This window comes from Lepidochelys kempii, chromosome 2 (genome assembly GCF_965140265.1).
Source record: "Lepidochelys kempii isolate rLepKem1 chromosome 2, rLepKem1.hap2, whole genome shotgun sequence".
NCBI lineage: Eukaryota > Metazoa > Chordata > Testudines > Cheloniidae > Lepidochelys > Lepidochelys kempii.
Window position 1 is genome coordinate 149,391,924 of NC_133257.1, and position 72,089 is coordinate 149,464,012.

Genomic DNA, 72,089 nt, shown 5'->3' on the forward strand with positions numbered 1-72,089 from the left:
TGGGTTAGTGGTTCTGTTGTGTGGTATGTGGTTGTTGGTGAGTATTTGCTTCAGGTTGCGGGGCTGTCTGTAGGCAAGGACTGGCCTGTCTCCCAAGATTTCTGAGCCGTCAAGAACACTATCCCCGATAATGTCACGGCTAACCTGGTGGCTGAACTTTGTGACTTTGTCCTTACCCATAACTATTTCACATTTGGGGACAATGTATATCTTCAGATCAGCGGCACTGCTATGGGTACCCGCATGGCCCCACAGTATGCCAACATTTTTATGGCTGATTTAGAACAACGCTTCCTCAGCTCTCGTCCCCTAAAGCCCCTACTCTACTTGCGCTATATTGATGACATCTTCATCATCTGGACCCATGGAAAAGAAGCCCTTGAGGAATTCCACCATGATTTCAACAATTTCCATCCCACCACCAACCTCAGCCTGGTCCAGTCCACACAAGAGATCCACTTCCTGGACACTACAGTGCTAATAAACAATGGTCACATAAACACCACCCTATACCGGAAACCTACTGACCGCTATTCCTACCTGCATGCCTCCAGCTTTCACCCTGACCACACCACACTATCCATCGTCTACAGCCAAGCTCTGCGATACAATCGCATTTGCTCCAACCCCTCAGACAGAGACAAACACCTACAAGATCTCTGTCAAGCTTTCTTACAACTACAATACCCACCTGCAGAAGTAAAGAAACAGATTGATAGAGCCAGAAGAGTTCCCAGAAGTTACCTACTACAGGACAGGCCTAACAAAGAAAATAACAGAACGCCACTAGCCGTCACCTTCAGCCCCCAACTAAAACCCCTCCAACGCATTATTAAGGATCTACAACCTATCCTAAAGGATGACCCAACACTCTCACAAATCTTGGGAGACAGGCCAGTCCTTGCCTACAGACAGCCCCCCAACCTGAAGCAAATACTCACCAACAACCACATACCACACAACAGAACCACTAACCCAGGAACTTATCCTTGCAACAAAGCCCGTTGCCAATTGTGCCCTCATATCTATTCAGGGGACACCATCACAGGGCCTAATAACATCAGCCACACTATCAGAGGCTCGTTCACCTGCACATCCACCAATGTGATATATGCCATCATGGGCCAGCAATGCCCCTCTGCCATGTACATTGGTCAAACTGGACAGTCTCTACGTAAAAGAATAAATGGACACAAATCAGATGTCAAGAATTATAACATTCATAAACCAGTCGTAGAACACTTCAATCTCTCTGGTCACGCAATCACAGACATGAAGGTCGCTATCTTAAAACAAAAAAACTTCAAATCCAGACTCCAGCGAGAAACTGCTGAATTGGAATTCATTTGCAAATTGGATACTATTAATTTAGGCTTAAATAGAGACTGGGAGTGGCTAAGTCATTATGCAAGGTAGCCTATTTCCCCTTGTTTTTTCCTCCCCCCCCTCCCCCGACGTTCTGGTTAAACTTGGATTTAAACTTGGAGAGTGGTCAGTTTGGATGAGCTATTGCCAGCAGGAGAGTGAGTTTGTGTGTGTATGGGGGTGGGGGGGAGGAATGTGAGAAAACCTGGATTTGTGCAGGAAATGGCCCAAGTTGATTATCATGCACATTGTGTAAAGAGTTGTCACTTTGGATGGGCTATCACCAGCAGGAGAGTGAATTTGTGTGGGGGGGTGGAGGGTGAGAAAACCTGGATTTATGCTGGAAATGGCCCAACCTGATGATCACTTTAGATAAGCTATTACCAGCAGGACAGTGGGGTGGGAGGAGGTATTGTTTCATATTCTCTGTGTATATATAAAGTCTGCTGCAGTTTCCACGGTATGCATCCGATGAAGTGAGCTGTAGCTCACGAAAGCTCGTGCTCAAATAAATTGGTTAGTCTCTAAGGTGCCACAAGTACTCCTTTTCTTTTTGCGAATACAGACTAACACGGCTGTTACTCTGAAACCTATGTATTTATACTCACTTTTTACAGTTGAGCTTACAATTGGGGTAAATTTGTAGGCCTAATTATCACAGCAGACAAGTTCTCTGTGCTGCAATGGCTATTTAATTATTTATAAATAAGGTGGAACAGCTGCAACAGGAATGATTGAGAAAGACCAATACCAAAATAACCCACAGCTTGAGGGGCTAGGGCACTCTTTTACAATATGAGTGACCCTAATTCAAATCCCTTCTGTGCATCAGGCAGAGAAAAAACTGAACTTGGGTTTCCCGCATACAGTGTGAGTGCCCTAAGTGCTAGGCTAAAGGTTATAAGGGAGGCCCCTACCCCACCCCATCATTTTGTGAATCTAGTCCTCCTTTGCTTTTGGCAAATGGCCCAAAATTGAAATGAAAAATGTTGAGGTTTCGATCAAAATGAAACGTTTAGTTTTGACACTACCAAAACATTTCAGTGTTTTGGGTTTGGTCAAAACTATTCAGTGTACTCAACACAAATTTGCAAATAGTTTTGGATTGACTGAAACTGCATTTTCCAGTGAATAAAAATTATGCCAAATGAGTAAACTATTCTCCAAAAACATTTCACCCAGCAATAATCCAGAAAAAACAGAGAATGGGGGCGGGGTTTGGGAAGCAGTTGGGAGATTTGGTGGAATTTATATCAGCGTCTCTGACTGCAGGAATGTGACTGCCATTTGTAATGCAGGTGTGAAATTTGGGTGTGTTGTTAGAGCCTAGGGTACTTCTGGATACACTGGTAGGAGCTTTAGTAAAGAGGGTTTTTTGATTTGTGCCTGGCAAGAAGAGTGTGACTTTTTCTCTCTGATAGCAGTCTTTGCCACAATTTTGTCACATTAAAATTAAATGATATAATTAGCTGTATATTGTATTGTCCCATGACATACCCTCAACGCACCAATGTCCTCTCCATAACTATTTCTATTGACCTTTCATTTATAGACCCAGGTTCAACTCTTTTGTTGTTATAGTTTTTCACATAAGCATGACAGGATTCCACCTTCCGGCTCTTAATCTGGATTATACACCAAAACATCATGCACTGGGTTCAAAAGAGAGTTGTGATACATTATCAGGTATTGCTTTGCTTGGAGTAGGATATGACTGTAGTTATTTGGTCTCTGATTTATGAGTTCCAATGACAGCATTCTCTTCCCTGACCTTTGCAGATATCATCATACCCCTATGGGACAATGACTTGGTCATTGATAAGGACACCGACATGCTCAGAACTTGAACTGGGATGGTATATGGCACCTCTTGCAAACCTTCTTGTTCTCCAGAATTTCAGCTTTCATTTAAAAACCACTAAAATCTCTAGCTGTTACAGTTGTGAAGTAAACCTTAAAACACAAACAAAAAGTCCATCCAGATGACAAGAAAAAGTACTTTTTGAAATTGAGGTAGCTAATGTAGTTTGAAATGCCCCTTAACAGCTAGTGTAGCCATAGTTTAATACTTTAAAGGAATCTGTATCAGTTGAGTAAATACTGGAGCTGGCTGCAGTAGAGGAAAGTCAGGTAGGGAAAAACAAAGAGGGCCCCTTGCGGCCAGGAAGGCTGAGGAGTACAAGGCACCTCAGTTGAGTGTATTGATGCTGACAGTCAGGGCTTGCCTTAGGGAAAATAATGCTCTGGGCGAACTTGTATTTTGGCACCCCGACCCCCACTGATTCCCTGGCTCCCCATCCACCCCCTCATCGCCCCAGCTGCCTACTTGGGCTCCCCATGACTGGTCAGCAGCCCAAGAGAAAGCACAGCAACAGCAGGGCACCAGAGTCGTGTGGTGGCAGGGGAGCATGGTGACCTGAGAGCCCAAGAAAAGGGAGAGGGAACCCAGAGGAGTACAGATAGAGTCTCACTTGTGTGTGGATGCGGGGCAGAGACTGGGGGCTCCAGAAGAGCAGATTTCTCCACACACCCAATATTCAAGTGCCCCTTCTCGGTTCCAGGGAAGGTAGGTTATTGTGGGGTGGGAGGAGGTTAAAATGAAAACACTCCAGTGTACTGGAGGTAGCTAGGGTGCGTGGTTATGGTGGAAGGTTCGCTCCTGAAATATCCCCGACCCACTGCACAGACACCTCCCTTTGGGATGAGCAAGAAAAAGCTGGGGAGCATAGGGAACTGAGGGGTCAGAGTGTGGTATGGGGGACCTCAAAGACCTGGGGGACATTCAGAACTGGGGAGGTTGGGAGCTGGGTGGGCATGGAGGGGGTGGGGACCTGGGAGTACAGGAAGGGGCCCATTGGGAGCTGGGGCAGGGGGTCAGGACCACCCCCAGACTTACTCATCTCTTTCCCCTTCAGTTTCAGCCCTCTTATCTCAACCTGGAAAAGGCTGGCAAATTCCAGCTCCCATTGGCCAGGCAAGATGCCATGCTCACCTTTTATTGGGAGAATAGCTAATGTGATGCCAATTAAAAAAAATAAAAAGAGAGATTCCAGAGATGACCCTGGCAATAACAGGTCAGTAAGCCTTCAATACCAGGCAAATTGGTTGAAACTATAGTAAAGAACAGAATTACAGTATCAGACACACAAATGAACATGAGTTGTTGCGGAAGAGTCAGCACAGCTTTTGTAAAGGGAAATCGTGGCTCAATCTGTTAGAATTCTTTGAGTGGGTCAACAAACACGTGGACAAGGGTGATTCAGCAGATATAGTGTACTTGGACATTCAGAAAGCCCCCCAACAAAGGCTCTGATGCAAAGGAAGAGTCCTCTCCCGGATCAGTAACTGGTTAGAAGATAGCAAACAAAGGGTAGGAATAAATGGCTAGTTTGCAGAATGGAGAAAAATAAATAGCGATGTCACCCAAGGATCTATATTGGGACCAGTGCTGTTCAACATAGCCCTGGTCTACACTAGGACTTTAGGTCAAATTTAGCAGCATTAAATCGATATAAACCTGCACCCGTCCACACGATGAAGCCCTTTATTTCGACTTAAAGGGCTCTTAAAATCGATTTCCTTACTCCACTCCTGACAAGTGGATTAGTGCTTAAATCGGCCTTGCCGGCTCGAATTTGGGGTACTGTGGACACAATTCGACGGTATTGGCCTCCGGGAGCTATCTCAGAGTGCTCCATTGTGACCGCTCTGAACAGCACTCTCAACTCAGATGCACTGGCCAGGTAGACAGGAAAAGAACCGCGAACTTTTGAATCTCATTTCCTGTTTGGCCAGCGTGGCAAGCTGCAGGTGACCATGCAGAGCTCATCAGCAGAGGTGACCATGATGGAGTCCCAGAATCGCAAAAGAGCTCCAGCATGGACCGATCGGGAGGTATGGGATCTGATCGCTGTATGGGGAGAGGAATCCGTGCTATCAGAACTCCCTTCCAGTTTTCGAAATGCCAAAACCTTTGTCAAAATCTCCCAGGGCATGAAGGACAGAGGCCATAACAGGGACCCAAAGCAGTGCCGCATGAAACTGAAGGAGCTGAGGCAAGCCTACCAGAAAACCAGAGAGGCGAACGGCCGCTCCGGGTCAGAGCCCCAAACATGCCGCTTCTATGATGAGCTGCATGCCATTTTAGGGGGTTCAGCCACCACTACCCCAGCCGTGTTGTTTGACTCCTTCAATGGAGATGGAGGCAATACAGAAGCAGGTTTTGGGATGAAGAAGAAGATGATGATGATGAGGTTGTAGATAGCTCACAGCAAGCAAGCGGAGAAACCGGTTTTCCCGACAGCCAGGAACTGTTTCTCACCCTAGACCTGGAGCCAGTACCCCCCGAACCCACCCAAGGCTGCCTCCTGGACCCAGCAGGCGGAGAAGGGACCTCCGGTGAGTGTACCTTTTAAAATACTATACATGGTTTAAAAGCAAGCATGTGAAAGGATTACTTTGCCCTGGCATTCGCGGCTCTCCTGGATGTACTCCCAAAGCCTTTGCAAAAGGTTTCTGGGGAGGGCAGCCTTATTGTGTCCTTCATGGTAGGACACTTTACCACTCCAGGCCAGTAACACGTACTCGGGAATCATTGTACAACAAAGCATTGCAGTGTATGTTTGCTGGCATTCAACCAAAATCCGTTCTTTATCTCTCTGTGTTATCCTCAGGAGAGTGAGATATAATTCATGGTCACCTGGTTGAAATAGAGTGCTTTTCTTCAGGGGACACTCAGAGGAGCCCATTCCTGCTGGGCTGTTTGCCTGTGGCTAAACAGAAATGTTCCCCGCTGTTAGCCACAGGGAGGGGGGAGGGTTGAGGGGGTAGCCACGTGGTGGGGGGAGGCAAAATGCGACCTTGTAACGAAAGCACATGTGCTATGTATGTAATGTTAACAGCAAAGTTTACCCTGAAAGAGTGTAGCCACTGTTTTATAAAATGTGTCTTTTTAAATACCGCTGTCCCTTTTTTTTTCTCCACCAGCTCTATGTGTTTCAATGATCACAGGATCTTCTCCTTCCCAGAGGCTAGTGAAGCTTAGAAAGAAAAAAAAACGCACTTGAGATGAAATGTTCTCCAAGCTCATGCTGTCCTCCCACACTGACAGAGCACAGACGAATGCGTGGAGGCAAATAATGTCAGAGTGCAGGAAAGCACAAAATGACCGGGAGGAGAGGCGGTGGGCTGAAGAGAGTAAGTGGCAGGCTGAAGAGAGTAAGTGGAGGGCTGAAGACAGGGCTGAAGCTCAAATGTGGCAGCAGCGTGATGAGAGGAGGCAGGATTCAATGCTGAGGCTGCTGGAGGACCAAACCAGTATGCTCCAGTGTATGGGTGAGCTGCAGCAAAGGCAGCTGGAGCACAGACTGCCACTACAGCCCCTGTGTAACCAACCGCCCTCCTCCCCAAGTTCCATAGCCTCCACACCCAGACGCCCAAGAACGTGGTGGTGGGGGGGGGGGCACCGGCCAACCAGCCACTCCGCCACAGAGGATTGCCCAAAAAAAAGAAGGCTGGCATTCACTAAATTTTAAAGTTGTAAACTTTTAAAGTGCTGTGTGGCATTTTCCTTCCCTCCTCCACCACCCCTCCTGGGCTACGTTGGTAGTCATCCCCCTATTTGTGTGATGAATGAATAAAGAATGCATAAGTGTGAAGCAACAATGACTTTATTGCCTCTGCAAGCGATGATCGAAAGGAGGAGGGGAGGGTGGTTAGCTTACAGGGAAGTAGAGTGAACCAAGGGGCGGGGGGTTTCATCAAGGAGAAACAAACAGAACTTTCACACCGTAGCCTGGCCAGTCATGAAACTGGTTTTCAAAGCTTCTCTGATGCGTACCGTGCACTCCTGTGCTCTTCTAACCGCCCTGGTGTCTGGCTGCGCGTAACCAGCAGCCAGGCAATTTGCCTCAACCTCCCACCCCGCCATAAACGTCTCCCCCTTACTCTCACAGATATTGTGGAGCACACAGCAAGCAGTAATAACAGTGGGAATATTGGTTTCGCTGAGGTCTAAGCGAGTCAGTAAACTGCGCCAGCGCGCCTTTAAACGTCCAAATGCACATTCTACCACCATTCTGCACTTGCTCAGACTGTAGTTGAACAGCTCCTGACTACTGTCCAGGCTGCCTGTGTACGGCTTCATGAGTCATGGCATTAACAGGTAGGCTGGGTCCCCAAGGATACATATAGGCATTTCAACATCCCCAACAGTTATTTTCTGGTCTGGGAATAAAGTCCCTTCCTGCTGCTTTTGAAACAGACCAGAGTTCCTGAAGATGCAAGTGTCATGTACCTTTCCCGGCCATCCCACATTGATGTTGGTGAAACGTCCCTTGTGATCCACCAGAGCTTGCAGCACTACTGAAAACTACCCCTTGCGGTTTATGTACTCGGCGGCTTGGTGCTCCGGTGCCAAGATAGGGATATGGGTTCCGTCTATGGCCCCCTTACAGTTAGGGAATCCCATTGCAGCAAAGCCATCCACTATGACCTGCACATTTCCCAGGGTCACTACCCTTGATATCAGCAGATCTTTGATTGCGTGGGCTACTTGCATCACAGCAGCCCCCACAGTAGATTTGCCCACTCCAAATTGATTCCCAACTGACCGGTAGCTGTCTGGCGTTGCAAGCTTCCACAGGGCTATCGCCACTCACTTCTCAACTGTGAGGGCTGCTCTCATCTTGGTATTCAAGCGCCTCAGGGCAGGGGAAAGCAAGTCACAAAGTTCCATGAAAGTGCCCTTATGCATGCGAAAGTTTCGCAGCCACTGGGAATCATCCCAGACTTGCAACACTATGCGGTCCCACCAGTCTGTGCTTGTTTCCCGAGCCCAGAATCGGCGTTCCACAGCATGAACCTGCCCCATTTGCACCATGATGCATGCACTGGCAGGGCCCAGGCTTTCAGAGAAATCTGTGTCCATGTCCTGATCACTCACGTGACTGCGCTGACATCGCCTCCTCGCCCGGTATTGCTTTGCCAGGTTCTGGTGCTGCATATACTGCTGGATAATGCGTGTGGTGTTTAATGTGCTCCTAATTGCCAAAGTGAGCTGAGCGGCCTCCATGCTTGCCTTGGTATGGCATCCGCACCGAAAAAAGGCGCGGAACGATTGTCTGCCGTTGCTCTGACGGAGGGAGGGGCGACTGACGACACGGCTTACAGGGTTGGCTTCAGGGAGCTAAAATCAACAAAGGCGGTGGCTTTACATCAAGGAGTATTTCAGGCAGGACTTCACAGAGGGTTCCATTAAGAAATAGTGCACCTAAGTTATTGTTCTTATTGGAACAAGGAGGTTAGCCTGGCCTCTGATTGATACATGGCTAGATTTACCTCGCTGCACCTTCTCTGTGAGTGACTGCAGTGTGACCTAGAGGAATGAGTCCCCTAGACGGGGGAGGAGGCAAATGAGTACAAAACAAATCTGGTCTATTTCTTGTTTTGATCCACTCCATCTATCTTTTACATCTTTGGCTGGCAGCAGACGGTGCAGAAGGACTGCATGCCATCCACATCTCATGGCTGCTCAGCAGAAGATGGTGCAGTAGGACTGCTAGCCATCCTCATCTCTTGCCTGCCCGGCAGAAGATGGTACAGTACGACTGCTAGCAATCCGTATCGCCTGCCTGCTCACCATAAGACGGTTCAATAGGACAGACTGCAGGACTAAAGAAAATGACCTGGTCAAGTCACTCCAAATTTAGTCCCTGCGCCCATGTCTGCCCAGGTGCTCCCAGCCGACGTGGCCAGGAGCACCTCGGACACGACGAGGACGGCTACCAGTCGTATTGCACCGTCTGCTGCCAGAAGGCAATGGGTTGCTGCTACTGTGTAGCAATGCCGTACCGCGTCTGCCAGCACCCAGGAGACATATGGTGACGGTTACCTGAGCGGGCTCCATGCTTGCCGTGGTATGGCGTCTGCACAGGTAACTCAGGAAAAAAGGCGCAAAACGATTGTCTGCCCTTGCTTTCACGGAGGGAAGGAGGGAGGGAAGGGGGGCCTGACGATATGTACCCAGAACCACCCGCGACAATGTTTTAGCCCCATCAGGCATTGGGATTTCAACCCAGAATTCCAATGGGCAGCGAAGACTGCGGGAACTGTGGGATAGCTATCCACAGTGCAACGCTCCGGAAGTCGACTCTAGCCTCGGTACTGTGGAAGCACTCCGCCGAGTTAATGCACTTAATGCACTTAGAGCATTTTCTGTGGGGACACACACACTCGAATATATAAAACCGATTTCTAAAAAAACGACTTCTATAAATTCGACCTTATTCCGTAGTGTAGACATACCCATAGAATCATAGAATATCAGGATTGGAAGGGACCGCAGGAGGTCATCTAGTTCAACCCCCTGTTTAAAGCAGGACCAATCCCCAACTAAATCATTGCAGCCAGGGCTTTGTCAAGCCTGAAGTTAAAAACCTCTAAGGAAGGAGATTCCACCACCTCCCTAGGTAACCCATTCCAGTGCTTCACCACCCTCCTAGTGAAAAAGTTTTTCCTAATATCCAACCTAAATCTCCCCCATTGCAACTTGAGACCATTACTTCTTGTTCTGTCATCTGCTACCACTGAGAACAGTCTAGATCCATCCTCTTTGGAACCCCCTTTCAAGTAGTCTTCTGCAGACTAAATAATCCCAGTTCCCTCAACCTCTCCTCATAAGTCATGTACGCCAGCCCCTAATGATTTTTGTTGCCTCCGCTGGACTCTCTCCAATTTGTCCACATCCTTTCTGTAACGGGGGGCCCAAAACTGGACACAGTACTCCAGATGAGACCTCAATGCTGAATAGAGGGAAATGATCACGTCCCTCGATCTGCTGGCAATGCTCCTACTTATACAGCCCAAAATGCCATTAGCCTTCTGGGCAACAAGGGCACACTGTTGACTCATATTCAGCTTCTCATTCACTGTAACCCCTAGGTCCTTTTCTGCAGAACTGCTGCCTAGCCACTTGGTTCCTAGTCTGTAGCAGTACATGGGATTACATATTCATAAATGATCTGGAGAAAGGGGTGAAGAATGAGGTGGCAAAGTTTGCAGATGATACAAAATTACTCAAGATAGGTCAGTCCAAAGCAGACTGTGAAGAGTTATGACAGGGGATGGATCACTTGATAATCGCCCTGTTCTGTTCAGTCCCTTTGAACCACCTGACATAGGCCAATGTCAGAAGACAGGGTAGTGGGCTAGATGAACCATTGATTGGAGTCAGTATGATTGTATTAGCACACTGAAGCACTCTTTTTCTGTCTTTCAAAGAGTGCAGATTTTATTTTTGAATTTTGTTTGAGGGTTTTTTTTTTAAACTTTTCTTATTTGTAAAACAAGTGCTTCAATTTCTAATTTTCTTTGCAATAGTGACAGAATCAAAGAAATTAGAGATGGAAAAATCCTTTAAAATCATCCAGTGTATCTGTCTGAAAATACAGGAATTACATATTTTATAATGCATATGTAATTCATATTAATGTTTATTTTCTCTGATGTCTATGCTTTCCCTTTTGACAATGTTAGTAATATGGTAAAACACTGGAAAAACAAGAACAAAGAAAGTTGTTATTTTAGCAACGCATGAGAAATTTACTCTGGCTAGGTCAGCATCTGAAACAGCCATCTGTTGTTTAGCTAACCTTAGTATATACCTCATTGATCCAGTCAGACATGGCTCCCCAACTAGTAAAGTTTATAAAGATTTTTCCCCTCAGCTGTCATTAAAGAACCATTGTCCTTATTTCAGCAACCAGTGCCATGACTCCTATACACTCTACCACAGTCTAAGCCGGACATTCATTAGTATACATGAGCTCCAAGATTCTCCCTCTAGTTGACCTAGTTACATATCCACCTGTTGTATATCAGAACCTTAAAAAAAAAGAATCTTCCTCTAAAATTGTAGTGTAAACATAAATAAATCTTCCTTCATTGATAAATGTAAATTATTTTCAGAACTTGACTGGTGATGAGAAAGTAAATAAGGAAGTGTTATTCCCTGCTTCTCATAACACAAGAATGAGTAAAAAGAAAAGGAGTACTTGTGGCACCTTAGAGACTAACCAATTTATTTGAGCATGAGCTTTCGTGAGCTACAGCTCACTTCATCGGATGCATACCGTGGAAACTGCAGCAGATATTATATACACACAGAGATCATGAAACAATACCTCCTCCCACTCCAGGTCTCTGTGTGTATATAATATCTGCTGCAGTTTCCACGGTATGCATCCGATGAAGTGAGCGTGTGGGAGGAGGTATTGTATTGCCTGATTGCTTTTTTTCAGTTTTTATTCTGGACAGTCTATTCCCTATGCTGACTGGACGTATGCTCCAGTTCTCTCCTGTAGTCTCTTCATTTCAGCCTCACTCCGTTTACCCTCCATGCTTTTTCCTTTCCCACTCTCTCAACCTATATCCCTTCCTTTGTGTCTTTTAGCTAATCTTCTACGAACAAAAGCCCACCTCCCGCCGCACCCCCCCAAAATGAGAAAAAAGCCCACCAACACAAAACCAACAAAAATCATGGAACTATGTTTACTGACCATCATTCTTTTCACTCAGCTTGTCTCCCTCTTCCCTGTTAGCACTTTGACTGAATTGTTTATTTAGACTGTCAGCTCTTTAGGGCTGGGACTGTCTTTTATTGTTTGTGCAGTGCCAAAGGCTGCAATCTCAGCTGAGTTGGTACTATCATGCAATGAATAATAATTAATAAGTGTTTTGATAATTTTCTTCAGTGATCTGTAATCCGCTCCTTTGAAATTTCACAAGAGTACAGAACAAAGTTTGCCACTGCCAACGCTAATCCTTTTAGTTTTTAACATTAGTCATTCGAAAATAAAATACTATTTCCATTGCAAGTGGAAGGTACCACTATGGACAAATACACACAGCCTGTGACCAAAAATTAAATAACTAAACATAAAAAAAAATATTGCTTAAAGGCAACAGTGAAAAGAAAGTAAGCACATGCAAGTTCTCAGTGGCTGTCACCATCCCTGAGTGGTACTGAAGTACTGTTATCCCCATTCTACAGATGGGGACCTGAGACACAGAGAGACTAAGGCCCTGAGATATTTAGGTTCCTAAATTCCATTGATTTACCTTTGAGGATCTGGGCCTAAGTGACTTGCCCAAGGTCTCACAATCTGTGGTAGAGCAGGGACTTGAATCCAAAGCTCCCAGGACCCAGGCTAGTACACTAATGACTACTCTATCTTTCCACCTCCCCATTTTAAGGATGAGAACTGAAGCATCGTGAGATTAAGGCCAATATATGCAACAGTCCCCACTAATTTTGGGCACCTTAATGATTGCACTAAAATGAGACACGGCTAGAGTCTGATTTCAGAGCACTTAGCTATTTATATTCAAACACTGTACAGAGGTGGATTATATCACCCCCCTGGGGATACCAGTATTAGTACCCCCATTTCACAGATGGAAAAATTGAGACAGAAAGACAAAGTGATTTTCAAGGTCACACAATGACAGAACTAGAATTAGAACCCAGAACCTCCTGTTTTCCAAGCCTATACTCAATCCTCCAGAATACATTATTTTACTACCAAAACAGTTGAGCATCCATAGCTATTTACTTCAATTATGTTTTTTAGAGTTCTGCACTTCAGGTCCTAATATCTCACATTGGTCACCCAGAAAATAAGGAATACACAAATAGTAGCCACCTACAAACATTTTATTTTATGTGAACTGCTCAGCATCACACAAGAAATTGTGGCAGAGACAGAGATAAAACTGAGTCCTCCTGGGTGGCATTCAACTGCTTTAATCACAAAGCAATTCTGTCATCCCCTCTCTCATTCTGTATACATATTCCAACTTTTACAGCAAATGAGACAGGGATCCTACAGACAACAGTTTAAGTCACTGTGCAACCTTAATCTACTTCCAGAGCACCACCCACTTTGCTCATTACATTCAGTGGCAGGAGTTCTGTGGAAAAAATAGTATGTGTTCACATAATTAAAAACTATCATGAAGCATATGCAGAAGTGGCAGAATTAAGGATGCAGGGGCAACATCAAAGCTGGCATTTCCTAACTTTTGCAACCCACATTTTCTTTTGTTTCTGTAATTTCCTAGCACTTCTTTTTAAAGGGAAAAAAAGACAAAAATGTTCTATGTACAATTGCAACAACCCCAATCACACAGCAGCAGCAAGGTTTAAATCTTTCACCTTCCGCACAGTAGATTTGTATCACTTAAGCTAAAGGATTGACTTTAGCAGCTGGAGGTGGTCATCCTCTGTGGACCAGCGCAGTGATGGTGGTGGGTTACAAACTCTGTCCCACACATCATACCTAATCCCAAGGTTCTGTTTCCCATCACAAGCTGGTCCAGTCCCACTGTCTGAACAGTACCCAGCCTGTTCTGAGGCAAGCCAACCACTGAATTCCATACGCTGTTAAGTCGTATGGGTCTGGGTAGCAATTGATCACTGTTCCTAGCTCTGGGACACAGGTGTATTCCACAGGTGCACACCCCATGCCTGGCACCCCTCTTGGCAGTGGGACCCCAAAGCCAGGCACCTAGAGCCCAAGACCAGTGCCTCAGCCATCCTGAACTCCCCAGTTGCTTCAACACATTTCTCCCAGAGGTCATCTGGCTGTGTGAGCTGTTTTTCCTGGTAATACCCTTCAGGGATCATATCATAGAACAGCTACAGGCTTAAAGGAATTTCTTAAACCCATCCTTTACTCTTAAAAAGCACGAGTTACAATTTGGTCCTGAAAGCAATCTCCCTCAGTCTGATCTCAGCCCTTTTTATGAGTCTCTGGTTTGGTCCAGCTTCTTCTGGATTGTCTGGTTCTGGCAATGAAAGTTTCATTGGCTTGGAGAAGCACACTTCTTAAACAGTCTCTTGTCCCTCTTTTTTCAGATGGAGAAAGCTCTTCCACCCAAGATTTCTGTGTAGGAATTCCAGGCCTTCCCTCCTACTCCCAAAAACAGACTGTTAGAGGTAAGCTATTCAAATGCAAAGACAATGCTGGAAGAAACCTCATTGTTCAAGCAGATCAGGATCATTTAATATGGTAGGCCCCTTGCTTGCTTGGTCACAACTTTTCTACATGTCAAGTTCCTGCTACAAAATGATCTAATTCACAATAAGTACAAGTAGTGTTCAGAAAACAAAATGAAATTCATAACTCAACAGAGATATTTCACAGTCACCCCACTCCATGTTGTGTGGCCCCCACATCCACTGCTGTTTCAATTTTATCGGTCCTGACTGAGGTTCAGCTCTCTGTGGAGCACTTATGAGGCAATGGAAAAAGTTGCATGCAAAAAAATCCTTTAAGAACTTCAGTTTTGGGCATGCAAAAAAAGTATGTTTTGTGAGACCAGTCAGGTAATAGCAATTTTCACCATATAACTGGGCTAAATTTGAATAGATTTACAGGCAACCAGCAAAATGCATACCCTGGGCTCCAAAGTTATCAATACTGCCAAATTTCAAAGGATTGCTGGACACACTGGTGTTCAGCTATTCAAAAAAACCAAACAAACAAAACAACAAAAACAGTCAATAACCTTTTATAATGGAGAGTGTTAAAAAAAGAGAAAAGAGAGCTCATAGCCACTTTCCCCATACACTATGTATAAGGGATCACATCATTATAGAAACACACTGAAAATAATGTGGATCCTAATATGAGCAGGTGACATGTGTGTGCATTTGGTACAAGGAGCTCCTGGCTCTCAGAGACTGTGTACAGGCTTTGGAGACCAGGGTGTCTGAACTGGAGGAGCTAAGGAAGAGAGAGGTGTACATAAATGAGACCTTCTGGGATACACTAGAACGGTCCAACCCCCGGTCTGACAGCCTCTCTGTTGTTGAGGAGAATGAAAGTCTCAGAGAAGGAGAACACGCAACTGGAGCTGAAGGAAATGATCCCCTAGTTTGGATTTTTCTTCCAGATGATGTTGTGGTATCCTCTTGCACTGAGGATACCTTTCTGGGGAAGGGAACTCCAGTTATTAGGAAGAGACAGGTAATAGTTATGGGGGTCCAATCATTAGAGACATATATAGCTAGCTTTACGATTATCGGAAGAACCATATGCTGACTTGCCTGCCTCGTGCAAAGGTTGCAGATCTCTTGAGATATCTAGATAAATGTATGTGTAAAACTGCCAGGAAGGATCCAATCGTTGTGGTATTTGTAGGTACTAATGACATAGGGAAAGATAGGAGAGACATCCTGGAGGCCAAATTTAGGCTGCCAGGTAAGAGACTGAAGTCCAGGAACTCCATAGTAGCATTCCTGAAATGCTTCAGTTCCACGCACATGGCCACTGAGACAAGCAGAAATGCAGGCTCTCAATGCGTGAGATGAGAGGATGATGTAGGGAGGAGGGAGTTTAGATTTATTAGGAACTGGGGAAACTTTTGGGAAAGGGAGAACCTATACAGGGAGGATGGGCTCCACCTAAACCAAAATGGAACCAAATTGCTGGCACTTAAAATTAAAAAGGTCGTACAGTAGTTTTTAAACTAAGGGCTGGGTGGAAGCCAACGAGTGCAGAGGAGCATGTGGTTCAGACAGAGACATCCCTGAGGGGTAAGTGCTCTCTAAGCTGTGTGGCAGGCTATCAAGGGCTGTGCAGGTGGGGAAAGGTGCCTCTCTCCGGCCCCAGCGCTGACGTAGGAAGAGGGTTGAGGGGAGTCCTCTTTGCAGCCCCCAACCCTCTCATTCCCACCCCACCCCAGAGCCCGCATCCCCAACCCTCTCCCCCAGCCCTGAGCCCCCTCCCACACTCCAATCCCCTCGGCCCTATCCCCGTCCCACATCAGCTCCATAGTGGTGCATGTAAAATTCTCCGTACATGGATGAAAAAGAGGGAACATTGTTTTTATGCGAGGATCTATTAATGGAGATTCTCTATGTCCTAGTAAGGAGGAGAGGATGGAAGATGATAAAATACGGGTAGGATCTGATGAGAAACAGTCAAACAAAAAGAGAGTCCCATTCAATTACATCATGTAATGGCAGACAGCAAAAAAGTGACAAGTGATTAAATACAAATACTAAAAAATAAGATCGAATAAGATGTGCCTCATATTAAATAAGGATATTGATAGAATACGGATAACAGAAACTTGATGGAATGAGAATAATCAATGGGACACAGTACTACCAGGGTACAAAATATATTGAAGGACAGAACAGGTCACGCTGGTGGGGGAGTGGCACTATATATGAAAGAAAGCGTAAAATCAAAGGAAGTAAAAATCTTAAATGAGCCAAACTATACCACAGAATTTCAATAGATAGTAATTCCATGCTTTAATAATCAGAATATAGCAGTAGAGCTATATTACCCACCACCTGACCAGGATGGTGATAGTGATTGTGAAATGCTCAGGGAGATTAAAATTGAATCATAGACTATCAGAGTTGGAAGGGACCTCAGGAGGTCATCTAGTCCAACTCTCTGCTCAAAGCAGGATCAATCCTTCTTGTAGTGTGGGGCCCAAAACTGGACACAGTACTCCAGATGAGGCCTCACCAATGTTGAACAGAGGGGAATGATCACATCCCTTGATCTGCTGCCAATGCCCCTACTTATATAGCCCAAGAGGGCACACTGTTGACTCATATCCAGCTTCTCATCTACTGTAACCCCTAGGTCCTTTTCTGCAGAACTGCTGCCTAGCCATTCGGTTCCTAATCTGTAACGGTGCATGGGATTTTTCCATCCTAAGTGCAGGACTCTGCACTTGTCCTTGTTGAACCTCATCAAATTTCTTTTGGCCCAATCCTATCATTTGTCTAGGTCCCTCTGTATCCTATCCCTATCCTCCAGCATATCTACCACTCCTCCCAGTTTAGTGTCATCTGCAAACTTGCTGAGGGTGCAATCCACGCCATCCCCCAGATCATTAATGAAGATACTGAACAACACCGGCCCGAGGACCGACCCCTTGGGCACTCTGCTTGATATCGGCTGCCAACTAGACATGGAGCCATTGACCCACTACCCGTTGAGCCCGATGATCTAGCCAGCTTTCTCTCCACCTTATAGTTCATTCATCCAGCTCATACTTCTTTAACTTGCTGGCAAGAATACTGTGGGAGACTGTGTCAAAAGCTTTGCTAAAGTCAAGGCACAACACATCCACTGCTTTCCGCTCATCCACAGCCAGTTATCTCGTCACAGAAGGCAATTAGATTAGTCAGGCATGACTTGCCCTTGGTGAATCCATGTTGACTGTTCCTGATCACTTTCCTCTCCTCTTAGTACTTCAGAATTGATTCCTTGAGGAGCTGCTCCATGATTTTTCCAGGGACTGAGGTGAGGCTGACTGGCCTGTAGTTCCCCGAGATACTTCCCCTTTTTTGAAGATGGGCACTACATTAGCCTTTTTCCAGTTGTCCGGGACCTCTCTTGATCGCCAGGAGTTTTCAAAGATAATGGCCAATGGCTCTGCAATCAAATCCGCCAACTCCTTTAGCACCCTCGGATGCAGTGCATCTGGCCCCATGGACTTATGCTCGTCCAGCTTTTCTAAATAGTCCTGAACCACTTCTTTCTCCACAGAGGGCTGGTCACCTCCTCCCCATGCTGTGCTGCCCAGTGCAGTAGTCTGGGAGCTGACCTTGTTTGTAAAGACAGAGGCAAAAAAAGTATTGAGTACATTAGCTTTTTCCACATCCTCCGTCACTAGGTTGCCTCCCTCATTCAGTAAGGGGCCCACACTTTCCTTGGCTTTCTTCTTGTTACTAACATACCTTAAGAAACCCTTCTTGTTACTCTTAACATCCCTTGCTAGCTGCAACTCCAGGTGCGATTTGTCCTTCCTGATTTCACTCCTGCATGCCTGAGCAATATTTTTATACTCCTACCTGGTCACTTGTCCAATCTGCCACTTCTTGTGAGCTTCTTTTTTATGTTTACAATCAGCAAGGATTTCACTGTTAAGCCAAGGTGGTCACCCGCCGTATTTACTATTCTTTCTCCACATCGGGATGGTTTGTTCCTGCAACCTCAATAAGGATTCTTTAAAATACAGCCAGCTCTCCTGGACTCCTTTCCCCCTCATGTTATTCTCCCAGAAGATCCTGCACCATCAGTTCCCTGAGGGAGTCAAAATCTGCTTTTCTGAAGTCCAGGGTCCATATTTTGCTGCTGTCCTTTCTTCCTTGTGTCAGGATCCTGAACTCGACCATCTCATGGTCACTGCCTCCCAGGTTCCCATCCCCTTTTGCTTCCCCTACTAATTTTTCCCAGTTTGTGAGCAGCAGATCAAGAAGAGCTCTGCCCCTAGTTGGTTCCTCCAGCATTTGCACCAGGAAATTGTCCCCTACACTTTCCAAAAACTTCCTGGATTGTCTGTGCACAGCTGTATTGCTCTCCCAGGAGATATCAGGGTGATTGAAGTCTCCCATGAGAACCAGGGCCTGTGATCTAGTAACTTCCGTTAGTTGCCAGAAGAAAGCCTCGTCCACCTCATCCCCCTGGTCCGGTGGTCTATATCAGACTCCTACCACGACATCAGCCTTGTTGCTCATACTTCTAAACTTCATCCAGAGACTCAGGTTTTTCTGCAGTTTCATATCTGAGCTCTGAGCAGTCATACTGCTCTCTTTGATACAATGCAACTCCTCCTCCTTTTCTGCCCTGCCTGAACAGTTTATATCCATCCATGACAGTACTCAAGTAATGAGTGTTATCCCACCAAGTCTCTGTTATTCCACTCAGCAGCTAGTCCTGAACACACAAGAGGAAAGGCAACTCTTGATTTAGTCCTAAGTGGAGCACAGGATCTGGTCCAAGAGGTGAATATAGCTGGACTGCTTGGTAATAGTGACCAGAATATAATTAAATTTAACATCCCTGTATCAGGGAAAACACCACAGCAGTCCAACACTGTAGCATTAAATTTCAGAAAGAAGGACTACACAAAAATGAGGAAGTTAGTTAAACAGAAATTAAAAGGTCCAGTGCCAAAAGTGAAACCCTTAAAAGTGGCATGGAAACTTTCTGAAGACACCATAATGGACGCTCAACTTAAATGTTTATCTCAAATTAAAAAAACATAGTAAGCGAACCAAAAGTGCCACCATAGCTAAACAACAAAGTAAAAGAAGCAGTGAGGCAAAAAGGCATCCTTTAATAAGTGGAAGTTAAATCCTAGTGAGGAAAATAGAAAGGAGCATAACCTTTGGCAAATGAAGTGTGAAAATATAGTTAGAAAGGCCAAAAAAAATTTGAAGAACTGCTAACCAAAGACTCAAAAATAGCAATTTTTTTTTTTTGAGGTACATCACAAGCAGGAAGCTTGCTAAACAACTAGTGGGGCCACTGGACGATCAAGATGCTAAAGGAGCACTCAAGGATGATAAGGCCGTTGTGGAGAAACTAAATTAATTCTTTGCAACAGTCTTCCCGGCTGAGGGAGAGTCTCAAACCTGAGCCATTCTTTTTAGGTGACAAATCTGAGGAACTGTCTCAGATGGAGATGTCATTAGAGGAGGTTTTGGAGCAAACTGATAAACTAAACAGTAATAAGTCACCAGGACCAGATTGTATTGACCCAAGAGTTCTGAAGGAAATCAAATGTGAAATTGCAGGACTACTAACTGTCATTTAAATCAGCTTCTGTACCAAGTGACTGGACGATAGCTAACTTGATGCCAATTTTTAAAAAGGGATCCAGAGGTGATCCCGGCAATTACAGGCTGGTAAGCCTGACTTCAGTACCGGGCAAACTGGTTGAAACTATAGTAAAAAAACAAAATTGTCAGACACATAGATGAACGCAATTTGTTGGGGAAAGATGGTTTTTGTAAAGAGAAATCATGCCTCACCAATCTATTAGAATTCTTTGATGGGGTCAACAAGCATGTGGACAAGGGGGATCCAGTGGATATAGTGTACTTTGGTGAGGGACCTTGTCAAAGTCTGGACATCTAAGGCTCTTAAGCAAAGTAAGCTATTATGGGGTAAGAGGGAAGGTCCTCTCATGGATTGGTAACTGGTTAAGAGATAGGAAACAAATAGTAGGAAGAAATGGTCAGTTTTCAGAATGGAGAGATGTAAATAATGGTGTCCCCACGGGTCTGTACTGGGACCAGTGCTATTCAACATATTCATAAATGATCTGGAAAAAGGGGTAAACAGTGAGGTGGCAAAATTTGCAGACAGATGACACAAAACGACTCAAGATAGTTAAATCCCAGGCAGACCGTGAAGAGCTACAAAAGGCTCTCTCAAAACTGGTTGCCTGGGCAACAATGGTAGATGAAATTCAATGTTGATAAAAACAAAGTAATGCACATTGGAAAACATCCCAACTATACATATAAAATGATGCGGTCGAAATTAGTTGTTACCACTAAAGAAAGATATTGGAGCGACTGTGGATCGTTCTCTGGAAACATCCTCTCAATGTGTAGCATCAGTCAAAAAAGTGAACAGAATGTTGGGAACCATTAAGAAAGGGATAGAAAATAAGACCGAAAATAATCGTATTGCCTCTATATAAACCCATGGTACGCCCACAACTTGAATAATGCATGCCCATGTGATCACCCCATCTCAAAAAAGATATATTGGAAGCGAAAAAGGTTCAGAATAGGGCAACAAAAATTATTAGGAGTATGAAACGGCTTCCGTATGAGAAGAGATTAGTAAGACTGGAACTTTTCAGCTTGGAAAGAGATGACTATGGGGAGATATGATAAATAAAATCATGACTGGTGTGGAGAAAGTAAATAAGGAAGTGTTATTTACTCCTCATAACACAAGAACTAGGAGTCACCAAATGAAATTAATAGGGAGCAGGTTTAAAACAAATAAAAGGAATTATTTTTTCCACAGAATGCACAGTCAACCTGTGGAACTCCTTGCCAGAAGATGTTGTGAAGGCTAAGTCTATAACGGAGTTCAAAAAAGAACTAGAAAAGTTCATAGAGAATAGGGCCATCAATGGCTAATAGCCAGGATGGGCAGGGATGGTGTCCATAGCCTCTGTTTGCCAGAAGCTGGGAATTGGTGACAGGGGATGGATCGCTTGATAATTACCTGTTCTGCTCATTCCCTCTGAAGCACCTGGTACTGGCCACTGTTGGAAGACAGGACACTGGGCTAGATGGACCATTGGTCTGAACCAGTATGGCCATTCCTATATTCATAAAGTTCATATTCACTATATGGATGCATACCGTATATACTCTTTCATAAGCCGAATATTTTTGATAAAAAAGCGACGCATCAAAGAGCGGGGGGTCGGCTTATAAACAGGTCTACACCAAAATTTGATGATTTTAAACTCTAATATGAAATAATTGAATTGAATATCTAATACATTGTTGTTTTGTTTACCTGGAGCATCTGCAGGCATGGAGCCCCTCAATTCCCTGTGGCCAATGAGAACTGTAGGAAGTGGCGCGCAGTGACGGTAATTTTGAAAGTGAATACGTATTTGTTCAGTTATTGTTCAGTCAGGGTAAGCTACTGGCGGGTCGGGACGTTTTGTTTACCTGGAGTGTTCACAGGCACAGAGCCCCTCAGCTCCCAGTGGCCGCGGTCTGCCGTTCCTAACCAATGGGAGCTGCAGGAAGCAGCACCACTTCCCGCAGCTCCCATTGGCTGGGAACAACAAACCACGGCCACTGGGAGCTGAGGGGTTCTGTGCCTGTGAACGCTCCAGGTAAACAAAACATCCTGCCCCATCAGCGGCTTACCTTGATGGGCTGGGATCCAAAGTTTGCCACCCCTGAAATATAGGGTCGGCTTGTGAAAGGGTCATACAGTTTTTAGTATTTTTACCTATCTATCTGGGGGGGTCGGCTTGTAAACAAACAGGCCAATGAACGAGTATACACGGTATATAATTAATACTGATTTTTAGAAAAACGAACTTACCATTAGCTATTAATGGTGAGCAACTGCCATCTTTGGTGGATGAAGATCTGCATACTCATACGTAAACTTGACTAGCTTACGTAAACTAAGGCTTTGTCCATGCACAAAAGTTTTACTGCTCTAACAATACCACTTGTAGTTATAGTAGTAAAATGCTGCCCCACTGCAAAGCACATTTATATTGCTAAAGATGTCTTCACACTAGGGGTTACACCAGCATAAATGTATTAGTAAAAAAATAAGTCAAACCTCTGAAAGTTATGCCAATACTGTGTGTATATCAGTTACAGGGATTGACAAAATCACACAACCAAGTAAAACACTGTGTTTATACCTGTTTAATTTTTTTAATTAGGCTTTTGATTGATAGCATTTATGATATACCAACAAGTAGTTGTAGCACAATTATCACTGTTATTGCACTACTTACTACAGGCTGTTCCACTTCAAATTACTATAATTATTTTATCTTGATTCTGAACTGTAACTAGCATTAAATACCTTACAACTTTACAGACAATGAAAACGTAGCTCCACTATTGCCTATTCCCTTAAGTGGTGGAAAAATTATATTCATTTACAAACATTTTAATGATTACCTCCACGCTTACTAGAGAAAGTAAGAAAACATCATCATTGGAGGATTTGTTTTTCTATTTTATTATTGAGCATCATATATGAAATGTTAGTTTGAAATAGCATCATACCAAAAATAAGAATTAAAAATACATGGAACTCAAAGTAAATTTAAGTTCTAAACACAAATATTATTTTGAGAGTCTAGTTACTATAATGACAGTCATTTACACCACTTTTTCTGATTACAGGCCATAGCTATTATAGAAACAGATCAATCTACCAGCTAGTGAGAAACCCACAGCTCAGTAGCCATTCACGTGTATCCTGGTACTATATGCAATCTTTACAGCGATCACCATTTCATATGCAGAATTAACTTAGTATTTTCCTCCGGAAACTTACTAGTCTTTTGAGGGACATTTTCAAAGAACAGGCGTTTTGCTTGCATTAAAAAACTGAAATTATGCCTGTCGTTGCTTGTGTCTGGGATGAGTTTTACAGTACACAAACAGTCGTCCACGTCTGCGAACAATAAAACAGTCCTTACAACGCCTTTTGATTACACCTTTTGTTTTCATCCCCATAACCGTCTGTACGACTGGAAGCTGGCTGCTTGCAAGCAGTGGCTGACCTGCCAGGCTGCGCTTCTTGGCGACCAACGCTGGCGCGGCCGCTAGGAAGTGTCCGAAGCCCAGGGAAGAAAAGGGCAGGCGCGGGGGCGCGCCGTGCCGCAGGTAACGCAGCGGGGTGGCGGCAGCCGCCAGTAGGGTCTTCACGAGCAGAGCCGCCATGTTGTCACACCTGCGGCAGAAGAAACAAGTGAGCCCAGGCGCGCCCAGGCAGGGCCCTAGCGACCCCACCCCACTGGCCACCAGCGCAGCCACCAACAGACCGCGCCCCGCCGGCCGCGGGGAACGGGCCCAAGCAGGCACCCGGGCTGTCCCGGCTCACAGCGGGGCAGGGAAGCCCCTGGACCCCGGCGCTGCCATGAGCGGGACACAGCCCGGCCCGTGCGAGGCGGGCCCCGCTCGCCGATAGGGAACTGGCGAACCCGGGCCAGGCCCCCGCAACGGCATCGCCCCCCGTCCGAGCCACCGACCTTCGCTCGCCAGCGCCGTAGCAGTTGCGGCAGGGACTGAGGCGGCGGGGAGCAAGGAGCGCGGCTCGGGATCGGCGGGGTCACGTGAAGAAAGCGGCGCTGCCAGCTGTCGCGAGCCGAGCCCTCGCGCCACAACCCAAGCGAGTCCGCGCCTGCGCCACCCCAGCGCGGCCCACAGGGAGGGACGGCGGGCCTCATACTGCGGTGTCACGTGCCGAACTGCGCCTCCTCCGGGGCAAAGCGTGCTGCGCATGTGCAGTGGCAGCACCAGGCTGCTCGATCACGTGGTGGAGTCAAAATGGCAGCGTCGTGCTCGACCTTCCGCGGAGTGTTGTTGCTAAGGCGCCTCGCTCCACTTCGGGTGGCGGCCGCTCCCCCGCAGAGAGGCCAAGGCGCGCGCGTGTCTGCGAGTGGCGAGAGCGTGACGCACACGGGACAGGTAACGTTACTGTGTGGGCTGGGGCTGCTGGCTTCCCCGAGCTGTGCCGCCCCGGGTGGGGTCGCTGAGTGGCCCCAAGGGACGCGGTCCCGGCCACAGCACAAAAGCCAGGGGGCTTCCCGGCGTTGGGAGCTATTTGCCGGCTCCGGGGCGCGCGGCTCCTGCGCCGCTCTCCTATTTGGGTTTCCTGTGTCTTTAGTGCTTTGCATGTCCTGGGGGTAGGGTGTCACTCCCCTGCCCCTTCCGCTCCCTTTTAACCTGGTGTGTTGTGGTAGCCAGAATCCCCAGTCAGATCAGGGCGCTGCTGCGTTTGTGCACAATACAAATATGTGATCAGGTCTACTTTGTTGGAGTGTTCAAATCGGTTTGTGCTTTTGATTAAGGGCATCCACGCTAGCGATTCCCTGTTGCTATAATACTTGCACCTGCACTAGAATTAGCTTTTATCAATGGAACTGTGTGTTGTTCTCTTTAGCAGGCCCCTCAGCTGATGTATGTAATTCACCAGCTGAGGGCATGTCTACACTTACTGGGGGATCAGCTGTGCTGCAATCATTGCAGTGAGTGTCGATTTAGTGGGTCTGGTGAAGACACCCCAAATCAATGAGAGAGCACTCTCCAATCGATTTGTGTACTCCACCTTCCCAAGGGCTTGTCTATGCTTACTGGGTGATCGATGCATCAGCGATCAATTAGTAGGTCTAGTGAAGATCCCCTCGACTTCTGTACTCTACCTGAACAAGAAGCGCAAGGGGAGTCAACAGGAGAGCGTAATGTAGTGTGGACAACGCAGCAGGTAGATCTAAGTATGTCAACTTCAGCTATGTTATTCACTTTGCTGAATTTGCATAATTTAGATCAATCTCTCCCCATAGCGTAGACATAGCCTGGATGGGAGACGCTCTGCTGTCGACACAGCGCAGTGTAGCCACGTAACTGAAATTGCACAAATTAGATAGATTTACCATAGTAGTGTAGGCCAGACGTGAGATTGCACTTTCACTGCCATGCTCTTTACAGCCCCTCACAGTATTTCTCCTCCCCAGCAATGCCCCCATGGGTCCTCTCTATATTCCTCCCTTACTTTCTCTACAGGCCCTGGATAATAATTCAGTTGTGGATTGGTGACTGAGACTACAGCCCTCACAGTATGTCTCTCCCTCTCTGTATGATTTCCCCTTAACTCTAGTAATTGTCTCCTGTCTCTGGTTCACCAACTGAGGAGTGTCACAGAACTAAAGATAACTACTGCAAGTGTTTGGTACGTGGACATATACGGTAGGCGTGGCTGAGTGGATTATTATGTGAGGATTACGTGATGAGAGTGCAGTCTCATCTGATGATCCCCAGCTGGATTGTTTGCTAAGGACCTCGGGGCAGATTTTGGGGAGGTAACTGGGAAATGGATGGAAGGGGACACTTTTGGGGAGAGTAGAATACTGTGTGGGGGTGAGTAGAATGGGGAATGGCCAGGGCTCTATTAACCTTTTGTGGGTCTGGCACCAAACATATTTGTGGGCCCCCATGTAGTCGTTATGGGCCCCTTCTGAATGTGACCCCGGCATCATTGGCCCTATAGTAAACCCTGTACTGCTGGGATGCGGATGAAAACATTTATTCAAAAAGAAAATAAGATATTTGAAGCCACACTGTATTGATACCTCCACTCAGCCTGTTGAGAACAAATTGGGCTAACATCAATATACTCAGGGTACTCTTGAATTTGGTTTATTTATGTGGGAGTGGTTGTTCGTTTGTTTTTTCTTTTTTTGTTAAAACACTCAGGGCCTGCTTGGGGCCTGAGCACACAAGTTTAATTAGCACATTTTTGAGCCATATTAAGCCCAGTCAGTGGAATTGCACCTGCACCTCCCCACCGCCTCCACCCAAAATTATGTTTTATGAATACATTTTTTGAAAGCTGTATTTTCTACTTTGGTACAATAATATTTACAAAACCTTTTTAAATGTTAGTTTCTTTAGCCTGTTTCTCCCTTTGCCTCACCATCTCTTATGACTTCAAGTGAAACTGTTAAGTTACTGGGGTGGAGTGTGGGGAATTGTTGGTGCCCATCTTTTGCAGGGAGAAAGGGCCACTGGGAGAGACATGCTTTACCACCAAGGCTACCACAATCCAGCCTCAAGCCAGTCCCCCATCCTTCACACCTGGGCTCTCCCCCTTGTCCATCATACTGTTCTCCCCTCCCTGCCCCCAACTAAATCCCACTTCACACAAGGGCTCTCCTCAATCTCCTTTATACTGCCAGTATACTCCTGTGGTAATTCTGCACCACTGCACATGCAGAATTTGCACAGAAATTAATGTTGTGTGCACAGAATTTCCTTTTTCTCCCACAGAAATGGGCTGCAGAGCTGTTGGTGGCCACGAGGGGCTTCTGGACTATACACTGTGGGGGGAGGAGGGAGAGAGGAGCAGCAGGGGGGTTCCTGGAGGAAGGAGGCAGCATGCAGGAAATTCCACAGAAGCCTGGGACCCAGTATCAGGCTATTTCTTCCTCTGGATCCCTAGGCTCTGGAGGGTGGTGGTGGGGAGGGTGCAGGGGGAGGGGTGCTTGCAGTTGGGCTCTGGGCAGTAGGGGGTCCCTGGGCTAGGAAGGCTCCACATCTGGGCTCTGGGTGAGGAGGGAGTGTGTGTGTGTCTGGACTGGGGGGACCCCTGTGACTGGGCTCTGAGGGGTAGGGGGTGCGGGTATCTGGACTGGGGGGGCCCCATGCTAGGTTCTGAGGAATAGAGTGTGAGTGTCTGGGCATGGGGAGCTCTGCAGCTGGGCTCTGGGGGAACAGGGGGTGTGGCTGTTTGGGGGGGCACCCCATAGCTGGGCTGTGGAGGAGGAGGGGGGTATGAGTGTCTGGGCTGGGGGGGTACCGCGGCTGGGCTCTGTGGGTGGTAGGGGGTGTGGATGTCTGACCCTCCCCCTCCCCCCCCCCCAGCTGGGCTGAGTGAGGGGGCAAAGAAACAGGGGTTTCTTTCTCTGCTCCTGCGGGAATTTTTTTGTCTGTATTGTTAGACATAGTTGCTGACAGGTATTTCAAAATGAATTACCAAATAATTGAAACTGGTGTGATTACGTAGTGTTGTTTTGACAAATAAAATATGCAGAATTTTGCGGAATTTTAAAATATTGTACACAGAATGTTTAATTTTGGGTGGCAGAATTCCCCTAGGCTCATCCCCCACTTTCACCCACAGGGCTGTCGCCTCCCTCCTACTGTCGTTCCCGAGCCAACCCCCACCTTCAACCCAGACTCTTTTCTCTGCCCCCTCTCCCTCCCGCCAGTCACCGCCAGGTCCTCCATTGCACCCGGACTCGTTTCTTTCCCCCAAACCGTGCTCTACCACCTCCCCTCCCTGGAGTGCAGAGAAATGTTTCTGGGCATTCCCACTGGCAGGGGGCGTGGCAGCCAGCACCCCCAGTGGTGCTCAAGGGCTCCCCCTTCTCTTCCCCCCCATCGCAAAGCTGCAGGGTTGAGACAGTGCCCAGAAGCCCTTAGCCAGGCATCAGGGTCACCTGGGCGAGGGTGCTGGGGGGCACACACTGGGAGTCACAGCATTGCTGCTACCCACTGCCCCATCAAAGCAGGGGAGATGCAGGAGTGGGAAGGGCCGAGCCAGGAGCCTCCACCCTGTGCCCCATGTGGGTGGGAAGCATGGGGGGGATCAGCACCCCCAGCACCAGGAACCTTCTCCCTGCGCCATTTCCTTGGTTTGGATTTTTTTTTTTTTTTTTTGGTCTGCTCCACTGCCACCTGCAGTTAAACTGGGGCAGTGTGGCATGGGGCATTTTGGGAGTAGTCGTGCAGCTGGCGGCGCAGGTCCAAAGGCCCTGGTGGAACGCAGCAGTGTGCGAACTACAACTCCCAGCATACTCCGTAACACCAAGTCCCTGTTGCGCCTGCATGCTCTGCTTCCTGGACTGCTGAGCATTTTCAGCAGGTGCTGGGAAGTTGCTGACTCTTCACATTGCCAGGCTGTGGTTAGGGCTGGATTAACCTTTTGTGGGTACCCATGTAGTCGTTATGGGCCCCTTCCAAGTTTGGGCCCGGCACGATGGCACCATTGTAAACCCTGTACTGGGTGTGGCTGTGGGGCAGAGAGGAGATTCTCTAGTGGCAAACACAGGAGGTTCACTGACTGAAGGAGTTGTCTACTCTGACAGCAAATCTAAGAGACCAGTCCCTGGTTTGAAGACTTTTTAAGATTAATTTTCATTATAGTGTAGATTTAAATGAAAACTAAATTTGAAGGGGAAGAGGAAAGCTAAAATTGTCATGATGATCACAAGCATCCTACAGGCGTAACATTTGTGCCACTTTTTCTCTCTGTCCTCTGTGTAGGAGGAGCCTGCTTAATGGGAGATTTAGTTTTTAACCCTGCTCAGACTGTAGTCAATTTGACAATGAGCGTTCTGAGAGCAGACAGCAGTGTCACAGCTGCTTGTTATCCCCAGAGCCCCTTCTGCCAGAATGATTGGTCAGAACTAAGGCTTGTGCTTAGTGTTTCCATTTCCTTCCACTCACTGCGGCAGTGTCAGAGAAAGGCAGAATTGAGTGCTTTGGTTGTCCCTCAAAATGTACTTGCAAAGCAGAATTTATCTAGTATCTCCAGGTGATGATAAAGTGAGATACATACAGTACTTCACAGGTACTTTTGTAGGGCAGAGTAAAGAGTTGGAGAGTAGTATTAATTATAGAAACAAACTAGTTAATTTTAAAATAGGAGTTGATTATTTGGGGAATGTCATAGTTATAGAGTTTAAGGCCAGAAGGGACCATTAGATCATCCTAATCTGACCTGTAAATTGCAGGCTACCAACACCATCCAGCACACTGGTCTAATTTTGGTTGTTGGGTTTAAAGTATTACAGCTCACAGGAGACTAGGCTATTATGTGCCAGAGACAGAGAATAGGAGGTACCAAGGCATACCAGGACCCAAGGCCTACAGAATAGTAGGAAAGTGATGATCTGATAATCCTGACAAGTGACCCACACCCATGTGCTGCAGAGGAGGCAGAAACCCCTAGAGTCATTGCGAGTGTGACTTGGGGGTAAAATTCCTTCCTGACCTCACATATGGTTAGATCCTGAACATGTAAGCACCTGAGAGAGAAAATGCTCTGTGCCACCTCAGAGCCCTGGCCTAGCCCACCAGTGTCTCATCTCCAGCTGTGGCCATCCCTGATGTTTCTGAAGACTGAGATTTTTTTTTTTAAAAAGAGTACAGTGAAGGGGGTGGGCAGTGGATCCTGCTCTGAACACCTGCCGTTAGCTAGCTGAAACCCTGAAACAACAGTAAGTTACCAGGACCAGGTGATGTTCACCCAAGAGTTCTGAAGGAAATATGAAACTGCAGAACTACTAACTGTGTTATGTAACTTGTCATTTAAATCAGCTTCTGTACCAAATGACTGAAGGATAGCTAATTTGACACCAATGTTTAAGAGAGGCTCCAGAGGTGATCTTGGCAATTACAGGCCAGTAAGCCTAACTTCAGTACCAGGCAAATTGGTTGACGCTATAATAAAGAACAGAATTATCAGACACATAGATCAACTTGTGTTGGGGAAGAGTCAACAGGGTTTTTGTAAGAGGAAATCATGCCTCACCAATCTATTAAAATTCTTTGAGGGGGTCAACAAACATGCGGACAAGGGTGATCCAGTAGATATCGTGTACTAGGACATTTAGAAAGTCGTTGATAAAGTCCCTCACCAAAGACTCTTAAGCAAAGTAGGCAGTCATGGGATAAGAGGGAAGGTCCTCTCATGAATCAGTAACTGGTTGAAAGATAGAAAACAAAGGGTAGGAATAAATGGTCAGTTTTAACAGTGGAGAGAGGTAAGTAGTGGTGTCTCCCAGGGATCTGTACTAGGACCAGTACTGTTCAATATATTAATAAATGATCTGGAAAAGGGGCAGACAGTGAGGAGGCAAAATTTGTAGATGAGACTCAAGATAGTTAAGTCCAAAGCAGACTACAAAGAGTTGCAAAGGGATTTCACAAAATTGGGTGACTGGGAAACAAAATGGCAGATGATATTCAATGTTGATAAATGCAAAGAAATGCATATTGGAAAACATAACCCCAACTATATATACAAAATTATGGGGTCTGAATTACCAGTTACCACTCCCTAAAGAGATCTTGGAACGGACCATGTTTATGGATTGGATGCAGATATAAATTTTGTATCAGAGCAGGGATCTATTAAGACAGAAGATATCATAATGTCACTATATAAATCCATGATATGACCACAACTTGAATACTGCATGCAGTTTTGCCACCTTCTCAAAAAAGATATATTAGAAAAAGTACAGAAAAAGGCAACAAAAATGATTAACGGTATGGAACAGCATCCATATGAGGAGAGATTAAAAAGACTTGGAGTTTTCAGTTTGGAAAAGAGATGATTATAAGAGGGGATCTGATAGTGGTCTATAATCATGACTGTTGTGGAGAAAGTAAAGGAGGACCTGTGGAACTCATTGCCAGGGGTATGTTGTAAAGGCCAAACTATAATGGGGTTAAAAAAAGAACTAGATAGATTGATGGATGATAGTTCCATCAATGTCTTTTTAGCTAAGGTGGTAAGGGATGCAACCGCATACTCTGGTTGACCCTAGCCTCTGATCGCCAGAGTGGATGACGATGATTGCCTATTCCATTCATTCCCACTGAAGCACCTGCCATTGGCCACTTTCAGACGATAGAAAGGCTAGATGGACCATTAGTCTGACTCAGTATGGCCGTTCTTATGTTCTAAATGGTATCATTTGCCCATTTGAAATATTTTGTGGGAAGTGATAACTCCATCCTCAATCCCCATCCTCGAGATGTCAATGAACTTGAAGCCCAGAAAGCCAATTTCACTTTTGTTTTGAACTGCCAGCAGATTTTTATTGTATTTTAAATATTCGTATCCCTTAGTCATGGTAACTGCTTTCTAATTAAGATGCAACTTATTTTGTATTTCAGGTTTATGAAGAAAATGACTACAGGAAGGTTCGATTTGTTGCACGACAGAAGGAGGTAAAACACATTGTATCTAGACTCCTCAGGATAAGATTTTAATTTTCTTGGGTAATGATGCCTTAAATATTCAGGTTTATTAAAATAAATATTTTTAATGTCCACAATTTTAAAAATTTGTTACAAAGTAGAAATGACGGATCTGTTTTACTCTGTCTTCGAACCAGTTACTCCTCCAGACTCTCGCTGATGTGTACTGCTTTGCTTTGATGTCAGACTGCTTATATACTCCTCTGTTCCACAGCTTTGATCTAGGGAATTGTCTACATGTGGATTCAGAGTAACAGCCATGTTAGTCTGTATTCGCAAAAAGAAAAGGAGTACTTGTGGCACCTTAGAGACTAACCAATTTATTTGAGCATAAGCTTTCGTGAGCTACAGCTCACTTCATCGGATGCATACTGTGGAAAGCAGAGAAGATCTTTTTATATACACAAACCATGAAAAAATGGGTGTTTACCACTACAAAAGGTTTTCTCTCCCCCCATCCCACTCTCCTGCCGGTAATAGCTTATCTAAAGTGATCACTCTCCTTACAATGTGTATGATAATCAAGGTGGGCCATTTCCAGCACAAATCCAGGGTTTAACAAGAACGTCTGGGGGGTGGGGTAGGAAAAAACAAGGGGAAATATCTTGCATAATGACTTAGCCACTCCCAGTCTCTATTCAAGCCTAAGTTAATTGTATCCAATTTGCAAATGAATTCCAATTCAACAGTCTCTCGCTGGAGTCTGGTTTTGAAGTTTTTCTGTTGTAATATCACAACTTTCATGTCTGTAATCGCATGACCAGAGAGATTGAAGTGTTCTCCGACTGGTTTATGAATGTTATAATTCTTGACATCTGATTTGTGTCCATTTATTCTTTTACGTAGAGACTGTCCAGTTTGACCAATGTACATGGCAGAGGGGTATTGCTGGCACATGATGGCATATATCACATTGGTGGATGTGCAGGAGAACGAGCCTCTGATAGTGTGGCTGATGTAATTAGGCCCTTTGATGGTGTCCCCTGAATAGATATGTGGGCACAGTTGGCAACGGGCTTTGTTGCAGGGATAGGTTCCTGGGTTAGTGGTTCTGTTGTATGGTATGTGGTGAGTATTTGCTTCAGGTTGGGGGGCTCTCTGTAGGCAAGGACTGGCCTGTCTCCCAAGATTTGTGAGAGTGTTGGGTCATCCTTTAGGATAGGTTGTAGATCCTTAATAATGCGTTGGAGGGGTTTTAGTTGGGGGCTGAAGGTGACGGCTAGTGGCGTTCTGTTATTTTCTTTGTTAGGCCTGTCCTGTAGTAGGTGACTTCTGGGAACTCTTCTGGCTCTATCAATCTGTTTCTTCACTTCCGCAGGTGGGTATTGTAGTTGTAAGAAAGCCTGATAGAGATCTTGTAGGTGTTTGTCTCTGTGTGAGGGGTTGGAGCAAATGCGGTTGTATTGCAGAGCTTGGCTGTAGACAATGGATCGTGTGGTGTGGTCAGGGTGAAAGCTGGAGGCATGTAGGTAGGAATAGCGGTCAGTGGTTTTCTGGTATAGGGTGGTGTTTATGTGACCATCATTTATTAGCACTGTAGTGTCCAGGAAGTGGATCTCTTGTGTGGACTGGACCAGGCTGAGGTTGATGGTGGGATGGAAATTGTTGAAATCATGGTGGAATTCCTCAAGTGCTTCTTTTCCATGGGTCCAGATGATGAAGATGTCATCAATATAGAGCAAGTAGAGTAGGGGCGTTAGGGGACAAGAGCTAAGGAAGCGTTGTTCTAAGTCAGCCATAAAAATTTTGGCATACTGTGGGGCCATGCGGGTACCCATAGCAGTGCCGCAGATTTGAAGATATACATTGTCACCAAATGTGAAATAGTTATGGGTAAGGACAAAGTCACAAAGCTCAGCCATCAGGTTAGCCGTGACATTATCGGGGATAGTGTTCTTGACGGCTTGTAGTACATCTTTCTGTGGAATGTTGGTGTAGAGGGCTTCTACATCCATAGGGGCCAGGATGGTGTTATTCAGGAACAGCTATTAACCCAGTGGGTTAAGATAAACAGGAACAAGGCACTCTAAGGGCTTGTCTACACTTACATTTTATAGCGCTCTAACTTGCTGGCTCAGGGGTGCGAAAAATCACCCCTCTGAGCGCAGCAAGTCTGAGCACTTTAAAACGCTAATGTGGACAGGCTCCAAGCGCTGGAAGCCTTGCTCCCAGCGCTCGGAGCTAATCCCCTTGTGAAGGTGGATTACCAGGAGCACTGAGAAAGCTCTCTCCCAGTGCTCACGTGCACCCACACTCACACTTCAAAACCATGCTGCAGGAGTGCTCCCGCGACAGTGCTTCAGAGTTTCCAGTGTAGCCATGCCCTTATTCTGGAATAAGTGTGTCTACATATGTAGTTATCCGGAATAGCACCATGAGTAGACAAGCCTTAAATGTGTATTTACTAACTCCTACTCCCTCAAATATTGTTACTCTGGAGAATTTCCTCTTACACTTTTTAAAACTTTTATATATTGGTCACTAAATTTTAGGTAATAACAATATATTTTATTCCATCTACTCAATGAAAATCAAATTCTCCCAAACTGGATTAAATCCATAGATTAATGTAAAAGTATTCAAGGAAAATGATAGCGATTAGATATTTGATACATATTTATTATTTGAATTGTGGTAGCACTTAGAGTCCCTAATGACATGAAGCCCCTATTGTTCTAGGTGCTGTAATAACACATAGTGAGAGAGGAACCACATTTCATACAGAATTTTAGTACTATATTACTGTTTGACTGTCCTTTATAATAATGAATGATCTTTCTGTGGAAGCTTACTTTGTCTTGATCTTTCCAGCTGCAGTTTCAAATAGAGCAACAATAGTGCTCAATTATAGCAGAGTACTGATCACGATTCGCTTAGTTAAAATCACATAACATTTTCCATTATAACTGACTTTTCAGTTGTTACAGTTGGTTGAAAACTTTCTATGTTTTGTCTTAGTCTAGAGGCTGAGTTGTTTTGTAAAGTTGAGCAAGAATGTTTCATCTGTTCTTTTGAGCATGACAAGGTTGATGAAAGAATTGGAAAACGTACCTTATTACTCAAAGAACTGTTATGATAATTGGACCTACAAATTTACTTTACTTGTTAGCTCAACTTACACTAATAAGCAGTGTAAGTTCATGAGATGTCACAATAACCTGTAACAAATATTGACGGGAAAAGGTGCAAAAGTGAGACAGACTGAATTAGTCCAAACAAAAAAGATAAGACTCAAGGACTGTGTTAAGATCATGCTTGGTAACAAGAGAAGTGTAGAACCAGAAATCAGTGAATCAAAATTGGTGTGTATGAAACTAGGTGTAATTGGTGGACAAAATAATGAGGGGATGGGCTATTCCACCCATCATTCCCTTTTGGGGTCCTTAAAGAAAGCATTTGGGAGAAAAATTGGTTACTGGAATGAGCTTCGTTATCATGGCTGCTATCCTCCCTCCCTCTGGTCTCTTTGGACTCACGATGAGGATGAAGAAGGTTCAGAGAGATGTCCTGAGCAGACCAGACCAGGCAAGGAAGAAGGAGCCAAATAACATTGCTACCTCCACTGGCTTTGGCTAAATCCCAAATACCACCTGAGATGTGAGACTTTTTCTTACCCTTCCCCCACTTGCGTGTTCTTTTTCCTTCCCTACCTGATTTCTTCTCTTTTACTATTCTTTTTCCATCTCTCTAAAAAGAGTCTTAGTCTGCTAAGACTTTATATTTTGCAACACTGCTATAAGCCTGTGACTAGCAAGAGGCAGCTAAAACCGATGCCTTAAATAACCTGACGCTTGTATGAGTTTGCCAGGCCTGAGAGTGCATGATAAGACTGTACTGTGCCTGTGTTTCTCCAGCAGTAAGGTTGCAAGTGAAAGTCAACACCAGAGACACAACTGCAGCTTCTGTCTTTGCTGTTCTTTTTCTCTCCCTTTGTGTGTGTGTTTCTTGTTTTGTCATCTTAGGAAACAGGATTGGACTTTAACAACAACAGCAATAACAAGAGCTCTAGCTCATCTCTACTAAATTCTTATTTCCCCAAAAGGACAGTTATTACTATCTTTAATATCACTTAAAAGATTGTCAAACAAGGATTTTTTTCCTTCTTAAAAAGTCTCCGGTTAAAGGGAACAAGGGGGGCATGTTGAAATGAAAGTCTTCTTTATATTTCAATATATATATATTTTATATATATAAAGTCTGCTTTATATTTCAGATACTTTGACTGTTATCAACCTTCTTTTCTGTATCTTTAATAAAAAGTTAGGATTTTTAATGGTCTGTTTGCCATGATTCTAAGCAGGCTTATGTCTCTGTATACCAAAGCTTGTTTAAAACTGCTTAATGTCGGACAGTAATTGGGTCATATTGACACCTTTAACTGCTTGGGCTCGTATATTCCATTGGCCTTCTTGGCAACAAGGGCACACGGTTGACTCATATCCAGCTTCATCCAGCTTTTGGATGAAGGGAAAGCAGTGGATGTATTGTTTCTTGACTTTAGCAAAGCTTTTGACACGGTCTCCCACAGTATTCTTGTCAGCAAGTTAAAGAAGTATGGGCTGGATGAATGCACTATAGGGTGGGTAGAAAGTTGGCTAGATTGTCTGGCTCAACGGGTAGTGATCAATGGCTCCATGTCTAGTTGGCAGCCGGTGTCAAGTGGAGTGCCCCAGGGGTTGGTCCTGGGGCCGGTTTTGTTCAATATCTTCATAAATGATCTGGAGGATGGTGTGGGTTGCACTGTCAGCAAATTTGCGGATGATACTAAACTGGGAGGAGTGGTAGATACGCTGGAGGGATAGGATACAGAGGGATCTAGACAAATTGGAGGATTGGGCCAAAAGAAATCTGATGAGGTTCAATAAGGATAAGTGCAGGGTCCTGCACTTAGGATGGAAGAACCCAATGCACAGCTACAGACTAGGGACCGAATGGCTAGGCAGCAGTTCTGCGGAAAAGGACCTAGGGGTGACAGTGGACGAGAAGCTGGATATGAGTCAGCAGTGTGCCCTTGTTGCCAAGAAGGCCAACGGCATTTTGGGATGTATAAGTAGGGGCATAGCGAGCAGATCGAGGGACGTGATCGTTCCCCTCTATTCGACATTGGTGAGGCCTCTTCTGGAGTACTGTGTCCAGTTTTGGGCCCCACACTACAAGAAGGATGTGGAAAAATTGGAGAGAGTCCAGTGAAGGGCAACAAAAATGATTAGGGGTCTGGAACACATGACTTATGAGGAGAGGCTGAGGGAACTGGGATTGTTTAGTCTGCAGAAGAGAAGAATGAGGGGGGATTTGATAGCTGCTTTCAACTACCTGAGAGGTGGTTCCAGAGAGGATGGTTCTAGACTATTCTCAGTGGTGGAAGAGGACAGGACAAGGAGTAATGGTCTCAAGTTGCAGTGGGGGAGGTTTAGGTTGGATATTAGGAAAAACTTTTTCACTAGGAGGGTGGTGGAACACTGGAATGCGTTGCCTAGGGAGGTGGTGGAATCTCCTTCCTTAGAAGTTTTTAAGGTCAGGCTTGACAAAGCCCTGGCTGGGATGATTTAATTGGGGATTGGTCCTGCTTTGAGCAGGGGGTTGGACTAGATGACCTCCTGAGGTCCCTTCCAACCCTGATATTCTATGATTCTCGTCCACTGTAACCCCTAGGTCCTTTTCTGCAGAACTGCTGCCTAGCCATTCGGTCCCTAGTCTGTAGCGGTGCATGGGATTCTTCACTTCAGGACTCTGCACTTGTCCTTGTTGAACCTCATCAGATTTCTTTTGGCCCAATCCTCCAATTTGTCTAGGTCCCTCTGTATCCTATCCCTACCCTCCAGTGTATCTACCACTCCTCCCAGTTTAGTGTCATTTGAATCCATATTGAGGGTGAAATCCACGCCATCCTCTAGATCATTAATGAAGATATTGAACAAAACCAGCCCAAGGACTCACCCCTTGGGCAGTCCGCTTGATATCGGCTGCCAACTAGACATGGAGCCATTGATCACTACCCATTCAGCCCAACGATCTAGCCAGCTTTCTCTCCACCTTATAGTCCATTCATCCAGCCCATACTTCTTTAACTCGCTGGCAAGAATACTGTGGGAGACCGTGTCAAAAGCTTTGCTAAAGTCAAGGAATAACATGTCCACTGCTTTCCCCTCATCCACAGAGCCAATTATCTCATCCTAGAAGGCAATTAGATTAGTCAGGCATGACTTGCCCTTGGTGAATCCATGCTGACTGTTCCTGATCACTTTCCTTTCCTCTAAGTGCTTCAGAATTGATCCCTTGAGGACCTGCTCCATGATTTTTCCAGGGTCTGAGGTGAGGCTGACTGGCCTGTGGTTCCCTGGATCCTCCTTCTTCCCTTTTTTAAAGATGGGCACTACATTAGCCTTTTTCCAGTCGTCTGGGACCTCTCCTGATCGCCATGAGTTTTCAAAGATAATGGCCAATGGCTCTGCAATCACATCTGCCAACTCCTTTAGCACTCTTGGATGCAGCGCATCCGGCCCCATGAACTTGTGCTCGTCCAGCTTTTCTAAATAGTCCCGAACCACTTCTTTCTGCACAGAGGGTTGGTCACCTCCTCCCCATGCTGTGCTGCCCAGTGCAGTAATCTGGGAGCTGACCTTGTTCGTGAAGACAGAGGCAAAAAAAGCATTGAATACATTAGCTTTTTCCACATCCTCTGTCACTATGTTGCCTCCCTCATTCACTGAAGAGGTCATTAGCCAGGCAATGGGTTCCTGCTGAAAGTACAGTTTCAGTAGGATGGATTTGAGGTGGGTCATTTGCATTTTCTCCCCTCCCCCCACCACCTAAGTATTTTTTAGGAAATGCATTTTGCAAGTATTGTCCCAAAAGTCCTTTGAAGTGCCTAAGATCTCCCACAAATTGCATTAGTCCTATTTTTCTGCTAAAGAATTTCCATGCAATTCCCACAATAGTACACAAACCTTTGCATTTTCAATACAATGGACTGCTAAAATACTTGCACTTTAATTCAGTAAGGTTTGTCCAGTATTTTACAGGACATTGTCATATCTGTCTTACTGTTTAAACAACAAACTATGTATCCTAGCTTCAAGTCGCCCAAGAGTAGTGCTAGTGTAACGTAGGAAGCATATGTGAGAGAACATGAGCTGTACTATATTAGATTCTGCCTCTTGAACACACAAGGGACAGAATGTGTGTGTACGCGGGGGGGGGGGGGCGGGGGCGGGCATTATCCTTATTCTGCTGCTGCCTTAAGGGAGGAAAAGAGATTGAGGTCAGAGTTTCAATCCGAACTCTACATTTCCCACCTTCTGAGTGTCTGGTTGGCTTTTCAGTATGAATGTTGTAAATTAAGAGATACATATAATTCATTTAGTAAGCATAAGAAGCAATTAATTAATGCAATTAAACTAGGAAAGTGGAAAAAATTGAAATATACAGCAAGGGCAAGTATAACTGAGATCTGTTGCTTTATTTCTCCATGTCTGTCAGGTTTAAAATATCAGTCCAGGGAATTATAATAAAAGTCATTCATAGCAACATACTAACCTAACTCATAGTTGTAGCACTGTGTGCATCAGAACAGCACCCTGAAACCCCCATATTCAGCACTGTCATAGAATTGTATATTTTTGGATAAAGTATGCCTTGAGAGGTATCATTTTAAAAGTTTTGATCTGTTGAACATACAGTCCAACAGGACAATAATATGCTGTCATGGTATGTGAAGTTATGAAGTTTTGCTATATGTTGTGAGATTGGGAACACCCACAACCAGCCTTTCAGGTACAACAGTGGAGCAGCCAGATGTGCTAATGGCCCTTTAAAGGGAATCCACACTCACAATGACTATCATAGGACTTGTATACAATGGAGACTTCTCAGGCCTTGGCTACACTTGCAAGTTAGAGCGCATTAAATCAGCCCCGAGTGCCCTAACTCCTGAGGTGTCCACACTGGCAAGGTACATAGAGCGCCCAGACTCTGTGGCTGAAGCGCCCCGGTAATCCACCTCCACGAGAAGCATAAAACTTGCTGTGCCTCAGCTGGAGCACTGCGTTACCAGTGTGGACACCCTGGTCTATTAATGTGCTCGGATTGGCTTCCAGAAGTGTCCCACAATGCCTGTTCTAGCCGCTCTGGTCATCATATCTACTGCCCTGTCCTCAGGTGACCAACCGTCAGACCCACCCTTTAAATTCTCTGGGAATTTTGAAATTCCCTTCCTGTTTGCTCAGCAAGGCGTGTAGTGCTCTCAGCACATATTTCCAGGTGACCATGCCTCCATGTGCCAGGCGATCCCCAGTATGGAGCAATGGCGAGGTGCTGGACCTCATCAGTGTTTGGGGGAAGGAAGCTGTCCAGTCCCAGCTGCACTCCAGCCATAGGAATTATGATACCTACGGGCAGATATCAAGGGCCATGAAAAAAAGGGTCATGACCAGGACGCAGTGCAGTGCAGGGTTAAAGGGAAGGAGCTGTGGACTGCCTTCCACAAAGTGTGGGAGGCAAATGGCCGCTCTGGCACTGCCCCCACAAACTGCCATTTCTACAAAGAGCTGGACATGATACTTGGGGGCAACCCCACCTTCACTCTGAAGAACACCATGGACGCTTCAGAGGCCGTAGCAGCCCAGAGTTCAACAAGGCAGGAGGAGGAAAGTGGGAGCAAGGGTGCTGAGAAGGAGGGGGGCCCAGAGCCAAAGGACGGCCCGGCATCCCTAGATGCATGCAGCCAGGAGCTGTTTTCAAGCCAGGAGGAAGGTAGCCAGTCGCAGTGGACAGTGCTTGGGGAAGAACAAACATCAGAGGAAGTGCTCGGTAAGCGGCTTTCATTTTGTGAAGGTAATTGTTCGGTGCGGTCTCTTGGGGCGAGGAGGGTTGCAGAAAAAAGGGTTAGGGCTGCCTAGATGTGGAATAGGGCGTTGATGTGCTCTCTCACATTGCGGTAATCGGCCTCCGTGATCTCTTCAAAGATCTCATGCAGAAGCTGGGCAATCCACTTGCGCAGGTTCCTTGACAGAGCTACTGTGCTCCTTATCCCAGTAAGGCTAACATGTCCACGCCACTGTGCCATGAGGGGCGGGGGGACCCTTGCTGCACACAGGCAAGCGGCATAAAGGCCAGGGCGGAAGCCGCATTGTAGTAGAAGACCCTCCCTTACTTCCCAGGTCACCCTCAGCAGCAAGATATCTTCCAGGACTAACTCATCCTGTGGAAAATGTGGGGACAGTGTTCAGTATAGGGCCCCCCCTGCAGCTGTTGGCTCTCCCCAAGGCACAGAACCCCAGAGGACAGTATGGCCCTGTAACAATCAGCCCCCCTTGCTCCTGTGGTTACTCACCTTTGGGGCTCCTGTGGGTTATGTGTACTCACTTTGGGATGGGCACTTTCTACTATTGTGTACACTGTACTTGTCTTTAAGTATGGCCGAACCATTGCTCTGTCTAGTGTGAACAATGCTGCGTCTGTTAAGTGTTGCATTTTGGCTTTACAGATGCAACCTTCCGATTCCAGCCTCCTTGATATCAATGGCCGAAAGACTGCAGAGAATCAGGAAGTGTCCGCAGAGAACCAAAGAGGACCTGCTGCATGAAGTCATGCAGTAGTCCCTTACTGAAAATCAAAAAGTATAGGAGTGGTGGGAGACTGAAAGGAGGCTCCACCAGCAGAATGCAGATCGCCGGCACCAAAGCACAGAGCAGCTCCTAAGCATTATGGAGCGCCAAGCGGACTCGATGCAGGTGCTCATAGCACTGCAGATAGAGCAGATCCGCGCCCGCCCCCGCAGCCTTTGTCTCAAAACTCTTTCCCTTGTACCCCCATGTCACTGCTAACCCACTTCCCCCAACATCCGGTTTCTTATCCCCACCAGCTGTCTCCAACACCTGTAGCTTCACCACCCAGTCCTGCAAACTATGACGCTTACCCACTGCACTCAACCCCAATCACCATGCATTTTAGCCAGCCTGAAGTGCAGCACTCAATGCACAGCACTCCAGACAGGAAGGCTGAGTATGATAACTGGACATATGCAAATCTGTGATTGTCCCGTTCTCCACACGGCCCCCTTCCCTACTTCCACATAGCACAGATATATCATACCCTTTCTGTTTCCCCAGCAGTTGTCTTTTTAATAATTGAATTTTTTTGACTTTGAAAACATTCTTTATTGCATTAAGTAAAGGATACCATAGTCCAGGAAAGCAACAGCACTGCAAGTCAGTGCATCATATGTAGCAAACACAGATGCCTACTAACACTGGAACCACTGCACTTCGCTACTGTGCAGGGCACCAAACATTAGTGGTGGCTTTCAGCATCGAATTGCTCTCTCAAGGCATCCCTAATCCTTACAGCCCTGTGCAGGGTCCCTCTAATAGCCCTGGTCTCTGGCTGTTCAAATTCAGCCTTCAGATGTTGAACCTCCATGGTCCATGCCTGAGTGAAGCTTTCACCCTTCCCTTCGCAAATGTTATGGAGGGTACAGCACGTGGCTATAACCATGCGGATGTTATCGTCGGCCAGGTCTAGCTTCCCATACAGACAGTGCCAGCGGCCCTTTAAACGGCAAAAAGCACGCTCAGCAGTCATTCTGCACTGACTCAGCCTGTTGTTGAACCGCTCCTTGCTGTCAAGGCTCCCTCTGTAGGGTTTCATGAGCCATGGCATTAAAGGGTAAGCGGGGTCTCCAAGGATCACAGTGGGCATTTTGACTTCCCCTATGGTGATCTTCTGATCTGGGAAGAAAGTCCCGGCTTGCAGCTTCCTGAACAGGCCTGTGTTCTAAAAGATGTGTGTGTCATGCACCTTTCCAGACCAGCCTGCATTAATGTCCATGAAATGGCCACAGTGATCCACAAGCACCTGGAGAACCATTGAGAAATACCCCTTCCAATTTATGTACAATTTATGTACAGGTGGTCTGGTGCCAGAATTGGAATGTGTGTCCCATCTGTTGCTCCTCTGCAGTTAAGGAAACCCATTTGTTCAAAGCCAGCCACAATGTCATGCATGTTGTCCAGAGTCATGGTTCTTTTGAGCACGATGCGATTAATGGCCCTGCAAACTTGCATCAACATGATTCCAGCGGTCTACTTTCCCACTCCAAACTGGTTACCAACGGATCAGTAGCTGTCTCGAGTTGCCAGCTTCCAGATTGCAATAGCCACCCGCTTCTCCACTGGCAGGGCAGCTCTCAATCTTGTGTCCTTGCACGACGGGGTGGAGGCGAGCTCAGCACACAGTCCCCTGAAAGTGGCTTTCCTCATCCAAAAGTTCTGCAGCCACTGCTCATCATCCCAGACTTGCATGACGATGTGCTCTCACCACTCAGTGCTTGTTTCCTGAGCCCAAAAGTGGTATTCCACTGTGGCGAGCATGTTCGTGAATGCTACAAGCAATCTTTTGTTGTATGTGTTATGTGAGTAAACATCATAGTCAGAGCCCTCACTGTCAGTTTTTTAGCTTAAGGAGTAATTCTACTGCAATTCGTGACGTGCTGACGAGACCCATCAGCATATTCCTCACAAGTTCAGGATTTTTCCCGCAGACTGGAAGGGAAGCCAGAGCGCGCTGTACAAAAACCCTTGAAAGATGGCGCCAAATGTGGATGGAAGCGCTGGGATGCAAAGTGATGCATCTTGGGGCATTGGGACAGGACCCAGGATGCCCTGCACCCCTCTCCCCCTTCCCACAAGCCACAGTGCCAGAATGGGAAGATGTGCTCTGTGGGATAGCTGCCCATAATGCCCCGCTCCCAGTGCTGCTGCAACTGCCACAAATGTGGCCACGCCACTGTGTTTGTAGCTGACAGTGTGAGCACACGGCAGTGCTTTTCCTTCTGCGGTCTCTGAGGGCCGATTTAACTCTTGGCACTCTACATCTGCAAGTGTAGCCATGCCCTCAGAGAGAGCACGTAGAAAATGGAGAATGCTTGACCAATGAGGGTGGACCCCCCATATCAGGAGCAAAGATCTTTCCAGCAAGCTGGAAGAATCTGTAAAAGAGGGGAAGTGACCTCATCACTTGGCCTCACTCCCCCCACAACTGAACAACTAGAAACACATCTAGAGGACAAAGACTGAAAGGGGGAAGGTGGTCCCGAGCTGGAGGGGAATTCCAGCCTGTGTATTGTAGCTCTTTTAACTGGCTTGCACTATCTATCACGATGAGATACTGCTTGATTCAAATCCTGTTTAGTTTATAAAACTTAACTGTGTGCTTATTTTTATTTATTTATTTATTTATTTTTGGTAACCATCACTGTCCTTTATGCTTACCACCTATAATCACTTAAAATCTATCTGTAGTTAGTAAACCTGTTTTATGTTTTTTGTATTTTGTTTGAAGTGCTTGGGAAACCTCAGCTCAGGAACAAAAAAACTGGTGCTGCATGTCATCTCCACATTGAGAAGGGACGGACGGGTGATAAATGTATTCTGGTCAGGCTGGTACAGCTCAGGGGAATAAAGTTGGGGGGAATTGTTAATTCATGAGTGGCTGGGAGAAGGATTCATGTAACTCAGCTGGGTGTGTCCCTGCCTGTGAATGTCTTTGTTAAATGCAGTACCTATCAGAGGTTTGCAAGCTTGTCACAGCTACACAGGGTGAGAAGGAATCCAGGTTGGTGGGACAGAGGGCTCCAAGTTTCAGGTGGCACCCAGGAAAACCCGTCACAATAGTCCAAGCCAAAGAATATTAAAATTATAAAGTGAGGAACTCCACTGGTAGTAAATCTGAAATCAAGGTAGCCTTGTAACCTTAATTCTCCCCATCCCATGCATGTGCATTATGTTACTGTCCTTAATTACTTGATTGCTGCTTATTTTTCCATATGCTCCATGCAGGTTGAACGGTACATGAGGCATAGTTGTGTAGTGCATGAGGCAGAGGTTCCCTTGGCAAAGGAAATTTTTGGGCATTGACTAAATCTTGGGAGAGAGATGGGTTCTATTCCTGCCTTTGCATCAGCTATACTTCAGAGCCATATCTCCTTCTGTGCTCCCTGTCACGTATTATATGGAAGGAGGTGGACTTCTTCCATGCACACTTTCACAATTACCTAAGTCCTCCCACATTAACTGAAGTTCCACCCAACTTGTGAATACATGCATAATGCCAATGAGATTCTGAGGCACTGGCTCAGCAAAGATTCTGTATTTATGGCGATTTGATCATTTTAAAGTTTTGTATTTTGAAATACAATCTCTAATTTTTGCACATGTGTATTTGTAGATAAATAGCTAAAACTTGGTTCAAAATGGAAATTATTAACATCTTTAGCTACCAAAAATTCAGTCTGGATAATTGATTTGATTAATGCAAGATTGGAAAATTAATGTAGCTAAAGAATTTAAATCCTAGGTGGAAGACATAATTTGGGGGCAGGGAATCTGTTATATGATGCCATATGCCAGAACTGTAAAGTAGGTCTTCAGGATTCACCTAATATAAATATACGTACCTTTATGCTTATATTCTCCATGAGTAGCTGCATTTTTCAAAACCAATCAAATTGCACGTTTTGTATAAAACTTACGAAGATACGCACATAGCAGAAACTGCCTCTTTTGATTGACATTGCAGAATATTTTATACTCTTGTGTATAAAAAACTGATTTTTTAAAAAAATACCCAGCTTTTCTAGTAGATGCCAGCGTCACACATGCATGTATTAACTAAAGTTATTCTTTTGGGAAAAGTGATATTTTAGTCTGTGTCCAAGCCCTAAAGGGAAAATGATGTGTATATTCTTCATTGACAATACGGATCAATTAAAACTGCTAGAATAACTTTAAGTGTTTCTCCACATGTTTGTATTTTAATTGAATACAATAAGCCGTACTTTAATAGCTGTTAAAGTTAGTGTTCAATACTTACAGATAATCTCCAGATATTTTTTCTAGACTTTCTCCCATTTGGTCTGTGAGATCAAAGTTAAAGCCTATTTGCTCTTCAGGAGATACTGTGTGTATAAAAATATGAATTAATTGTGTTGAATTCTACATTTGCTCATTTGAACTTATTAAAGTTAGTGAATGTTGTGTTCACATTTGAGGGCAGAATTTGTTCCTTAGCATAAAAGCAGAGTTCACGCTCCTAGTTAGAAGTGTGTGTAATCAAAGGTAAGTGGGCTGAGTCTTTGAAGAGTACAGGTGAGGTGCATCATACACGCATTTAACTTATGTGAATTCAACTATCTGCACTTGGCAAAAAAAATAAAATAAAAAAAATAACAAGATACCTGTAAATAGTGCGGGTGATTCCGCCCACCATTCCACTCAATGAGCGTATGCCCTGGAGTGAGCATGAGATGGGAGACTTAAATCTGCTGTTCCCTCAGTTGGTCTTAGTTCCCACGTGCCTCTCATAGTGTGAGCATCTCGCCACGCTGAGTGAGAGTCTAGTGTTTAAAGATACTGTACATATTTTTCATAAAACATGGCCCCTAAATGCAAGCCAACTACTTCATCTGGTGCTAAACCGAAGAAACAGCAATCTGTTCCAACACTGGAGGAAAAACTGGCTGTGTTGGATTATTGAGAGATGTTATGTCGGTGTCCAACATGGTGCGTAAATATGGCCACAACAAATCTTGTATCCATGCCATCAAGATTAGAGAGAGAGAGAGAGAGAGAAATTCATCAAGCCGTGGCATCAGGTGCTCCAATAACTGCTAAGTTGATGAGCCAAGTGCATGTTAAGACTTTAGTGAAGACTGAAAAGGCATTAAACTTATGGCGGGAAGACATGAACTGTAAACGTCTGCCTATCAATGACAACATGTTGCAAGAAAAGGCTCTTAACCTCTACGTACTGTTCAAACCTCCCGCCGAAGAGGGACAGCCTTCTGATGAGAAGAAATTAAAGCCAGCCAAGGTTGGCTTAACAGTTTTAGGAACCGCTTTAACCTCAAAAATGTTCAAACTACGGGTGAAGCTGCATCTGCCAAAGAAGAGGCAGGAAAAGCCTACCCCGAACAATTAAAGAAAATCATAGAAGAAAAGGGCTATCTTCCGGAACAAGTTTTTAATGCTGATGAGACTGGGCTCTTTGAAAAAAAAAAAAAATGCCAAACTGCACTTACACTTCGAAATCAGAAAGACCAGCCCCTGGCTTCAAAGCAGCTAAAGACCATGTGACTGTGTTGTTTTGTGGCAATGCGGCTGGGCATTTAATAAAGCTGGACTTGCTCTACAGGGCTGCCCTGTGCCCTAAAAGGCAAGAACAAAAATCTCCTGCCTATGTTCTGGCAATCAAATAAAAAAGCTTGGGTGACGGCAGCATTATTTTTGGATTGGTTCCACAAGTGTTTCATTCCGGAGGTCAAGCGGTAACTCGAAGAGAAAGGACTTGACTTTAAAGTTTTTTTTAAAGGGTTAAACAATGCTCCTAGGCACCCTGCGGCACTCCGGTTTGCACATTCTCCTCACCCACAATACCGCCTCCAACCTCTTGACCAAGGTGTGATTCACTGTTTCAAGGCCACGTACATGAGGCTTACGTTCTCATGGATGCTGATCCCAATCTTAATGTGATGGAGTGTTGGAAGTCCTTCAACATTGCCGATTGCATCACTTATATAAACAGGCAATGGAGTCAATCAAACCTGAAACAGTCAATACATGTTGGCGAAACCTATGGAAAGAATGTGTGAATGATTTTAAGGGTTTCCCGACCATTGACAAAGAAGTAAAACACATCGTTCAGGTGGCCAGGCAAGTGGGTGTTGATTGTTTCGTCGACATCCTTGAGGAAGAAATTGAAGAATTAATTGAGGGCCACAGAGAAACATGGACTAACGAAGAGTTAGAGGAACTGATAAAATTGTCTACAGAAGACGAAGATGATGATGACGACGAACAAGAAGAGCCAGCAAGTTGGAATCTTCAAAAATTTGCTGAAGTGTTTCAAGCAGCAAAACACTTGAATGATTTAATTTCTGAATACGATCCCTCTATGGAACGGAGCCTCAAAATCACATGTAGTATTACAGACGATTTGAGACCGTATCAAGAAAAGTTTGAGCAGTTCAAGAGACAACAGCTACATTTGCAGATCACCATGTTTTTCAAGGAAAAACAACCAGCAGGAGATGAGCCTACGCAATAACTTCTCAAGCTGAACCAGAGCCAGCCACTTCATCTAGGACTTGCTGTCCATCACCCTAGCTCTCTGTCACCTCCGTCCTCTGGATCAACATCAAGCCCTGATGACCCCCTGTAATTATCCCCTATAATTAAAAATACAGTAGTGTAAAATTATATTTTGCATCTGTACTCTTTATTATATACTGTACATTACTGTATCCATTATACATTTATATATATTACTGTACAGGGTTGCATACACAAAACCATGTACAGTATACTGTACTTTATGGGCAATTTAAGGGATTTTCAAGGGTAATTTTGACTATATGCGATTTTCGCCTTACGCGCTGACTTTAGAACCTAACCCCCACGTAAGATGCGACTCCACTATGTACATAATGGATTTGGGAAAGCCTGGACAGATAGGTTTGTGACAAGACCATATTTGAATGCAGTTGAATAGATCTACAGTTATTTTTGAACTCTGTTTGCTTCAAGTTGAGGTAATTATTATTTTAAATGTCTATGAGCTATTTATAAAATACAAAATTTCTGTTTCAGATATATTCTGTTAAAGGAGTTTCTGTGTACTTCAGAGTTCACTATATTAAAAAATCCCAGTGTTTTGCCTAACATGAAGAGGTTTAAACTGCTGTTCTACTAAAGGAAGGAAATTTACCCATAGTTTGGTAGAAATTAGATAAGCTTTGCTTAATATTTAGTATGTGATTTGTTCCCTTAAACAATACCTATTGTTATCTGTTCAATATTTAATAATGCTTCTTTTAAAAATTACTACGCAGAATTTGGTTTCTGAGGGACTCAGATGGTGATCTTCTGAGTTGTATCTTTGTGCAGTGAACCTCAGGAAAAATCTTTTCTCTTGTTCTGTTATTGCAGGTGAATGAGACCTTTGCTATTGATTTAATAGCAGAGCAGCCTGTGAATAAAGTTGAAAGCCGAGTGATATCATGTGATGGTGGTGGTGGAGCTCTGGGACATCCTAAAGTGTACATAAATTTGGTAACAGAACTTTAATCTCCTCTTTTGCTATTCCCTGTATCACATGTAGTATATTTTATTTACTAATTTATTTATGGTAGGTAAAATCGCTCTCATTTTTGATGTTTTGGCTTAGTGAGTTGGAAAGGAGGGAGTGACTGTCACTTATTATTTCTATAATAACATAGGTGAGCATGGCACTCTAAACATATAAGGGTAAGGTTTTCTGCTCAGAAGACTTTACAGTCTTAAATGACTGAACATGACCCTCATCTCAAGTCCATTGAAATCAACAGGATTCTTTTTGTTAACATCAATAGGTTTTAGATTAGATCCGAGGAAGTGGAAGAAATGGCATGACCAAACAAAGGCATAGTGGAAAGTGAGCTAGGGAAAGATCAGCTAGGAACAAATAATGCCTTATAAACAAAAAGTAGGAACTTCCTTTGAGACATTTCTGTCCTGAATATCTATGCAGATTCATGATGATCTATTTTTCCAAGTAAGAGTTTTTTCTTAGATATGCTTTAATTTTTTTAAAAAAATTCTGTTAGTTTCCTGCTTGTATAAAATGCTGGCTTGACAGTTTTGAGGATGAAAGTCCGTTATATATCCTAAGAGAGCGTGTGCAGTATGAACTTCCCCTCACTATCTTGCTGTTCAGAAGTACTGACAGTTTCCGGGATGCTGCCCTACCAAAGCATATCATTTTAGAGGAACCATCTCTAAGTGTAAGTAGGATGTGATTATTGATGACCTGGTAGCATGCTGGGTGCTCGCCACACACACAAGACATGGTCCCTGATTAAGAGTTCACAATCTGAGTTTAAATAGTCATTCTCTATGTCCTCTTGGCCTCTGGCTGAGAGAACCATCAAGAATGCCTTCTTTTTCTTTTTAATTGGTGGTTTTATTTGGTGTCAACATCATTGTGATTTTTCCCAATATGGAAAAACCCCATACATTTTATGAAGAAAACACATGCTGTGATTCATTTTATAAGCATATTTATTACTCAGACATGGAAAGGCTCAATTATATCTAAAATTTAAAAGTCTGTGATTCTATAAATGAAACAAAATAATGGAATCCACAGTCTATAAGGCATATCTCTTAGATCTGGTGTGAAAGATTGAGATGTTTTTACCAGCTAAATTGCTATTTTAGTTCCTAGCGCATTGTGTAGCTTTGAATAAACTAATGTGAGTATGCTGAAAACTTGTTAAATGGATGTGGAGCTGAATGGACAGAAGTGTAGATATTTTAATTCACAGTTCTGAATTAAGTTGTCTCTTCTTCTGTGACTTAACTTTCACAATTTCTCACTGTTTGTTTCAGTTCAGTGCAACATATCACCTTTATAAATATGTATTTGGGTAGTAATCTGGATCTTTGGTTCTAATGGTGGAAGATTCTTTTAGTTTCTGTATTTTTCCCCTTTTTCTTCACTTGAAATATCTGACAGTGGATCCGAGAGTTAAATCCATCTGGAGGAAATGTCCAAGGCAAAGTGCTTCAGTCCCTTTTATTTAATTGCTAGTTAGGATAAAAGAAGATTGGAATGTTTTTCTCAAACTGAAGTCTTTGCTTGTCAGTTATTTTTGTGGCACAATCACTAATGGATTTATGCCATTTGTGGGGGCTGTTAAAGATGAGTGGAGACTGCTCCTGAATGAACTTGATGTTGAAGAACAGCTGGAATGCCAGTGACAAGTGCTTAGCTCTTATGGTAGCTTATGTTTGAGGATGAGAAATGCATAAAAATGCCTTGCTGGCAGAATCAGTCAAACTCTGTGTTCTATGGTCTGAGTTCAGTAAACAAACTAATTCTATGGTACTTTTGGATCTAAAAAAACAAACAAATTTTCTGCACTTTGAGATGAGCTCTCAAGGTCCTTTCCAGTTCTGTGATTCTACAAATGCTTTTTAAATTGTTACTTAACAACTCTTGGCTATATTTGCCTGGACTTTTCACAGTAATCTTATTCTTCCTCCAGAGTTCCCCTTTAGGATGGCCCTCAGAAGTCAGCCTCTGAACTTTCCTTCTCTTTGTCAGCTACACTATAGGACTGTTCAATTGTCTGAACTCCTAGTGTAGACATGTCTTAAGACAATTACTCTCTACTATTTTGAATAATCAACATATAATGTTTGTAAATTCCAATCAGTGACATCTGTGCAAACCCAGTGAAGTTACTTTTTGAGGTAACTTTGCAACTTGTGGGGTTGCACAGGTGTCAGAGGGTCCAGTTTGGCTTTTACTGTTCTTATACTAATTTTCAGATCCCACTTTGCGCTTATAGAGCTGCCATTTTTAAAAGGAGGAGAGAAATAACTTGGAAACTGGGCATGATATGGAAGTCAAACATGACCCTTTCAATGCCACTTCTAGTCAATTTTCAGTGTAGATACCACAATTGAAATATGTAAAGTTAACTACATTTTAATCAGAATGTTAGTCATTTTAGGAAAAAGGTAAATATGCAGGTAATTTAGTGAAGTGCAATTTTTAAAATCTACAATAGTAAAATAAAATTATATTTGGCAAGTCTTATATTTTTTATTGAGATCTCTTCTTTTTGCAGGACAAAGATACAAAAACTGGAACATGTGGTTACTGTGGACTTCAGTTTAAACAGAAACATCACCACTGAAAGATCATCCCTTCATGCCCTGCAGAATTCTGTCAGTATTTCAATGTTAAAATATTAACAATAAATGAAATTTAAAAGCTCAAAGCCTTTTTATTTTTTTAAAAAAATATCTTGCACGAATGGAGTTTCCATAGCTTAAAATTTGAAAAACTAAGGGCTTCTGTACAGGGTGAGGTAATGTACCTTGCAGGGTTGGGGGGTGATTTTTATAGAGCATTAACATGTTGCACGTTAATTGGTCCATGTAGACTCTGCTGATGCACAGTAAAGTTTCCCTAGTGTTCTTTAATGTAGTGTACAGTACTGTGTTAAAGGCACACTAGAGAACTTTTAGTGTGCACCAGCAGAGTCTAAACCATGGGTAGATTGTGGACCAAAGCTAGATCACCAGATGCTTTTTAACAGACCCCAAAATCTTTTTATTTACCTATTAATAGTATTATTGTTGTGTTTTTCTTTATTTTCTCTGGAACCTGGACAAACTTCTAGGGCTGTCAAGTGATTAAAAAGTTAATCGTGATTAATTGCACTGTTAAACAACAATAGAATACCATTTAATTATTTTTGGATGTTTTCTACATTTTCTAATGTATTGATTTCAATTACAACACAGAATAAAAAGTGTACAGTGCTCACTTTATAATTATATATAATTTATAATAGTATTTTTCAATTCACTTAATACAAGTACTGTAGTTCAGTCTCTTTATCATGAAAGTTGAACTTACAAATGTAGAAAGAAAAGGAGTACTTGTGGCACCTTAGAGACTAACCAATTTATTTGAGTATAAGCTTTCATGAGCTACAGCTCACTTCATCGGATGCATGCAGAGGAAACTACAGTGGGGAGATTTATATACACAGAGAACATGAAACAATGGGTGTTACCATACACACTGTAACAAGAGTGATCAGGTAAGGTGAGCTATTACCAGCAGGAGAGTAGGGGCGGGGGGAACCTTTTTTTAGTGATAATCAAGGTGGGCCATTTCCAGCAGTAGACAAGAACGTTTTGTTGGGTGGGTTAAGGGAACCACTGTTGTGGCCCCTTGTGGCATATAGTAGTTTAGATAGTGTAGTGTCCTTTTTCTTTTGTAGAGAAGCAAAGTGTGTGTTGTAAATGGCTTGTCTAGTTTTTGTAAAGTCCAGCCATGAGGAAGTTTGTGTGGAAGGTTGGTTTTTTATGAGAGTATCCAGTTTTGAGAGCTCATTCTTAATCTTTTCCTCTTTGCTATAGAGGATGTTGATCAGGTGGTTCCGCAATTTCTTTGAGAGTGTGGCACGAGCTCTCAGCATAGTCTGTGTGGTATGTCGATTGTAATGGATTTTTTACCTTCAGTCCTTTTGGTATGATGTCCATCTGTTTGCATTTGCAAAGGAAGATGATGTCCGTCTGTATCTATACGAGTTTTTTCATGAAGTTGATAGATTTCCACTCCATACGGCTAAGTTCAGTGCCTTGCATAATGACAGGTTTCAGAGTAGCAGCCGTGTTAGTCTGTATCCATAAACCTGGAAATTCTGGACGCCTAATGCCCCTACTCTGTTTGCGCTACATTGATGACATCTTCATCATCTGGACCCATGGAAAAGAAGCCTTTGAGGAATTCCACCATGATTTCAACAATTTCCATCCCACCATCAACCTCAGCCTGGACCAATCCACACAAGAGATCCACTTCCTGGACACTACGGTGCTAATAAGCGATGGTCACATAAACACCACCCTATACCAGAAACCTACTGACCCCTATGCCTACCTACATGCCTCCAGCTTTCATCCAGACCACACCACGCGATCCATTGTCTACAGCCAAGCTCTATGATACAACCGCATTTGCTCCAACCCCTCAGACAAAGACAAACACCTACAAGATCTCTATCAAGTGTTCTTACAACTACAATACCCATGTGCGGAAGTGAAGAAACAGATTGACAGAGCCAGAAGAGTACCCAGAAGTTACCTACTACAGGACAGGCCCAACAAAGAAAATAACAGAATGCCACTAGCCATCACCTTCAGTCCCCAACTAAAACCTGTGAAGTTCTGTGGCCTAATTTCTAGAGCATATTCTTTAGGAAAAAAGTCCAGTGTTATGGAGGAAACTAAACCAATATAACCAAGTTTAAGTGAATATAAATGCCTCCTTGCAGCAGTTTGTACTGACTTAACTGAATGCAGAGGGAATGTGAGGAGAAACATGGCCACTTGTTGAAACTGGATCATTTGTGGTTCAGCTTCCTGAGAGCTTGACCTGTGACACTTTTTAGCAGTAGGATGAGTGACTTCACATGTGTTTGTCGGTGCCTTTATTTGTGGATTCTGGCAGAGCCTGCATGGCTCATTTAGATGCCTTGTGATGGAAGAGAGGGAAGTATCAGTAGGGGACAGGCCTGCTGGCAGTGTTCCTTCAGGCATGTGCAGTTAGCTAGCCTGTCACTTCATTGTCTTATTTCTTCAGGTGACCAGAATCTGCGGGGTTAAAAAAAAACAACAACAACCTAGAATAAGGCACTGTTTTATGTCAGTCACTCAGGGACATTAGAAGAGGTCCTCAAAACAAGACTTGAGTTTTCAGAAGTACTTAATCACCTTATATCCATTCTTACTCGTGCACCAGAACATCTCTCACTATGCTCTGGGCGCCATGGAAGAGCTTGGCGCAGTGGATATTTAACACTTGAGGTGGGGAAGTGGTTCACCCAGACCAGCAAGGGGTTTTCAGCACCTGCCCTATAATCCTGGGGTTTCTGGACTGTGCTGCTTTGGCTCAGAGCCCAAACACCAGTCACCTACTCACAGCACAATGGCTTTCCCTAGCTTCCCCCAGCTTGGTTACTCCTTGCAGCAGGACACCAATAGTCTTTCCAGCCGTGAGTCTCCCCAAAACAATCTTCCCTGCTGTGTCCAGTCCTCATTGCACCCTCACAGAAATTGTAAAGTTTGCTTCCTCCAAAGAGACAGAGCACATACCAGCCTGTTGATTTGGATGAGGATTTTACGTAGTACTGAGATGGTTTCATAATAAAACAAAAGTAAGTTTAACAACCAAGAACAGATGAGAGAATAGAAAATGTATGGTTTTAAGTAAAACAAGACATAATATGATTTCTATTGACTAAAACTTAACTTCAGCAAGCTACTTTGTCTAGACCTATTTCTTCCCTATAATTAGTTCCCAGAGACTTCAGCTCCCTTTGCTTGAAGGATACAGTGACCTCAGCTTGTGAGAGCTCTGGCCCCTTGTGTCCATCCAGTGATGGATGACCAAATGGCTTTTTGCCTCTGCATATATCTTCTCAAAGTTCACTCACACTGTTTCAAGCAGTAGGAAGGTTTCCTCAAGGGTGCAGTCTCCAATCCTTGCCAAGATTAACTGGTCATCTTCCCCCACTTACTCACCTGTTGGCTTTGGTTTACTTTACTTGTAAGTGTACTTTTCATTCTCTTTGGTCACATCTTGCTTAATTTACTTTGGAGACACAGTCAACCCTGGAAAATGACATTCCTTTGTCTAGAGCAGGCTAGACTTAGGGGGGGCCTGCCAAACATTTTAGGAACATTTCCAGCACATATGTATAATTCTTTATTCATCATCCCTACATACATCATGCAATAATATTAAAGGCAAGCCTCTTACCAGTTTGCGTACGACACCTTTTAGATACAGATTATGACAGTGAGTATGTCATGCGCGAAGTGAGTTGTGTTGTGGTGTGTCCTCTTCCTGTTGGTATGGATGGACACCCTGGCTCACAGTGTTAAAACTGTGGGTTTATGCAGCACTTAACAGTGGCCTGTAGATTGCTAGGTGAGTAGTGCTTGCTCTGCACTGCTAAAATGCATTCAAAGGTGGTGCAAAATAAGTCAAGTACTTTCCCAATATCACTTCTCTGTGTAAGCAATTGAGCTGTTGCCACAGGGTGTTTAATCTCATGAATGATCAATATAATCCAGAATGGAAGGGGATGTGGGCCAGGATAACCTTCTATGAAGCAGTTTTCATTGTGGAAAGTGTCCTGTAGTGTTATCTCATATACACGGCTGTTCTCTCTTCCTTTCAGCTATAGGTTCACTTAATATGTTTTGTTCAACTTCTTTATTAATGATCTGGATGATGGGATGAATTGCACCCTCAGCAAGTTTGCAGGTGACACTAAACTGGGGGGAGAGGTAGATACGATGGAGGTTAGGGATAGGTTCCAGAGTGACCTAGACAAATTGGAGGATTGGGCCAAAAGAAATCTGATGAGGTTCAATAAGGACAGTGCACGGTCCTGCACTTCGGAAGGAAGAATCCCATGCACCGCTACAGGCTGGGGACCGACTGGCTCAGCAGCAGTTCTGCAGAAAAGCACCTGGGGATTACAGTGGATGAGAGGCTGGTATGAGTCAGCAGTGTGCCCTTGTTGCCAAGAAGGCTAACGACATATTGGGCTGTATTAGTAGGAGCATTGCCAGCCAATTGAGGGAATTGATTATTCCCCTCTATTTGGCATTGGTGCGGCTACACCTGGAGTATTGCGTCCAGTTTTGGTTCCCCCACTACAGAAGGGATGTGGACAAATTGGAGGGAGTCTAGCGGAGGGCAATGAAAATGGTTAGGATGCTGGGGCACATGACTTACAAGGAGAGGCTATGGGAACGGGGGTTATTTAGTCTGCAGAAGAGAAGAGTGAGGGGGGATTTGATAGCAGCCTTCAACTACCTGAAGGGGAGTTCCAAAGAGGATGGAAGTGGCTGTTGACAGAATAAGAAGCAATGGTCTCAAGTTGCAGTGAGGGAGGTCTGGGTTGAATATCAGGAAACACTATTTCACTAGGAGGGTGGTGAAGCACTGGAATGGCTTACCTTAGGGAGGTGGTGGAATCTCCATCCTTAGAGGCTTTTAAGGCCTGGTTTGACAAAGTCCCGTATGGGATGATTTAGCTGGGATTGGTCCTGCTTGGAGTAGGGGATTGGACTAGATGAGCTCCTGAGGTCTCTTCCAACCCTAAAATTCTATGAATGCCTTTTTTCCTCCCCCTTCAAACACTTTGTAGTTATGGTGATATATTGGGTGTAGTTTATCACCCTGAGTAAATATTGCTCAGTATTCAAACTGATGTCCTCTAGATCAGTGGTTCTCAAACTAGGGCCACCACTTGTTCAGGGAAAGCCCCTGGAGGGCCAGTTTGTTTATCTGCTGCGTCCGCAGGTTCAGCTGACCGTGGCTCCCACTGGCCACAGTTCGCCGCTCCAGGCCAACGGGTGCTGTGGGAAGCGGCATGGGCCGAGGGATATGCTATCCACCCTTCCTGCATCCACTATTGGCCTGGAACGGCAAACTGCAGCCAGTGGGAACCACGATCGGCCGAACCTGCGGACACGGCAGGTAAACAAACCGGACCGCCGGGGGCTTTCCCTGAACAAGCGGCAACCCTAGTTTGAGAACCACTGCTCTAGATGGCTATTTTATTATTTGTTTCTAGTACACTTCCAATTTAAGAGCAAGACTAAGGCTTCTGATGTCTCAGCATGTCTGTGTTTAAAAAAACCAACTCTTTATTCGTGGTTCTCCAGTTTTACTGAAGTTACATCTTTTAAAAATTCACTTTATTATCGTAGATTAAAGTGATCTAAAGTGACCTCTTATGGGCTACTTAAAGTGATTTTGAAGCAGCCAGATATGTGGCTAGAATGGTTAAAACTTGTGTGCAATAAGAAGTCAAACCTGTATTTTCTCATATAATTGAGGGGGGAAAGGCCTTTTATCAATAGAGAAATTACAAATGTGGAGGAAAGATGTTAGGCAATAGAGCTCTAAAATGAAGTTTTGGTGAAGTGAGCTGGGCAAATACTGCAAAATCTCTGGTTTCAGAGTAGCAGCGATGTTAGTCTGTATTCGCAAAAAGAAAAGGAGTACTTGTGGCACCTTAGAGACTAACCAATTTATTTGAGCATAAGCTTTCGTGAGCTACAGCTCACTTCATTGGATGCATACTGTGGAAAGTGTAGAAGATCTTTTTATACACACAAAGCATGAAAAAATACCTCCCCCAACTGGATTTGTGCTGGAAATGGCTCAACTTGATTATCATACACATTGTAAGGAGAGTGATCACTTTAGATAAGCTATTACCAGCAGGAGAGTTGGGTGGAGCGAGGTATTTTTTCATGCTTTGTGTATAAAAAGATCTTCTACACTTTCCACAGTATGCATCCGATGAAGTGAGCTGTAGCTCACGAAAGCTTATGCTCAAATAAATTGGTTAGTCTAAGGTGCCACAGGTACGCCTTTTCTTTTTGCAAAATCTCTGAGTATTCACTAATTTAAAAATGAACTTGTTTCAGCTGTAATCATGTATGTCCCTTGTGTTAGCTTTCCTCAAATATTTAAGTGACTGTGCTTGAGGGGCATAAACGAGTGCTGACAACACATTTCAAACTTGCAGATTTAGAGTACTTATGGATAATGCATTTTAAACTTGCATGCACCTGCAGTGATTTTATTTGGGGTAGAATACAGTTTGACAAAGGATATCACACCACCCTCCTCCCACTACAACCCTGACACAGAATCAATTAGAGTGCCTGAAATCTGGTATCACTTTTCACAACTGAGCTACATACAGAAATAATTTGTGAATGTAATTAGAGATAATTTAAACACTATACCCAGATAATAAACCTTACATTAGCCTAATACCTTAGCTGCAGCAAGTAAAAGGTTTGCAATTTCTACTCCCTATTTAACTGCTACATCTCTCTATAATCTACCTCATTCAGCTTTAAGGTTCCACAGGCATCTTCATTTTCTCCTCTTGATTATTATGAAGGTGGTAGCACCCAACCTCAACTTCAAAGTTGCAACCCTTTTCCTATTATAAGCTCTAATTTTCACCTTCCTTTGACATGTACAAATAAAAACAATAGGTCTGAAAAGTGCTATGGCAGAGCTGGGCCCAAGACTGAATTTCTCTGATAGAATTCTGGTACTACTTATCTCTAAGAATTGGTTGGATGCTTCTACTTCACACATTCTAATGACTTTTTGTTGTCTCGCTATCCACAAGCTTCAGGGATACAGATATGCAAGTCACTGGGCACTTAGTAGTATTCCATTAGATTTAGGATCCCCCCCAAGGCTACGATAGCTGTAGGGTTCTGTTCTGGAATGGCAGTTCTGGCAAGCCACTTTCAGATTGCCTGCATACTAGTTTTCTCTGGCTTGCCAGTCCAGCATTTCCTGCTTGTCATTCATAGCAGGTCCATTTCTGGGGAAACTGAATTCCTAAGTCATTTAATAGATGAGCCCATGCTCCTTGTTCTGATGGAGGTGTCAGGCTTTCAGCAATTCAGGGCATAGGTAAGATGACTGTCTAGCTACTGCTGATTTTCTTCATCAATACACCATTTGGCCTAGGATAAGAAACAGTGGGTTGGAAACTAGGAGACAATGCATCCTCTCACTAAATGGCATTAATACTTCTGTATTTCACAACCATTAATGAATGAAACTTCATATCCCTACCCTAGATGGAGGCAGCTATGAGATTCCTATCTCACATTCAGTAACTCAGGCCCAAAAAGTTTGCATAAGAACACTTCTGACGGAGACTCGATTTCTATTTTGAATTCTAACATAGGAGACCCAAGTTTCATCCACTTAGCCAAGCACCTAGATGTAATATATCCTTTTTGAGAGGCAGTCTGACTATGTTTGCAGACTGAGGCTACTGCTATCTAGTCACATTTACAAAACATTTGAGACCTACAGATGAATATTATGTAAATCATAGTAGAAAATAGCACCCAAGCATCAGGCAGTCAGTTCTCTACTAAACCACGTGCTATTCCCAGAGTCAAGAAGAGAACCCAGAAATCTTTATATGCAGTGTTCTATTGCTGGTTAATGAATAATTGCATATTGTGCAATTTCTGTGGATTAAATGAGGCAGGAGTCTACAGGAAGAGAAAGGATGGTCCTGTGTTTAAGGCAGTTTTCTAAAATTCAGGAGAACTGGGGTTTGGTGCCAAGCTCTGTGACAGGCTTCCTTTGTACTGCTGGGAATGCATTGAAATCAGAGGTGGTCACTGACTTTATTTTATGGATGCTTGTCTTGTGACACCTAGAACCTGACTTTTAGAAGTGGTGAACGCTCACCACATCCAGTGAAGTCAATGGCATCTGTGGGTGCTCAACACCTCAAATATTAGGCCCTTGGTGTCTTAAGGTGAGTGCACACCAGATACTGAAATCAGTAGTTCACCATAGTATCTCAGAGTATCAGAATGTCTAGGTGCTTTTGAAAGCTGCTTCTCAGAACCTATCTGCACCTTTAGGTGCCTAAATACCTTTAAAATTTAAGTGACTTAGATGCTCAAGACCCATTTTCAAAAGTGTCTGTGTGACATAAAAGCCTAAATCCCATTGACTTTCTTGGAGACTCTACAATTCTCAGTGGCCAAGTCTAAGGAAAATGGTATTTAGGCTCCTAAGTCACGCACTTTTGAAAGAACTCTCTGGCATTGCAATGCAGATACACAGAATTAAGGTTGCAGAGGCCACAGAATTAATCTCTCTTGTTCTGAGAAAAAATGATGATGTAAGCATGAAAAAGATTCAAATAAAAAAAATGTACATGGATATCAAGGTTGTAGCTACACAACAGTGCTCCTCATGCTGCTTGTGCCCTTCTTGAAGATCAGAGGATCAGTCCCCAAAGGAAGCTTAAAAACCATGAGAAACCTGGGAAATGCAGAATTAATTTTACTTTCCCCATAGAATATAACCATACAACTTTAATTCTAGTCTCATAGGGATTTAGATTTATTAGGAACTGGGGAAACTTTTGGGATAAGAGGAGCCTATACAGGAAGGATGGGCTCCACCTAAACCAAAGTGGATCCAGACTGCTGGCACTTAACATTAAAAAGTTTACAGAGCAGTTTTTAAACTAAGATGGGGGAAAGCCGATTGCTGCAGAGGTGCACGTGGGTCGGACAGAGATTTGTCTTAGAGGAAAGTCTATTGATAGAGATTCTCTAGGTTTTAGTCAGGAGGAGAGGATGGAAGAGTTATGGGACAGATCAGACGAGAAACATTCACAAAGAATCTGACACATCAGAAAGGGGCAGACAAATAAACAGTGACAAGTTTTTAAAGGGCTTGTACATAAATGCTAGAAGTCTAAATAATAAGATGGGTGAACTAGAGTGCCTCATGTTAAAGGAGGATATTGATATAATAGGCATCACCGAAACCTGATGGAGTGAGGACAATCAATGGGACACAATCATTCTGGGCATGAAGGATTCCCGCATGACCTTGCAGACCCTGGGCCTTTATGTACTGCTGGCCAAAGCCAAGTTCAAGCCACAGCCCTGCCTAAGCTTCTCAGCCTAGATATAAGCCTGCCTATAACAGGTTTAAGGACCGGAAGGGGCGCCCTCAATGGCGTCGCGTCCTGCCCCTCAACCTGGGCCTGCTAAGAGCAAGCAGGCGGGAAAAAGGTGTTTTTGATGGGGCACCGGGAGGTACCCAGGCAACTCCCGAGTGGACTTCCCTTCCACAATCGCTTATGTGCTTTCCTCTTGAAATGGTCACTACTAACCTCGGACCAATGGGTCCTCAACACGCTGCAGTTTGTCTCACCCCCGCCCAACTGCCCCCCATCCCTCGCTGGTCTGGGGGTCCCATCACATGTGGGCCTGTTAGAGCATGAGGTGGGTTGGCTCCTCAGTTTGGGAGCTGTGGAAATGGTGCCCGGGGAGTTCAAGGGCAAGGGGTTTTACTCCCATTATTTCCTTATCCCCAAGGCGAAAGGGGGTCTCAGGCCTAGCCTGGATCTGCGGGACCCGAACGAGTTCATGGTCAAGCTCAAGTTCCGCATGGTCTCCCTGGCCTCTGTCGTACCCTCCTTAGACCCCGGGGATTGGTATGCGGCCCTGGAGGATGCATATTTCCATATTCATATATTCGAGGGGCACAGGCGCTTCCTCTGGTTCCTAGTAGGGCAGAACCACTATCGGTTCAAGTTCTTCCCGTTTGGCCTATCCACTGCCCCCAGGGTGTTCACGAAGTGTATGTCAGTGATGGCGACCTACCTCAGGCGCCAGGGGGCCCAGATCTTCCCCTACCTGGATGACTGGCTGGTCAAGATGCAGGACCACGTGGTACTCCTTCTGTCCACTTGCGCCAACTTGGATCTGTTGGTAAACAAGGCCAAGTCAACATTAATTCCAGTCCAGCGCATAGAGTTCCTGGATGCCTCAACTGCTACAGCCTCCCTCCGGGCAGGTTTGAGACCCTGAAAGGGCTAATCGGCTCGGTCTTGAAATTTCCTGTGACAATGGCCACGGCATGTCTACAGCTCCTTGGTCACATGTTGGCGTGCACGTACATAGTATGCTACGCCAGACTCCGGATGAGGCCCCTCCAACTTTGATTGGCCTCACAGTTTTCCCTGGCCTGGGACAGTATGGACAAAGTCCTCTCTGTCCCCGACCCAGTGATCGCCTCCCTACGGTGGTGGTCCTCCCCAGGCAACATGCTCCAAGGGGTCCCCTTCCGGGACTTAGCCTCATCACTATAGCTAGTGCGAGATGCTTTGGACCTGGGTTGGGGGGCCCATATGGGGACAATTCAGACCCAAAGGCTGTGGTCAACCATGGAGTTGTCCCTTCATGTGAATGTCAGGGAGCTCAAGTTGGTACGCCTGGCATGTGTGGCTTTCCGCTCATGCTTACAGGGCAAGATAATCAGGGTCCTCACGGACAACACGGCCTCGATGTTTTACATCCTCATCTTTACTTGCTTCCTTGCTTTACATCAATGTTTTACAGCCTCGATCAACAGGCAAGGCGGGACCCAGTCCTTGGCCCTCTGCCAAGAAGCCCTCAGGCTGTGGGACTTCTGTCTAGCCCATGACATCTCCCTGAGGGCCTTCCACCTGCTGGGAGCCCGCAACATGTGGGCCGATTGTTTGAGCAGGGATTTCTCCTCCCAGCATGAGTGGTCTCTCCACTTGGAGGTGGCTCACCAGACCTTCTGAGCGTGGGGAATTCCCCAGGTGGACCTGTTCTTGATGAGGCAGAATAGGCGTTGCCCTGGGTTCTGCTCCAGGGTGGGTTTGGGACGGGATGCTATCTCAGATGCCTTCCTCCTGCCATGGTCAGGCCAGCTTCTCTATGCTTTCTCCCCATTCCCCCTGATCAGCAAGAGAAGGTGAAGTTAGACAAGGCACAGGTCATTTTAATCACCCCGGCTTGGCCTTGGCAGCATTGGTACAGGACCTTCATGAGCCTAGTGGTGGCCCCCGCCGCGGCCGTTGCCTCTCCGCACAGACTTGCTCTCCCAGAACCGAGGCCATCTCCTCCACCCCAACTTAGAGGCTCTCCGCCTCATGGTGTGGCTGCTCAATGGCTAGGTGGGGAGGAGCGGGCATGTTCAGGAGGGGTCCAGTATGTCCTTCTGGAAAGTCGGCGGCCATCTACACGCTGAGCCTAATTAGCAAAGTGGTCCAGGTTCTCCAGGTGGGCTGTTGAGCAGGGTGTTTTCCCAGTGGCCACCCTGATTCAGCTTATCCTGGATTACCTCCTCCACCTAAGGACCCAGGGCCTGGCCCCCTCCTCGGTCAAGATGCACCTGGCGGCCATATCGGCCTTCCATCTGCCGGTGCAGGATTGTACGGTGTTCTCCCATACTTTGACCGGACGGTTCCTCAAGGGATTGGACCATCTTTTCCCATATGCTAGGTCCCCTATCCCACAGTGGGATCTGAACTTGTGTTGTCCCGTCTCACGGGACCCCCCTTTGAACCTCTGGCCACATGCTCCTGGTCTCATCTTTCATGGAAGGTGGCCTTCCTGGTGGCCATCACATCAACCAGACAGGTATCGGAGCTCAGGGCTCTGACCTCTGGACCCCCATACATGGTTTTTCACAAGGATAAGGTCCAGCTCTGCCCACACCCCACGTTCCTCCCTAATGTGGTCTCTGCCTTTCACATGGGCCAGGACATCTTCCTGCCTGTCCTCTTCCCCAAGCCTCATGCATCCAATGAGGAACTCGTCCTCCATATGTGCATAGGGCACTAGCTTTCTATCTGCAATGGACTAAGCTGTTCAGTCTTCGCAACTGTTTATTGCTTTGGCTGAGTACATGAAGGGGCGGTTGATCTCCACCCAGCACCTCTCTCTGGATCACCTCGTGCATCCGCACCTGTTACGATCTGGCAGGAGTTCCTCCGCCACCGATTGTGAAGGCACACTCAACGCGAGTACAGGCCTTGTCAGCTGCCTTCGTGGCCCACATCCCAATTCAGGACATCTGTAGGGCCGCTGCCTGGTCCTGTGTTCACACGTTCACGTCGCACTATGCGATTGTCTCTCAAACCAGAGACGACGCTGGGTTTAGTAGGGCTGTACTCCGTCCCAGGAATCTGTGAACTCCTTCCCACCTCCAACAGATATAGCTTGGAATCACCTACTGTGGAATACGCATAAGCAATCACGCGAAGAAGAAAAGACAGTTACCTTTTTGCATAACTGGTGTTCTTCGAGATGTGCTCATGTCTATTCCACATCCTGCCCCTCTGTTGGAGTTGTCCAGCAAGAAGGAATCGAGGGCATGCAGCTCCCCTTATACTGTGCCATGGAGGCACCACTTCAAGGGACACAGCTGTGCTCTCCCTACGGGTACTGCTAGGGGAAAAATTTCCGGCACCGGTGCACACGGCGAGCATGCACACCTACTGTGGAATAGACATGAGCAACACATCTCGAAGAACACCAGTTATGGAAAAAGGTAACTAATATAGAGTTAAGGAAGTTATTGCATATGAATAAGTTGTGCTCACCCCCTCAGGGAACAGAACCTTATCTGACCAATCACAATCAATGAACAGAACTCAAATTTAAAATCAAGTGCTGACTTACCACAGCAAAGTGTTCATAGTCACTTTGGATAGTGAAAATAACCAAAACCAAAAGAGCTCAAAAGTTATTGAGGGGATCCTAATAATGAATAAAGTTTCCCAAGATGATGATTGATGATTTTTTACATTATATGAACAAATTAAGGATTGAGGCCCAAATTTGCTGAGCACCTAGTCCTCAGTGAAATCATTGATCTTTAAAACTGTAACTCTAACTTCTTGAAGTTTTAAGTTCAGAAATCTATATTGAGCAAAGAAATAAATTCCAAGGGCTGGTAGTTAGCTTTGTTCCATGACCCCATTCCAACTGCTTTGTGCAGTTCAGGGAGTGCAAAGTATTTGGAAGTCTACCCTAATGAAGCAGCTGGGGATTTTCCCAGTAAAGTGATACAGTGGAGTCACATCATACGCACATTTAACTTACGCAAATTCGCACTATACTATAGTAACTAAACTATATGCACTCGGCAAAAAAAAAAAAAAAGAAAAACAACAATTTAAATACTGTAGCGCGGGCGATTCTGCCCACTATTCCACTCAATGGAGTGTATGCCCTAGAGTGAGCTTGAGATGGGAGACATGAATTTGCTGTTTCCTCAGTCGGTCTTAGTTCCCACATGCCTCTCATAGTGTGAGCATCTTGCCACGCTGAGTGTGATTCTAGTGTTTAAAGATACTTACTGTATTTTTCATTTAACATGGCCCCTAAATGCAAGCCAACTACTTCATCTGGTGCTCAACTGAAGAAACAGTGATTTGTTCCAATGGTGGAGGAAAAACTGGCTGTGTTGGATTATTGAGAGACGGTATGTCAGTGTCCAACGTGGTGCATAAATATGGCCACAACAAATCTAGCATCTGTGCCATCAAGATTAGAGAGAGAGAAATTCATCAAGCCATGGCATAAAGTGCTCCAGTAACTGCTAAGGTGATGAGCCAGGTGTGTAAGACTTCAGTGAAGACTGAAAAGGCATTAAACTTATGGCGGGAAGACATGAACTGTAAACGTCTGCCTATCGATGGCAACATGTTGCAAGAAAAGGCTCTTAGCCTCTACGCGCTGTTCAAACCTCCTGCCAAAGAGGGACAGCTTTCTGATGAAAAGGAATTCAAAGCCAGGCAAGGTTGGCTTAACAGTTTTAGGAACCGCTTCAACCTCAAAAACGTGCAGACTACTGATGAAGCTGCATTTGCCAAAGAAGAGGCAGCAAAAGCCTACCCCAAACAATTGAAGAAAATCATAGAAGAAAAGGGCTATCTTCCGGAACAAGTTTTTAAATGCTGATGAGACTGGGCTCTTCTGAAAAAAAATGCCCAACCGCACTTACATTTCAAAATCAGAAAGACCAGCCCCTGGCTTCAAAGCAGCTAAAGACCATGTGACTGTTGTTTTGTGGCAATGTGGCTGGGCATTTAATAAAGCCAGGCTTGCTCTACAGGACTGCAAATCCCTGTGCCCTAAAAGACAAGAACAAAAATCTCCTGTCTGTGTTCTGGCAATCAAATAAAAAGGCTTGGGTGACGGCAGCATTATTTCTGGATTGGTTCCAATTCTGGAGATCAAGCGGTACCTCGAAGAGAAAGGACTTGACTTTAAAGTGTTGCTGATTGTAGACAATGCTCCTGGCCACCCGAGGCACTCCGGTTTGCACATAAAGACGTTGAAATTGTCTTTCTCCCCCTCAATACCACCTCCATCCTCTCGACCAAGGCGTGATTCGCTGTTTCAAGGCCACGTACATGAGGCTTACATTCTCATGGATACGTAGTGCTATGGATGCTGATCCCAATCTTAATGTGATGGAGTGCTGGAAGTCCTTTAACATTGCCGATTGCATCACTTATATAAACAGGCAATGCATTCAATCAAGCCTGAAACAGTCAATGCATGTTGGCGAAACCTATTTTAAGGGTCTCCTGACCATTGACAAAGAAGTGAAACACATTGTTCAGGTGGCCAGGCAAGTGGGTGGTGATTGCTTCCTCAAGGAAGCAAATGAAGAATTAATTGAGGGCCATAGAGAAACATTGACTAATGAAGAGTTAGAGGAACTGATAAAATCATCTACAGAAGACGAAGATGTTGACAATGAACAGGAAGAGCCAGCAAGTTGGAATCTTCAGAAATTTGCTGAAGTGTTCCAAGCAGCGAAACACTTGAATGATTTAATTTCTGAATACGATCCCTCTATGGAACGGAGCCTCAAAATCACATGTAGTATTACGGACTATTTGAGACCGTATCAAGAAAAGTTTGTGCAGCTCAAGAGACAACAGCAACATTTGCTGATCACCATGTTTTTCAAGGAAAAACAACCAGCAGCAGATGAGCCTATGTAATCAACTTCTCGAGCTGAACCAGAGCCAGCCACTTCACCATTGTCATAGTCGTCGTAGACTAGCAAGAATATCCAGGATGAATGGTGAGTGGTTAGGTTTACTATTTTCCTTTTTTATTCTTTCGTTGTTCGTTCTCTTGCTCTCTTTTATGTAATTAAAAATACTATAAAATTATATTTTGGATATGTTCTCTTTATTATATACTGTACATTACTGTATACATTTAAACATATTACTGTACAGGGTTGTACAGTATACACAAAACCATGTACAGTATACTGTACTTTATGGGCAATTTACAGGACTTTCAAGGGTAATTTTGACTATATGCGATTTTTGCCTTACGCGCTGACTTTAGAACCTAACACCCGTGTAAGATGTGACTCCACTGTACCTCTATACAGCATAAAGCTGGCATCTTCAGCTCTACACTGCTTGTTCCTTTCTGTGTAATGGGTATATTGGAGGAGGCTGGGACAGGAGAGACTGTGGCTGGAATATCCTTACCACCAGCAGTTTAGAACAGGTATGCCACATTTATGGATGCTTTATGTTGCTGTAGAAGTGCAAAGTGGCTAGAGTGTTCTGGAAAATTCTGAATATGTCCTTTGTAACAATAAAAGCTACTTTCACAAGTGTTTTTCTTAAATCTGTACATGTAATATATGACATATGTAGTTTGCTAAAAATGAAGTGGGACAGCCTTTACTTAAAGTCAGTTGCCATTAGATTGATTATGTTTCTGGATGACAAACCAAAGGTTTACAGCAATAGCCAATTCACCACCTTATCACTGAGCAATTCCACCTGATTTTCTGGAGTTCTCAAATTTTGGAAACAATACTGATTTTTATTCTCTGGGCCAATATTATGGAGAGGTGGTCATCTTTTTTTGGATGGTATAAAGTATGTCATGCAAGTTACTTTGTATCACTAACTAGTACAGAAGCATGTCCATATGTTACAGATTGCCTTGTACCTGGAAGAGGAGGTTATAGAGACAAGTTACACAAATATCTATATAGCACTGCACTGAGGATAGGAATTGAACAAGGGAAAGCCCCATATCTATTCTTAAATCCTGAGATCCTGAATTCCCACTTTGAGGTTGGTCTAATTCCCAAAGGTAATCTTTGTTTTCAATTAAAGACAAAATGATCACTTCACTAAAATGAGTGTTGCCTAGGTGAAAGTCATCATGATCTAGTTATATTTATGTGCAAACAGAATATCATCCCAAACAGTAATATATTTTTTCAGTGCTTGAAAGTGGCCAAATTCCTGAAGCTGAACATAATTATGAGCAAAACTGATTGGGATGAAGAAAATTAAACAGAACATAAATAATTGGGAGGTGTATGTGTACATATGTAAATTTCATCTCAATCAATTTTGCTCATGGTTGTTTTATGCTGCCTACCACCTTTACTAGGATCACAAAAGGTGGCTTTGTCAGTTTAAATAAGAGGTAATCCTGGTTAAGAACAGATGTGAAAGCAACAATAAAAAGTGTTGTATATAACTGAGAATGTTTTTGATGAAGCTTGAAAAATGTAGATGAAAAAAGAAATTTTTGCAAAAAATATTTAGTCAAAAAATCATTTTTTGCTGAAAGTTTTTTTTTTAAAGAAAATGTTTTTACCAGTTCTAGTAACAACCCTGCCTGGATTAACAGAATTAGGGTTGACTTGTCAAGGTGGCTGCCACTTTCCATTTAATTTTTTGAGAATTAGTTTTTATAGTGAAAATTATGTCTTGTACATTATATAATTAACAATCTTAGCTGATTTTCAGGTCTGTCATTTTGGAACAGCACAAGTTGTTTAAAAAAAAATGTGAACCAAAACCCCACCATGATAGGCCTGCACATTTGTCAATGAAAGGGAGGGGTGTATCAAACTTCTGTCCTGAAACTGAATTCACCTTGTTAGGAGTGCAGCATTTTCAATTTGCTGATTGCCAAAGAACTTATCCAGTCAAGACCAAAGAAGTTTTGTGCTTGCTTCTTTCAATATGGCAACTAACCTTCTTATTGGATTCTCAGATCCCCAAATCAGAATACTCTATTCTCTGATAGTTACTTGGTAGGCAGCATGTATATAGTCTGCTTCAGGATTGGTACATTTCCATTTCTATCTCCATTAAATCCTGTTTCTTTTCCCATCTAGCTTGGTGAAGTCAATATTCAGGGCTTAGAGAAAAGCTGATATTATATATCTGGCTGATACATATGGTCTCAAAGGGCTGTACTCTTTTACAGAATTAAAGAAAATAGAGGTGCTACCCAGATCCCATTTTCTTACTTAACTTCAGTTCAGATGCTTCATAGAATCACAAAAATGTGAAACAGGTATTGGTCTATGTCTTTCACTCCTGGAATCCATTCTGAACACCCAGATTCCTGTAAAGATTGGATATCTCCCATAAACAAATTATTAATTAGAATAGGAACTTTTGTTAGACCTCAGGTCAGAGGGGTGTGGGAATGTTTTTGTCAGGAGCTTCTCAGATAGGTCACTTTTGGAGTACAGAATGTAACCCAATCCACTTTATCTCCTTGGAAATCAGCATTTCTGCAAATCATCTCCAGGGAAGAAAAAAACAGCAAAATGACATAAAATTGACACTTGATATAAGGACTGGAAACCATTCTGAACTCTCCATCTGAGTGAATTCAAGAGACAGAAGTTTCAGGGATATAGCCCACAGCAAAATTATAGGAGTTTAGAGGGAGATTTCGGACCCTCTCAGAAGACAGGATGGGCAGAGAGGGCCAGATAGTTATCTGGTGAAAATCAGCATAGTTTCACTGAAGTCAGTTTTACATAAGCTAAGGTTCTGGCGAGCATCTTAAGAAAATTATTATTAATGTTTGATTATTTTTTTGAGGAAAGGGAAGTAGTTTGGGACAATGAGTACACTTAAAGACACTCATTCTTTTGATCTTATAACAGCAGGCACTCATCTCTTGAGCACCTCCTGCTGCTGCCTGTAGTATTGCAGGCCTTTTCCCACTTAATGTATAGAATCATAGAAGCTTAGGGTTGGAAGAGACCTCATGAGGTCATCTAGTCCAACCCCCTGCTCAAAGCAGGACCAACACCAACTAATCATGACAGCCAGGGCTTTGGCAAGTCGGGCCTTAAAAACCTTTAAGGATGGAGATTCCACCACCTCCCTAGGTAACCCATTCCAGTGATTCATCAACCTCCTAGTGAAATAGTGTTTCCAAATATCCAACCTAGACCTCTCCCACTGCAATTTGAGACCATTACGCCTTGTTCTGTCATCTGCCACCACTGAGAACAGCCTAGCTCCATATCCTCTTTGGAAGCCACCTTAAGATAGTTGAAGGCTGCTATCAAATCCCCCCTCACTCTTCTCTTTTGCTGACTAAACAAGCCCAGTTCCCTCAGCCTCTCCTCATAAGTCAGGTGCCCCAGCCCCCTGATCATTTTCATTGCCCTCTGCTGGACTCTCCAATTTGTCCACATCATTTCTGTACTGGGAGGCCCAAAACTGGACGCAATACTCCAGAATGGCCTCACCAGTGCCGAATAGAGTGGAATAATCACTTCCCTCGATCTGCTGGCAATGCTCCTACTAATGCACCCCCTACTAATGTACCCCCAGTAGGTTATCAACCTCACTTGGCAGGTCTTCAGTGGCTCAGCCCTCCAGCTGGATCATACAACAAAAATGAATCCCTTCTAGGGTAGGCAGTTTTGTTAGACTTTTGCTATCTGCCCTCACCAGCATCTTCTGCCCTGGTTCTGGGCCTTTTAAATTAAGCCCTTTGCTCAGGCTTCCAAATAAGACTTGTCCCCCTCTCATTTCTCATGATTTTCTCCACTTTGCCAGTGGTGGAACCCAGGCCTGCCCATTATTCCAGGTTCTAACCCAGGGACCCTATAAACATTAGCCACATACTGTAGACTTCAGTTCATTGCTGCTATTTCCCTGGACCTCTTCTCACCAGGCCTCTTTATCTTCTCCCCTTACCTCTGGGTTTAAGTTCTCAGGTCTTCTCTCTTCCAGTTTCAGCAAATGCAGCCAGAACCAAACTCTAGTTATTCCTCAAGTGTCTTTGGCCAGAGAAGGCAGGAGGAACATGTATCCATGCCTCTCTGGTGCCAGGCAGGAACTGCATTGCTAAGGTTCCTGCAGCTGCTTTTATCTGGGCCTGCTCAGCTGTGATTGGCTACTTCTGTGCAACCTCTCTCTGTGGGCCTGGAAGACTCATATTTGCTACTTCTTTCCTGGGGTGGGGTGTAGTACGACTGCAGGACTTCCTGTTAGAAGCTGTAACATATAGTCACAGATCATACAGTATTTAGAGAAAAGTGCACTGTTTGACAAGTTATATTTGGTAGTGTGTGCAATGGGAAATACATTTTTTTGCTTTCCTTACTGGTTAATAGCAATAAAATGATATTTTTAAAAGTACTATAACAAGTAGTGGAAAGATGGATTCTAGCATAGGCCAATTCAGTGATGGTGCATGACATTAACTTCCTAAGTAAAGTCTTGTGCCAAGGTGAATATATAGCATCTTTCCTTTTACTTTTCCCTTCTGGTTATTTCAGATCAGTGAAAGTGTGGAACCAGAGTGGATGAAACTACAAATAAATTAGCTAGTAGATACTATGTGAATTTAAGATCATTGTATTCTCAGAGATATTTGGGGTTATTCATCTTCATTTCTTCTTACTTTCATGTGATCGTCTCTCAATCATATTTATGAAAGGAGCACTATCGTAGGTGGTAATGTGCAAGGTATATGTATACTTTTCCATGTTAGTAAATTTTGTCTTACATACAAAACATCAGTTATTATTTTTATATGTGTTATATTTGTTCATGTGGAGTGGAGAAGTAGATGTTCTGTCTTTTAAAAAGATATAATTTAAAAACAGTTATGGACCTTATCTGTGAATGTATACAAAATTAGATTAAAATTGTTTAATAAAATATTTGGATGGTTTGCCAGTGAAGCCAAGGAAACTCACATTGTCAGTTCATCACTATGCACCCCATGATACCATCTAAAGTGTTTCATGTATCATTCATTATAGCAGGTAGGACAACATGAAAATGTGGTTCACTCTAGCAGTGTGTTCCTCCAGGACTATTAGGGTAACTGACTTAATAGTTTATTCTTAATGTTCTATTCTTTTATTCTGAGACCTCATAAATCAAAATGCCCAAAAATCATTCAAATTCTTCTTGCTTGGCAGCAGATCACCTATGAAATATTTTCTGTCCACAGTTTATTATTTTTTAATATAAAATGTGAAAAAACCCCAAATACATTCTGTTTACATGCCACAGTATATATGTTGGATTTATATACATACACACTTCCAGGCAAAAGTCACTCACTTCTTCCCTCCATACAAATTCCATTGAGAAAAGTATGTACTAAATTCTCACTAAAATTCCTGAGTTACTTTCTGTTCAATAGCTATTAAACTCTACAAATTGGCAACATGGAGTCAATTTTTAGCAGTTCTTGACTGCCAAGAGCCATGGATGGTATTGGAAATAAAAAATTACACATATCACCAAATCAAATATATTGAGGGGTTAATGGTATTCACACTAGGTTATTTTAAT

The 72,089-nt window shown here is 44.2% G+C and overlaps 2 protein-coding genes across 2 annotated transcripts; one reads left to right on the forward strand and one right to left on the reverse strand.

The window, feature by feature from the left end:
* Nucleotides 1-23,314: 23,314 nt before the first annotated feature.
* Nucleotides 23,315-23,644, reverse strand: MRPL36 (mitochondrial ribosomal protein L36). The gene has a single exon (XM_073329644.1). It carries the CDS (start codon nt 23,642-23,644, stop codon nt 23,315-23,317), a length of 330 nt encoding a protein of 109 aa, XP_073185745.1.
* A 15-nt stretch (nt 23,645-23,659) lies between these two features.
* On the forward strand, nt 23,660-51,296 carry NDUFS6 (NADH:ubiquinone oxidoreductase subunit S6). Its single transcript, XM_073332459.1, has 4 exons — nt 23,660-24,391; nt 31,391-31,444; nt 48,457-48,579; nt 51,144-51,296. The coding sequence occupies exons 1-4, from the start codon at nt 24,251-24,253 to the stop codon at nt 51,210-51,212; spliced, it is 387 nt and encodes a 128-aa protein (XP_073188560.1). The 5' UTR covers nt 23,660-24,250; the 3' UTR covers nt 51,213-51,296.
* Nucleotides 51,297-72,089: the final 20,793 nt, after the last annotated feature.

Coding starts and splice junctions, on each gene's coding strand:
- MRPL36 (XM_073329644.1), bottom strand. CDS start 23,644: ATGGCGGCTCTGCTCGTGAAGACCCTACTGGCGGCTGCCGCCACCCCG.
- NDUFS6 (XM_073332459.1), top strand. CDS start 24,251: ATGGCAGCGTCGTGCTCGACCTTCCGCGGAGTGTTGTTGCTAAGGCGC. Junction 31,445..48,456: donor TTGTTGCACGACAGAAGGAG/GTAAAACACATT, acceptor CTGTTATTGCAG/GTGAATGAGACCTTTGCTAT. Junction 48,580..51,143: donor CTAAAGTGTACATAAATTTG/GTAACAGAACTT, acceptor TTCTTTTTGCAG/GACAAAGATACAAAAACTGG.